Source organism: Hydra vulgaris, chromosome 01 (genome assembly GCF_038396675.1).
Source record: "Hydra vulgaris chromosome 01, alternate assembly HydraT2T_AEP".
Taxonomy (NCBI): Eukaryota; Metazoa; Cnidaria; class Hydrozoa; order Anthoathecata; family Hydridae; genus Hydra; species Hydra vulgaris.
Genome location: NC_088920.1, coordinates 15,518,287 through 15,590,375, shown reverse-complemented (window position 1 = coordinate 15,590,375; position 72,089 = coordinate 15,518,287). Strand labels below are relative to the sequence as shown.

At 29.1% G+C, this 72,089-nt stretch overlaps 1 long non-coding RNA gene across 1 annotated transcript; it reads left to right on the top strand.

The window, feature by feature from the left end:
* The first annotated feature begins 13,463 nt into the window (after positions 1–13,463).
* Positions 13,464–47,708, top strand: LOC136074796 (uncharacterized). Its single transcript, XR_010635445.1, has 2 exons — positions 13,464–13,624; positions 47,314–47,708. It is a non-coding gene; the product is annotated as an uncharacterized LOC136074796 (long non-coding RNA).
* The last annotated feature ends 24,381 nt before the right edge of the window (positions 47,709–72,089 follow it).

Genomic DNA, 72,089 nt, shown 5'->3' with positions numbered 1-72,089 from the left:
GAGATTATCTGCTCTTTTCATTGAATGTTTACGTAGATTAACAATTCCCAAGTATTAAGTACGTTAAACATTCCCACGGAGAAAACGATTACTCACGATTATCCCACTTTTATTTACCTTTCTCTAATTATATTGAATAATATAAAATATATAATACTGTGATATTTGTTAATGAGATTTTTATTGTAATATTTGTGTAAAAAACTTAAATATATTATTGGTGGATGAAATTTAAATAGGTAACTTTAAAAACTCTTTTTTACCCACTTTTCGCACTGTATCCCATTTCTTACTGTTTCTTACTGTTAACCCTAGAAAATTTTTTTTTTTTATCGTAATAGCGAATTTTTTTAATATTAATTTCTCAATACTAGAAAAAAGTAAAAATTTAAAAATAATATTTTTATGGCAAAATGGGCATTTTTTAAAGCTGAGCCAGCATTATTTTACTGTTCTATGAAATTTTGGTGAAACTTGGGTCATTTTAAAACAACTAATGTATAAAATATGAAATTTAGTTCAACGATATATTACATATATACATAGGGAACGAGCAAGAATATCAATAATGTAGAGTAATTCTTGATTGCGCGGAAGTGTTTAAAGAACGCTAAAATTCTCTTGATAAACAACCAACCACCTGGGAAAACAGGCTTAAAAACACAATATGGCGGTCAGAGTAAAAAAACACACTTATTAAACACTCAATCCATATATAAAAGTAAAATTTATGAAATCAAATTAAGAATCATTAATTTCTATCCGCTCAGTTTCTAGGTATATAATTGAAGAATGTTTCTGAAAAATTTTAATTAATAAAGTTAAATATTTATAAAAATATGAGCTTTGAAATTCGCACGAAATCATATTTTGCAAAAAAAGCAATTTTAAAACAAAACAAAAAAAACCAATACAAAGTTTTATTATAAAACCTTAACTTTCCATATTTATACTTCAAAAGGCCCCTCACATAATACACCATTAGACGAAAGTATAGTATGGCATTTAAAAAGTTGGACATTTAACACATTTCAGCCAGAGTATTTACATAACTTTTCAAGGATTCTACCCCTTCCCTCCTTCCTCATTCTTTTCCTAAAATCAGCCCTGCTCTTATGGGGTTTCAATATTCTTATACTTTCATAGTTTCATAAGGATAAGCAATATGCAAGTCTAAATTAATTATTTTAAATTATTTATATGTATTAACTTAAAATAATTAAAAAATATATCATATGAAGTTATGATTGCAAAAAACATTAAAATACCGAATTAAGATATTGGTTTTATTTTGATGCATAAAATAATACTGTGGTTGTTTTTGACAATCCGGGGATGAAAACTTTTATTGGTTTTGGCAAACCCTACTTTATACCCTATGTTGTTATAATTTGACCCCTATGTTGTTATATTTACATATAAATACTCTATTTTGTAAAAACGTTTTTGAAAGTTAATAAGTACTTAATAAAAGTTAACAAAATAAAAAATAACGCTTTAACGGGTTTTATTTTTACAAACTATTTTAAAAATTAAAGATGCCATTTTGTTATTAGAGCAATTACACAAATGACGATTTTGACTTCTTGTCACAAAAAGTAATTCGCATGTAAAATAAGACGGTCTCACCCAAATAGTAGTCACAGTTAAAAATGTCGTTTGTGTCAAAGTCATATTCTTTAGTGACTCAGCTAGCATTTATGCCCCCCTCACTCGTGTCATCGATCCTGGCTAGTAATTATGCTGCGTGTAGCTGGTTTTAAACTTGCAGATCCTCCAACTTAAAAAATTAAAAAAAAGTGACTAGATTTGTTTTTACATTTTTTTGTGCGCCTGGACCTAATTGTAGTTACTTTACGTGTGCCATAGACGAAAAACAAGAAACTCTTTTGTTTTGTTCAACTTCATTTTATCAATACACCGATTGAGATTTGTAAGTAAATTATTCGACCTCTGACTAACCAATTAACCTCTATTAAATTTATTGAGTTCCTTTGTTGACGTTTAAACTTTTTCATAAAATCATTAAAACTTTTTGCATTACATGAAAATAAAGCTTTAACCAAATATCTTACAAATATCTAACAACAAGATAAAAATGAGCTATTAATAAGAAAGCTTTTATAAAAAGTTTTACAAAAAGTTTTCGTATTTATTTCGTATTTTAAATCAACAAAAAGCTTCCTGCAAAGTTAAGAACAGCTAGCTATACATCATCGAGGGAGTAAGACAATGACCATAACCCAAAAGCACATTGAATAAATACTATACATGTATAAGTACTATGTCTAACTATACATAGTTTAACTATACATGTATAACTATTCATGTATAAGTACTATTTATGTATACATATAATAACAAAACGAAAAAATTTCTGCAAAGTTAAGAACAGCTAGCTATACATTAACGAGGAAGTAAGACAACGACCGTAACCCAAAAGCACATTGAATAAATAATATACATACGTAAGTAATAACAAAACAAAAAAATTTTGTAAAGGTTTTTACAAAAAAAACAACAAAGTGAAACAAAAAACTTATTTAATAAGTATTAATTTTTGGTCTGCTATAAATATTTGTTTTAAAATGTCATTTGTATGTTTTCGCATGCTGACTGATAGACATTTAGAATTCTGTACGTTTTAATACCAATAATAGCTCGCTCTATATTTATCCGTAAAATTGCTACATGTTTAATTTTTTAAACCTTTGTGGTTAACTGGGTTAACCGCGGGCACCAGTTGGCACAACTAGAGTACAAATAATTAAAATAAGTTTATCGTGTATTTGAAAACCGCGGTCAATAATAACTTCGTCATCTCGCTCTGATAGATCATATAAACAACTGACCTTGTTATAAACATGTCAGTTGCTCAGCTAAATTTGATTGTTTTTAAACCAGTGCATAAAGTCATTTTCGCATCAGCTTTGAATTCCTACACGTAAAAATACTGAATTTTTAACACTATCAAATAACTTTTGACGTTTTAATTTTTGACAAGTTAATGTTAACTTGTTTACTTTACTGACTTTACTTGGTCAAGTTTCTGCTTTTTTATTGGGATAGGGTGTTTGATTAAGTTTCTTCTAGACTTTTTAACTTCTATTTTATATCAAGACATAAAGAAGTTAACTTAGAACCCTATGTTCGCAGTTGAAGGAGTTTGAACATTTATTTCTGCTTATATTTTGTTCGTGTTTATTGCACACTTTTTTCCATTTATTCAATCTATATGTATTATTTACAACCAAATGGCACAATTAACTTTCGGCCTCTCTCTATATATATTTTGTTTTTTAGCGTTTACTTTTTAATTGATTAAATTTTATTTGAAAGCTTTTGAAAGTTGTTTATATTTTCTCAAGTTAAGTTGGCAGATATGAATTGTTATCTATATTCTTACCCCTCTATCAGGGTCTTAGATTTCGAAACCATAGTCATAAAAAGAATTCAAATGGCTATGCCCAAACCTTAGAGTTCCATAGTTCCATTGAATATGAATGCTTACCAATATTTTTAAATCTATTCTTTTCACAAATCAAAAGTAATATAGTAGCTTATAACATTTTTTTAATATCCGAATATTGAATTAACCAATACCTTAATTTAAAAATAAACAATAAAAAGTTATTATAACCATCGGTATAATGTACAAGTTCGTCTTAATGTTAATATGCTATCTCTTAGATTAAAATATCTCTCTTTATTTCATTGTTTTTTTAATTATCCCAATATTATATTGGGATAATTAAAAAAACAATGAAAACATTCATAGCATTGGGGCCTTTGTAAAGGCCCCAATGCTATGAATGCAATTTTAGTTAAATTTTTCCAAATAACACTCAGTTTAATTTTTTAGTTGGAGATATTTCCAGCTAGCAAATTATCTGCATACAATAATCTTTTATTTTCAGTCCATAAATCCTCTATCAGGCGCAATATTTCGACACATTAGCAGGGATTTTGAATTTTGACACGTATTCGATATTTTCGAGTTTTAGGTAACTTTGGAATTTTTTGGATAGTATGCAAAAGCTAAATCAGACCAGTTTATTTTTATTCGTATATTTTTATATAAAATTACAACTTTGTTTAGAAATTAGATTCAACTAAAAATTATGCCCTTAAAAGGGAAAAAAAAAACATATACTGAAATTTTTTAGTAAAATAATTGTTTTATAAACAGCAGGTAATGTAATGATAATTGTGGTGGCAGCCCTTCTAACGAAAAACGTTTCATTTGTTTGGAAATGAAAGTAGGGTCAGTAGTTGTTTTATTAATGTTGTTTTAAACAACTTTTACTCTATACAAAAACTCTACAGACACTCGTAGTCTTCTCTATTTTTTTTCTCATTATTTCACTATTTTAACTTCCACCACATATCAAAACCAATATTTACGTTATCACACCACCCACCACACATAAAAACCAACATTATTTGTTCTTAAGTTCTTTGTTACATCTGTTAAAATTCTTTGGAGATCATCAATGAGATTGTTTCTAGAGTACTTAACAAAACACATTTTTAACTTGTCCATGTCATTGATGTTTCCTCCTCACCCTGCTCCTCCAAACTTTCTTTTATTCGTAAAATAAGGGAAGAAATAAAAGAGAAATTAAATAGACATTTAAACCAGTAAAACTAAAAGAATGTACTGGCATTATATCAAAGATAAACTTGAATAATTTTTAGTTCGTATTTAAAGCTCTATTGAATAATTTATAGTTCGTATTTATAAAAATAATTATAGCTCTCTCAAAACTAACATTTAAAAAAACTCAAAATAATACATTTAAAAAAAAAATAGTAACAGAGATATTGTCACATTCGTGTCACACTAAGCATATATATTATTAACACGAGTGAAAACAAACTGGTAGACTTAATAATTATCTTTCCTAATTTATTAACTTCTCTACTTTATAAACCTCCTGACTTTATAAATCTCCCCACCTTATTAAATATTACAGTCGTTTTTACAAGTTTTATTTAACTATGACTTGTTATTATGATTGATATTTAAATTTATTTTCTAGTTAAGTTCAATAGTTTATTTGATTATCTTAACAAAATCTTCCCATTAAATTTCACTTAAATTATAAATCTAATCAAAATATGGGTTATAAAATCATATAAACAATAACAAGTATCTAAAACCTCTGCAAACGAGAATGAAAAAGTTAAAACAACCAGTCAATTTAGGCCGCTTAGCTTCAAGATTATTTTTTTTATTTTGCTTATAATTTTCTACTGTTGACAAAAATATGATTTTGGAGACAATCGATTGTGACATCATGTGTGAGAGTTATTAATGAGTATTTTAACAAATATACCAATGAGAATTTGAGAATTGAATTAGTTGATACTTTTTCAAAACTATTTTTTTAATATATGATGGCTAAAAATAAAATGTAAGTAAATCTAAATGTTAGTTTTTAAGAAAAAAATTTTAGTAAATATTAATTCTCAAATTAAATCTTAATGTCTTTTGTTAGATAATGATTGTACTTTTTATATTTTTTCTGTTTTACTGAATGTTAACTTATAAATAATATTAAAGACTTTTTTTGTGTGTGTGTAATAATTTCATTAATATATTATCACTTGTTGTACAATTATATAATAGATTATTGTATAGTATACAACTTTATGATAAATTATCATAAATTATACAGTTTTCATTGAAATTACCAATATGCTGTTTACCTTTACAAATATGATTTATTTGACTAGTGTTGTGCTTGTCGAAGGTGTTAGTATTATTATTCATAAAAACTATTCGACAATTGCCAAATGTAGGTATTTAATGCTATAAAAAGTCAACTCATAACAAATTTGAGCAATATACATTATTTTATTATGCTGTAAAGAATCATTAGTGATTATATTTCTATTAATTTTTGTCTGTTGTTTGGTGGCTATTTTGGACTCCCAGTTGGCGCCTAATAATCCCAGTGGGTGCAGTGGGTGCGTATTTTAAACGTTTTTATTAGATTTAGACCTTATTAAAATGTTCAAACAACGTTTTAAAACCGTACCATTCCCACTGGGTTTTTTTTTTTTTATTTACCTCAATTTATAATATAATTATAAACTAATTATAGAATAATTTGCCCAAACGCGATGATAACGTACATATTGATGATAATATCGTCAAAACGCGTTATCATTAATATGGTTACTGCTTTGTGCTTATATAAACGCGATACGGCTCACGATGTTTCATTTAAATCAAAATGCACGAAAACTGGAGAGATATGAAAAAATAACATGTTTTTATAGTTTTGTGAGGTCTGGAAAACGATGATAGAGGTTACAATTTAATTTGATCACTATGGGCTATTTAATGGATGTGACATATTTAAGTGGGAGGTGTAACTTTAAATAGGAGGTATAAATTTAAGACATAAATTAGATAAAGATTTTGAATCCGTAAAAAAAAAAAAAAAATTCAAAAAAAAAATATTTATTAAAAATTTTGACCAAAATAAAACTAATAAGCAGAAAGAATGTAAAATAATTAAAAACTACAATTTATAATTTAAAAATTATTCATTTTATGCCGAAAAAACAAAAAACTGAGTTGATTTAATTTAAACCAATACAAAATGTTCAAAAAAAGTAATTTTTAAGACACAAATTAAGTTGTCCGAAGAATCTTTGCTCTTATTTTTTCCCATTGCTTTCCTTAGTTCTATGACTTTCTTAGACTAGAAGTGAGCTACATGGTTTGTAATACATTTTATACAAAATTTCTAAAAATCCAGAAAATGCTGGTAAAACTGTTTGATTTAAATTTGTTTTTTCTCGTTTGATGTAGTTTCATTTAAAATATCATAATTAAGTTAAGTTTGGTGTTTCAGATACTCGTTTTGTATTTTCAATAGCTGGTGTATTTAAGTTTACAAGAAGTTTTACATTTGCGTTTGCGAAAAATACAGTATCTGTGTCTATAACATGTGTAGCATCTGTGCTTGCAAGAGATAATGCATCTGTGGTTTCAGAAGATAAAGCATCTGTGTTTGCAACAGATACTACATCTGCAGTTGCAAGAGATAACACATCTGTAGTTGCAAGAGATGATGCATCTACTGAATCAGTTTGATTAAAAAAAAGTGAATTTGTGTGTGTTAATTTTTGATTTGAAACATTAGAGCAAGCAGAGCCATTAGAATATGTGCTTGCAAAACTATTTTGATGAAATTCAATACGAGAATTTTTTTCTGGGTATATAATTACAATTACATACAATTTTCATTTTGTTGAAAAATAAAATAACCATTAGAAAAAAGTTTGAAATGTTCATTAGCAAGCAATAAGAAAATTTTTTGTTGTTTGAATCAAAATTACTTTTGATTAGACCCAGCATTACACACAAAGTAATACTGGGTCTATACCAAAAAACTGTCTGAGTCACAATATTGTTGCACTGTATGCAAAGACGTGTCTATATCATCAGATATATATAATTTTAAATTGCTCTTTTGAACAACAAATATTAATGCAATGAATACGCAAGGAAAAAATAGTAATATTAAACCAATTTGAGATCTAATAAAAAACATTTGTTTTTTAGAATGTATACAGTGTATATTGAGACTAAACACTACTACAAGACGTTTAACTTTCACTAAAACAACTGTAAGTATAGTGATGTGTAAAAAGGCACCAAAACATACTCTTGCCATACACTTTTCCTGTGTCTCTTCTCCAAATGCCAGAAGAGGTAATATAAACATAACAAGATGCATTGTCATTTGTATCAAAGTCATTTCATAGTTGGATGAACGAACAATTGGGGTTTGTTTCTTTTGTATAAAAGTAAATATAAAAAATAATGATATTATTACACCAATAGCGGAAAAAAGTAAAGTAAACACTTGGTGTATCAGCATATCATTACTTCCTAAATTCCAATGCAAGAGTTCAAATTTGTAACAATTCTTGTTTGTAAAATTATCAAGACATGGAATGCACGTCCAACAACAAGAGTAGCCTGATTGTATTTTTCCTACTTCACAAGGTTTCGAACAAACGGAGAAAATTTTTAGTAAAAGGCTATCATTTTTTGTTTGTAAGCGATTTTCATAAGATGAATTTTGGTTCGACCACTTAGCAATCAATAGAAATAAAGTACTAGGCGAAGCGTAAAGTTCAAAATAAGACAATTTAAGCTTATGATTTGAATTAAAAGTAAAATTTAATTCGTTCAAAGTAGAAAAGTTAACTTGCTTTAAGAGCTCTAAAAACTTTGTCCTATTATCAATACTCTGATTTTCGTAATCCTCTTGGTTCAAAGAAAGCGAGTTTTGGTAACTAAAAAATGATTGAATTAATACTTTTACTGCATTTTGAACAAACAAAACTTTGCTGAGATCAAATACCTCTGAAATATTTTTCACATTATAATTTGAAGTGTTTTCATTGACTTTATATTTTTCAAAAACTACTTTTAATCATTCACTTGTGATATAAAATAATTGTTTGTGAGTATTATTGCATTCGTATTGTTCTGATTTTATAATAAGAGCAGGTTCAAGGTAGCAATACTCTATTAAAAAAAATGAAAAAGCGTTTAAATTTTAGTTCCTGCACTTTTGATTGATAAAAGTTTTTTTTATATGAAAATTAAAAACATAAAAAACCAGCAGAAGTTGCTTATTAGATTTCTACATTTTTCATATCCCGATAATTTTTTATTACAATTTTTTTCGGTCAGAGTACAACAAGGGGGGGCTCTTTTAATAACCGCTTTTCAAATAAAACTGCTTTTTTAATTTTTTAGTTTTGGTTTCTAGTTTAGTTTTTAGTTTCTTTTAGTTCTAGTTTCATTTATTTTACCGTTAGGAATATATACAACGTACAAATATAATAAAAAGAAATGGCTAGAGCAAAAGGAAGGCATCAATTAGCCTTATTACCGAGCCCCATTACAAACGTATTTTACAAGTCCGTAAAATATCAAAAAATCTTAACAAAACGTCAAGTATAAGAAGTTAAGAAACAAAATAGTGCTAAAAAATTAAAAGTAAACTTAGTTAAGAAAGATATAAAATGTATAAATATATATGTGTATATACATACACACATACGCACATGACACATACACACATACATATATATACACGTTGCCTCGTATTGTCGTTTTTATAACAAAAAAGTGCTAAAAAAATAAAAGTAAACTTAGTTAAGAAAGATATAAAGTGTATAAATATATATGTGTGTATATATATATATATACACATAAATGTATATGTGTATATACACACATATGCACATGACACTTACACACATACATATATATACGTATTGCCTTGTATTGTCGCTTTTATCATAAAATGAATAAAATTCCATCCACAACAACATAAAATGTATAACAGTGTCAAAAATAAAATAAATATAAAATAATTTATAAAAAGACACTGCGTGTTTAGACTAAATGAAATAAATAAATAAAACTTTTTAAACTTCAAGGCTAAATATCCAAATGTAAACATTTTTAAAGAAGTGTGATTAAGACATTGACATTCTTAATAATATTAGTTGATTTTCTTCTTATTTTTAGTTTTTTGGTAGTTAACATGTTAAAGTTGTTTAAGTTAACTTATCATTATAAATTTGTTTGATGGCTTTTAGAAAAGACTGGCAATATTTAGAATATTAAAATCCATATTTACTAAATGATGTTTTAAATTAGCTTTGAATTGCGGAAGTGTTTGTCTTTTATTATGAACAATCTATTTAAAACTAAATACGAAAGCTTTTAACAAAAACTTTTCGTATTTATTTCGTATTTTAAATCAACAAAAAGCTTTCTGCAAAGTTACGAACAGCTAACTATACATCGAGGAAGTAAGACAATGACCATAACCCAAATGCACATTGAATAAATACTATATATGTATAAGTACTATGTCTAACTATACATAGTTTAATCATACATGTATAACTATTCATGTATAAATACTATTTATGTCTACATATAATAACAAAACGAAAAAATTTTATAAAGGTTTTTACCAAAAAACAAACAATGTGAAACAAAAAACTTATTTAATAAGTATTAATTTTTGGTCTGCTATAAGTATTTGTTTAAAAATGGCATTTGTATGTTTTAGCATGCTGACTGACAGACATTTAGAATTCCTTACGTTTTTAATACCATTAATAGCTCGCTCTACATTTATCCGTAAAGTTGCTACATGTTTAATTTTTTAAACTTTTGTGGTTAACTGGGTTAACCGAGGGCACCAGGTGGCACAACTAAATTACAAAAATTTAAAATAAAAATTTTCCTGTATTTGAAAACCACCGTCAGTAAAAACTTCGTCATCTTGCTATAATAGATCATATAACAACTGACCTTGTTATAAACATGTCAGTTGCTCTTCTAAATTTGATTGTTTTTAAACCAGTGCATAAAGTAATTTTAGCATCAGTTTTAAATTCCCACACGTAAAAATAATGAACATTTAGCACTATCAAAAAACTTTTGACGCTTTAATTTTTGACAAGTTAATGTTAACTTGTTTACTTTACTGACTTTACTTGGTCAAGTTTCTGCTTTTTTATTGGGATAGGGTGTTTGATTAAGTTTCTTCTAGACTTTTTAACTTCTATTTTATATCAAGACATAAAGAAGTTAACTGTGAACCCTACGTTCACAGTTGAAGGAGTTTGAACATTTATTTCTGCTTATATTTTGTTCGTGTTTATTTTATACTTTTTTCCATTTATACAATTTATATGCATTATTTGTACAACCTATATGGCACAGTTAACTTTCGGCATCTATATATATAAATTTTGTTTTTAGCATTTCCTTTTTAATTGATTAAATTTTATTTGAAAGCTTTTGAAAGTTGTTTATATTTTCTCAAGTTAAGTTAGCAGATATGAATTGTTGTCTCGATTCTTACCCAACCAGCAGTGTCTCGGATTCCGAAACCATAGTCATAAAAAGAATTCTTTTGGCTATGCCTAAACCTTAGAGTTCCATATTGGTGCATTACAAATCTCAATCGGTGTACTCGGAAGTAAAACCACAATTACGCATGCTTTTAATTAATTTTTTTTTTCTTTTATGCAGTATTTATTTCGCTACAGTTCTACTGGCATGTTTTTGAACACTAAGTATTTTTTTAAGTTTTGTAGATTGCGTGCTACCCCATATAATATTGGGATAATTAAAAAAACAATGAAATAAAGAGAGATATTTTAATCTAAGAGATAGCATATTAACATTAAGACGAACTTGTACATTATACCGATGGTTATAATAACTTTTTATTGTTTATTTTTAAATTAAGGTATTGGTTAATTCAATATTCGGATATTAAAAAAATGTTATAAGCTACTATATTACTTTTGATTTGTGAAAAGAATAGATTTAAAAATATTGGTAAGCAATGAAGATTTTACTTATTTTAAAGTAGGTATGAAATAAGCACATTTTAAACTGAAATTCTGTAACAAATATTTATCACATAATCAACAAAAATTTTTGATTCTGAGCAAAAATTCTAATCAAACCACTACGCTAAAGAAACTCTAATTACAACGTCACGACTATTCTGAAATTTATAAAACAATTTAGTGGACCAGAACTTATTCTTGAATAAGAATCTTATTAAAAACAAGATATATTTTTATCTTGTTATAAAGATAACCTCTTGTTTAACGCCCTTATCATGTCCAATTTTTTTATTGTACTCTAATTTTAATGTTTTATTCCAAATAGCTATTTCATAAATATATATTTTAAAAAAGCTGATCGAAGTAAACGCAATTACTTCGATTTGTCACTGGATAATTTTTTGTAATAAATTGTGATAATAACATGTCACAACTAAAACTCCGAACAAACTTTTAAAATGACTTTAAAACTTTCTTTAACGGAGTTTAAAAAATTTTCATTTATTAAAAAAAATCTTTTATCAGCCGATATCGGCGAGAACGGTTAACCTTTGTAAAGGCCCCAAGCCTGTGAATGCAATTTTAGTCAATTTTTTACAAACAATACTCAGTTCAATTTTTTAGTTGGAGGATATTTCCAGCTAGCCAATTATCTGCATACATCAATCCTTTAACTTCAGTCCATAAATCCTCTATCAGGCGCAATATTTCGGCACATTAGCGGGAATTTAGTCCTTTGAAACTTATTCAAAATTTTCGCGTTTTAAGTAACCTTGAACTTTTTTGGATAGTATGCAAAAGCTAAATCAGACCAGTTTATTTTTATTCGTATATTTTATATAAAGTGACAACTCTGTTTAGAAATAATTCAACTAAAAATTATGCCCTTAAACGGGAAAAAAAAGCATATACTGAAATTTTTTAGTATAATAATTGTTTTACAAACAGCAGGTAATCTAATGATAATTTTGGTGGCAGCCCTTCGAGCGAAAACGTTTCATTTGTTCGGAAATGAAAGTAGGGTCAGTAGTTGTTTTAGTAAGGTTGTTTAAAGCAACTTTTACTCTATACAAAAAATCAACAGACACTCTTAGTCTATTTTTTTTCTCATTATTTCACTATTTTAACTTCCACCACATATCAAAACTAATATTTACGTTATCACACCACCCACCACACATCAAAACCAACATCATTTGCTCTCAAATTCTTTGTAACATCTGTTAATATTCTTTAGAGATCATCAATGAGATTGCTTCTAGAGTACTTAACAAAACACAATTTTAACTTGTCCATGTCATTGATGTTTCCTCCTCCTCCTGCTCCTCCAAACTTTCTTTTATTCGTAAAATAAGGTAAGAAACAAAAGATCAGGCATATAGATATTTAAACCAGTAAAACTATAAGGATGCACTGGCATTATATACAACATAAACTTGAAAAATTTATAGTATGCTCTCTCAGAACAAACATTTAAAAAAACTCAGAAAAACACATTTTAAAAAACATAGCAACAGAGATATTGTCACATTCATGTTACACTCAGCAAATATTTTACTAACAACAGTGAAAACAAACTGATAGACTTTGTAATTGTCTTTCCTAATTTATTAATTCTCTACTTTATAAACCTTCTGACTTTATAAATCTCCCTACTTTATGAACCTCCTGACTTTATGAAGCTACTGGCTATATAAACCTCCCTACTTTTTAATCTCGCCACCTTATTAAATATTACAGTTGTTTTTACAAGTTTTATTTAACTATGACTTGATATTATGGTTGATATATAAATTTATTTTCGAATTATTAAATGGACAGATATTGTTAAGGTTATCGAAGTTTATTCGATTACCTTAACAATATCTACTCATTTAATTTTACTTAAATTTAAATCTAATCAAAATATGGGTTAAAAAATCATATAATCCATAACAAGTATTTTAAACCTCTGCAAACGAGAGTGTAAAAGGTTAAAACAACCAGTCAATTTAGGCCGCTTAGCTTCAAGATTATTTTTTCTGTTTTGCTTATAATTTTTCAATGTTGACAAAAATATGATTTTGTAGAACATCGATTGTGACAACATGCGTGAGAGTTATTAATGAGCATTTTAACAAATATACTAATGAGAATTCGAGAATTGAATTAGTTGATACTTTTTCAAAACTATTTTTTGATGTATAATGACTAAGAATAAAATGTAAGTAAATCTAAATATAAGCTTTTAAGTAAAAAATTTTAGTAAAAAAAACTCTCAAATTAAATCTTAATGTCTTATTTTGTTAGATAATGATTGTACTTTTTAATTTTTTTTATTTTACTGAATGTTTACTTTTAAATAATTTTAAATACTTTATACTTTCTTGTGTGTGTAATAATTTCATTAATATATTATCATTTGTTGTGCAATTTTATGATAAATTATCATAAATTATGCAGTCTTCATTAAAATTACTAATATGATTTATTTGACTAGTATTCTGCTTGTCGAAGGTGTTAGTATTTTTATTCATAAAATTTATTCGACATTTGCCAAATGTGGGTATTTAATGATATAAAAAGTCAATTCAAAACAATTTTAAGCAATATATATTATTTTATTATGCTGTAAAGAATCATGCGTGATTTTATTTCAATTAATATTTTGTCTGTTGTTTGATGGCTATTCTTGATTCCCAGTGGGCGCCTAATAATCCCAGTGGGCGCAGTAATGCGTATTTTAAACGTTTTTTTTAGGTTTAAATCTTATTAAAATGTCCAAACAACGTTTTAAAACCGTATTGTTTCCACTGGGTTAGTTTTTTTTTAATTACCTCAATTTAAAATATAGTTAGAAACTAAATATAGATTAATTTGCCCAAACGCGATGATAACATACATATAGATGATAATATCGTCAAAACGCGTTAACATTAATATGGGTAATTGTGTTTATATAAACGTGATTAGAGGCGTAGAAAGAATTTTTTGGTGTTCGAAATAGGTAACTTCAAGACATGGAGCAAACTCCAAACATTTGTATGTTTATACTTATGTCAAATAATGAGTGTTTGCAAAAAATTGCAATGATTGGAGGCTGGGAACAAAAAAGCCCCAAAATTATTGCCCCCCTGCCCCAAACGTGAGAACAACAAGTTGATGAAGTATCTTTTGTACTATTCTTAACTAGAACTATATTCATCGATAAATTTTAGATTTCATTTTAAAATATTTTAGCGTTCAAAAATTATGACGATATAAAGTTTAAACCCCCCTCAATTTGAGGGGTTGCAAATTTTATATGGTAATAATTTTTAAACGCTAATAGATAATACTATGAAACTTCAAATTTATCGATGAATATAAGTCTAGTTAAGAATAGTACAAAAAATACTTCATCAACTTGTTGCTCTCACGTTTGGGGCAGGAGGGGCAAAAATTTTAGGGATTTTTTGTTCCCAGCCTCCAATCATCGCAATTTTTTGCAAAACCTCATTATTTGACATAAGTATAAACATATAAATATTTGGAGTTTGCTCTATGTCTGGAAGTTACCTATCTCGAACACCAAAAAATTCTTTCTACGCCTCTGAACGTGATACGGCTTACAATGATTCATTTAGATCAAAATGTATGAAAACTTGTTAGCTACAAAAAAATAACATGTTTTTATAGTTTTGTGAGGAAAGGAAAACCATGATTGAGGTTAGAATTTAATTTGATCACTATGGACGTCATACTATTTACTTGATGTGACATATTTAAGTGAGAAGTGTAACTTTAAAACCGGGGTACAAATTTTAGAGATAAAGTTTATAATGATTTTGAATCATTGAAAAAAAAAAAATTTAATAAGTTTTTTCATCAAAATACAACTAATTAGCAAGAAGAATGAAAAATAATTAAAAATATGAATTTATAATTTAAAAAAATTATTCATTTTATGCCTAAAAAACAAAACTGAGTTGATTTAATTTAAACCAATATAAAATGTTCAAAAAAAGTGGTTTTCAAGACACAAAATAAGTTGTCCGAAGAATCTTTGCTCTTATTTTCTCCCATTGCTTTCCTTAGTTCTATGACTTTCTTAGACTAGAAGTGAGCTACATGGTTTGTAATACATTTAATACAAAATTACAAAAAACCCGGTAAATACTGGTAAAACTGTTGGATTTAAATTTATTTTTTCTTATTGGAAGTAGTTTCATTTAAAAAATCATATATAAGTTATGTTTGGTGTTTCAGGTACTCGTTTTGTATTTTCAATAGCTGGTGCAGTTGAGTTTGCTAGAGATTTTGCATTATTGTTTGCGCAAGATACAGTATCTGTGTCTGTAACATGTTTATCATCTGTGCTTGCGAGAGATAATGCATCTGTTTTTTCAGAAGATAAAGTATCTGTGGTTGCAATAGGTACTACATCTGCGGTTGCAAGAGATAACGCATCTGTGGTTGCAAGAGATGATGCATCTACTGCATCAGTCTGATTAAAAGAATGTGAATCTGTGTGTGTTAAATTTTGATTCGAAACATTAGAGCAAGCAGAGCCATTTGAATATTTGCTTACAAAACTATTTTGATAAAATTCAATACGAGAATTTTTTTCTGGGTATATCCATACAATTTTTATTTTGTTGAAAAATAAAATAACCATTAGAAAAAAGTTTGAAATGTTCATTAGCAAGCAATAAGAAAATTTTTTGTTGTTTGAATCAAAATTACTTTTGATTAGACCCAGCATTACACACAAAGTAATACATGATAAAAACAAAGCATATGCAATATAAACATTTTCATTGTATTTCCATGGAAGATTTCTTGCTTTAAATGATTGAATGCCACACAGGAGTGATAAAGAAACCACGCAGCATACGTAAACTACCAAAAAACTGTCTGAATCGCAATATTTTGGCGTGTTTCCCTCATCATATATGTATAATTTTAAGTTGCTCTTTTCAACAACAAATATTAATGCAATGAATACGCAAGGAAAAAATAGTAATATTAAACCAATTTGAGATCTAATAAAAAACATTTGTTTTTTAGAATGTATACAGTGTATATTGAGACTAAACACTTCTACAAGACGTTTAACTTTCACTAAAACAACTGTAAGTATAGTGATGTGTAAAACGGCACCAAAATATACTCTTGCCATACACTTTTCCTGTGTCTCTTCCCCAAATGCCAGAAGAGGTAAAATAAACATAACGAGATGCATTGTCATTTGTATCAAAGTCATTTCATAGTTGGATGAACGAACAATTGGGGTTTGTTTCTTTTTTATAAAAGTAAATATAAAAAAAAATGATATTATTACACCAGTAGCGGAGAAAAGTAAAGTAAACACTTGGTGTATCAGCATATCATTACTTTCTAAATTCCAATACAAGGGTTTACTTTTCTTACAATTCTTGTCTATAGAATTATCAGGACATGGAATGCACGTCCAGCAACAAGAATCGCCTGATTTTATTTTTCCGACTTTACAAGGTATCGAACAAACGGAGAAAATTTTTAGTAAAAGGCTTTCATTTTTTGTTTGTGAGCGATTTTCATAAGATGAATTTTGGTTGGACCACTTAGTAATCAATAGAAAAGAAGTATTAGGCGATGCATAAAGTTCAAAATAAGACGATTGAGGGGTATGATTTGAATTAAAAGTAAAATTTATTTCGTTTAAAGTAGAAAAGTTAACTTGTTTTAAAAGCTCTAAAAACATTGTCCTATTATCAATACTCTGATTTTCGTAATCCTCTTGGTTCAAAGAAAGCGAGTTTTGATAACTAAAAAATGATTGAATTAATACTTTTACTGCATTTTGAACAAACAAAACTTTGCTGAGATCAAATACCTCTGAAATATTTTTCACATTAAAATTTGAAGTGTTTTCATTAACTTTATATTTTTCAAAAACTACTCTTAACCATTCGCTTGAATTTTCATAATTTAGATTGTAAAAGTAATTTTTAAACGCAGGATCTTCTCCCTCAGTCTGAACCACCAAAAAAATATTCGGATAGTTAAAAAAAAAAGAGTTTTTACCAACGGCCTCACTTACTATCCATACTTTATTAGTTAAATTTTTATCTGCTGTTTCTTGCAACAATTTTTGAAGTGGTTTAAATGTTCCCCAATACACTACAACATCTGATGCACTATTGTTTAGTTTCATTGCACTTTTAGTATAATTATGTCCTTCATCAATATTTGGAACCATGTCCATGTAGTCTATGCAAATGCCATTTTTTTCAAAACTTTTCTTCTGCTGATCTCTTCCGCCTCTTCCATATTCCGTATCTATCCATAATAAGGAGATATAATTTGAGTTTGTTTTTTTAATTAAATCGCTTATAAAATCTGCTTGATAAGAGTCAGAGGATACTGTCCGGAAAAAATTAGGATATAAATCTCTTTTGTCTAACTCTAGGGTTGTTGCTGCGTAACTGATAATTGGAAAGTCTTTGTAGGGCAACATCATTTGATTAACGTAAATAGAGTTAGTTGATTCTGCTGGTCCAACAAAGCCTAATATTTTATTTTGATAAACTTTTTCATTTAAATCAGCACAAGTTTTGCAGCTGGTTACGTTTTTGTTGCAGCTTTTGTTGTTGCTTTCACAGATGTTGTTGTAATCTTTGCTGTTGCTCAAAGAAGAGTATGGCAAGCTGTCTAGGACAGCAAACGTTGTCTTGTCCATATTCAACGCATCATACGTATCGTAGATCACGTAACCAAATATGCTTTTGTTGTGTAATTTATTCACTTCATTTATGGTGTACTTTACAGCCTCCATCCATGCAATGGTTCTATTGTCTATATTAGATGGTGTGGAACATCCCATGGGAAACAAGCCGATTATTTTAAAATCTCCTTCAACAACACTTTTGATTTTACTCTTCATACATTGCTGACATAGAGCGACACTAACGGTAATAATAATAATTAAAGATTTTATTTCAATGCTCAACGTACGTTTTTGGAACAACCTATGCTCGATCATTTTGAGTGTTCGCATGTTTCATGAGAATTACTTCAAAAGAAATAGTTTTCATGTATTTTGACGTTTTAAAGTATGTGTTTTTTCAATCTTAAGTAAAGAACTTTATATTAGTACACGCTACATGCTGTTATAAATTTCTATTATTCATATAGAAACGTACAATTTTATACCATTATATCCTATATATAATACTATGTGATAATTCTATCAAACAAAACTCTTTTTTGTTAAAAGACGTTATCGTTTATTATGGAATATGACTGTGCTTTAATAAAGGTCTTAATGTTGTGATATAAAATAATTGTTTGTGAGTATTATTGCATTCGTATTGTTCTCATTTTATAATAAGAGCATATTAGGGTAGCGATACTCTATTTAAAAAAATGAAAAATCGTTTAAATTTTAGTTCCTGCACTTTTGATTGTTAGAAAGTTTTTTTTATTGATATGAAAATTAAAAAAATAAAAAGCCAGCAAATATGGGTTTTTAGATTTCTACTTTTTTCATATCCCTATTATTTTTTATTATAATTTTTTTTACAATAAAACAAGAGGGGGGGGGGGGTGGGGGGGTTGGAAGGCTTCTTTTAATAACCGCGTTTCAAATAAAACCGCTTTTTTAATTATTTAGTTTTAGTTTCTAGTTTAGTTATTTTTAGTTTTAGTTTCATTACTTTCACCGTTAAGAATATATACAACGTACAAATATCACAAAAAGAAATCGTTTAAGCAAGAAGAAGGCATCAATTAGCCTTATCACCGAGCCCCATTACAAACGTATTTTACAAACGTATTTTTTTAAAATGTTAAAAAATCTTTACGTTTTGTAAAGATTTTATAATATTTTAAGTCCGTAAAATATTAAAAAATCTTTACAAAACGTCAAGTATAAGATGTTAAGAAACAAAAAAGTACTAAAAAATAAAAAGTAAACTTAGTTAAGAAAGATATAAAATGTATAAGTATATATGTGTAGATACACACATTTTCACATGACACTGACACACACACACACACACACACACACACACACACTTACACACACACACACACACACACACACACACACACACATACACACACACACACACACACATTATATATATATATATATATATATATATATATATATATATATATATATATATATATATATATATATATTGCCTCGTTTCATCGTTTTTATAATAAAAAGAATAAAATTCCATTTACAACAACATAAAATATATAAAAGTGTCAAAAAAATAAATAAATAAAAATAATTTATAAAAAGACACTGCATGTTAAGATTAAATGAAACAAATAAAAAAAACTCTTTAAACGTCAAGACTAAATATTCAAAAGTATACATTTAGTGTGATAAAGACATCAATATTCTTAATAATAATAGTTGATTTTCATCTTATTTTTTAGTTTTTTGGTAGTTAACATGTTAAAGTTGATTAAGTTAACTTATCATTATAAATTTGTTTTGATGGCTTTTAGAAAAGACTACCAATATTTAGAATATTAAAATCCATATTTACTAAATGATATTTTAAATTAGCTTTGAATTGCGGAAGTGTTTGTCTTTTATTATGAACAATCTGTTTAATATTTTTCCATAAAAAGGTCCCCCATACTGAGTAGAATAAAAACATAACTTTAGATTAAATTTTGCAGTAACAAAATTGTTTTCGGAAAATCTGGTGGGGTATTTATGGCTTATTTTACTAAAATATTGATTAAATATTTTTAGAGATAGTTCGTGTTTTATTTTATACATGAACTGAAAAACTAAGTATCAGTGCCGTCTTAACGCATAGGCTAGGTTGGCTGCAGCCTAGGGCCCCCGATTTTTAGGGGCCCCCAAAATGTGTCTGGATTTTTTTTCAAATTTATATAAATAAAAAATTATATTTCTAAATTTTCTGAAGAAATCATAGTTTGGGGGCCCCTCGGGAATAATTTTTTTCTTGATAAGATTTTTTTTAATTATTTTTAGAAAAGTATCAGTTTTTCAGTTTGGGGGCCCCCTAGGGAATTTTTTTTTTCTTGATAAGCAAAAATGCATGCATGCGTCCGAAAATAAACATAAATTTTCCGATAAGAAGTGTTAAATACAAGCACTTAAAATATCCCATTAGATTGAATTTGAAATTGCTGTGATCAACTTAAAACATCTGTTTTGAAAAAAAGTCATTTAATATGTCTAATCGAATTTATCAAAGTGGTGCTGCAAAGGGGAAAAAAGCCGCTAAAGCAAAAGAAGACATTTCAAAATATCTTTCTTTGACATCATTTCTTTTGGTACAAAAGTCAAAGCCTGTTGTGTCCGAAGATGTATTTCTTTGTCCAACTTCAAATTTCGTAAGCATTGATAGTGCTTTGTTGCCAAATGAAACTCTAGAAATTCAACAGGAACTGGAACCAGAACAGGAGCCAGAACCAGAGCAAGAGTCAGAACCAGCACAGGTGCCAGAACCAGTACAGGAGCCAGAACCAGCACAGGAGCCAGAATCAAATCAAATTAAAACTTATCCAAACGCAACAACAAAAACTACTCAAGAAACTGACCCAGCATTGTGGCATCAGTTATCCCAAGAAGCTCAATCATTTTGGATTTCTAATGGCCCGTCCATGTGCCAGAACAATGATGGGAGCTTCAAAAATTCGGAAAGGTTGAGTTGCGGACAAAAAAGGTACTTATCAAAATCTTGCTTTAGACGTGAACTACACAATGGCGAATTTGTCAATCGTGAATGGCTATTATACTCACCTTCAACAGGTTCTGTTTTTTGCTTTGCTTGTACCTTATTCTCCAGCAAACACTCTAATTTTTCCACAACTGGATTTGATGACTGGAAAAATGCCTTAAAATGTATATCTGGACACGAGAATGGTTCTGAACATCACAAAAATATGCTTACTTACTCCAGGCGGCAGAGAGAAAGTGGCCAGCTTGACTCTGTATTATTAAAACAGTTACATAACGAACAATTGTACTGGCAAAATGTGCTGAAAAGAATTGTTGCAGTTGTAAAGTTCTTGTCATCAAGAGGATTGCCATTTCGTGGAAACAATGAAACCATTGGTTCAGAGCAAAATGGTAATTATTTAGGAACTCTTGAGTTACTTAGCCAGTTTGACCCATTCCTACATGAACACATGAAAAACATGGAAATTCTGGAAAAGGTAATACTTCATACCTCTCCGCCAATATCTGTGAGGAGTTTATATGTCTAATGGGAAATAAAGTTTTGAGCGAAATAATTTCTGAATTAAAAAAAAGCAAAATACTACTCAATCAGCGTTGACTCAACTCCAGACTTGTCACATGTAGATCAATTAACTTTTTCAGTTCGATATGTTAAAGACTTGGCACCAGTTGAGCGTTTTTTGCAATTTGTTCCCATTCACCGGCATGGAGCTGAACATTTAGAAACAGTGGTTTTGAATTTTTTACAAGAAAATGAAATTTCAATATCTGACTGTCGTGGGCAGTCATACGATAATGCATCAAATATGGCAGGACAGTACTCAGGCCTACAAAAGAGGATTAAAGACAAAAGTGAATCAGCATTGTTTATTCCTTGTGATGGACATTCTTTAATCTGGATGTTGTTTAGAAGCAATTATTTTTTTTGACTTTGTTCAATGCCTCTACAACTTTTTTTCTGCATCAACTCATCGTTGGCAAGTGCTTCTGTCTTTTGTTGGCAAAGGCAAAAAAATTGTCAAACAGCTTTCTGGAACTCGATGGTCAGCACGTTCAGATGCTGTGACTTGTCTGCATGACAGTTATGATGAGATTAAAAAAGCACTTGAATTTTTTGATCAAGGACATAAGTCAGTCAAAAGAAACTCAAAATGATGCTCAAAATCTCATCACGAAAATGAACACTTTTGAGATTATTTTTCTGACAATTTTCTGGAATGATATTCTTTGTCATTTTAATGAAACATCGAAGATTTTACAGAAAGAAAATTTAAACCTGGATGTTGCAGTTCGGATTCTAAAGTCATTGTTGCATTTCATTAAAGATTTGAGGAGTCAATTTGAGAATTACCAGGAAAAAGCCAAAATCTTGCTTCCAAACACTGACTACAGAGATTCTTCAAAAAGAACAAAAAAAAGAAGCCGACGTATGGCCTTCTTTGATCGTGAGGCTGAAGAATTGGAATTTCAGGGAAGTTATAAATTCAAAATTGAAACATACCTTCCTGTTATTGATTCACTAACATCAAATTTAGAAAAAAGAACATCAGCATATGAGAAGATCAATGACAATTTCGGATTTCTAGTAAACATTCAAACAATTGCCAATGTTGAACTAAAAGACCATTGTTCAAACCTAGCACAAATTTATAAGAAGGACATAAATGAAAATGAACTTTTTTTTGAGTGCCAGCAATTTAAATATTACATTTCAAAAGATGAACATTCATTTACAGAATTTTACTCAACATTAAAAAGAGACCACTTGGAATCAACTTTTCCAAATATTGAAATTTCCCTTAGAATTTTTCTGTCAATGATGGTCACAAATTGCACTGGCGAGCGACCATTTTCAAAACTAAAACTTATAAAAAATGAACTCCGCTCAACCATGCTGCAAGAAAGATTGAACTGTTTGTCGTTAATGTCAATTGAATCAGATGTTCTTTTAACCATTGATTTTGATGATATTATTAAAGAATTTTCAAGAAAAAACGTCACATGTAAATTTTATCATTGCTTTAATAAATGTTTCCTATTTTAGTATTTGATTTAATTTTTTTACTAAGGAAAAAGGGGGCCCCCAAATTAAGTCTAGCCTAGGGCCCCCGATGGCCTTAAGACGGCCCTGCTAAGTATATATTAATTTCGTACATGTTTAATGACCCAAGCTTACTTAGAAGTTGCTCGCAAGAGACATTTCTTGTTGCTCCAAATGCAATTCAGCTAACACGTTTTTGTTTTGAATAAATTTTTTTCAACTTTGTGTAATTTGTGCTTGCCATACAATATTTCCATAAGTTAAATAACTATGTATAAAAGAAAATATAATTTTTTTAAAGACCTAATCTTTAAGAATGGTTTTACTTTATACATTATTGCAATATTTCTTGAAAGTTTTCTTTCCAGAGAGCTTATATGAGTCTTCCAAGATAAATTTTCATTTAAAATAACACCAATAAAAGTTTACAGATTTTTATCTAGTTATATTTATTTTTTTTGTTTTTAGATCAGGTAAATTTAGGGGAAGATTATCTGTTTTATTTTGTTTATGAAATAGTATATACTTTTTGTTACATTAAGCAATAATTTATTACATGTAAACCATTTGTTTACATTTTTTAACTCTTCATTAACCATTGTAAAAAGCGTTTTAATATCCCTATCTGAATAAAACAGGTTGTTGTCATCCGCAAATAAAATAAAATTTAATAAGTTTCATGTATTGATTCATGTATAAGACAAACCATTTATATAAAGTGAAAATAATTGCGGTTCTAAAATCGAGCCTTGAGAAACTCCGCATGTCAATATATTTTTGGACGTTTTACCTGTTTCATATTGTATAAACTATTTACTACTTGAAAAATATTCGTTAAACCAGAGTAAATTATTGTTTTTTATTCCATGATGTTCAAGTTTTTTAAGATGAATGACATGGTTGACGGTGTCATAGGTTTTATCAATAAAAACTCCAAATATCAATCAGTCATAAATGAAAATTTTTGTTACATGGGTTACTAGCTCGGTCAAAGCGTAATCGGTTAAGCGATTTCTTTTAAACCCAAATAGCTTGTTGAACAACATGTTGTTTACCTTTAAGTAGCTGTTGAGCCTAAAATTCATTATTCGTTCGAGTAACTTGGAAAAGCATGGCAGAACCGATATTGGTCTGTAATTTAAAGTATTTGTATCATCATTAGATTTAAAAACAGGTGAGACTCGTGCAATTTTCAGTTTTTCCGGAAAAGTATATGATTTAATAGAAAGATCAAAAATATAATATAGAGAGGACTCTATAATATTAAAAACCGATTTTACAACATGCACGCAAACTTGATCAAAACCTACACTAGTATTGTTTTTTAGACTATCTAGAGCAAATCGTAACTCATAAATATCTAGTTTAGATTCATCCCTTACTTTAGCATAGGTTTTTAAATATAAATCATATGAAGAAGAACCAGACGGAATTTTCTTAGCTAAGTTAGGAACAATATTTAGAAAGAAGTTGTTCAAATTTTCGGCAATTATTGTTTTATTATATAAGTATTTACCATCTAATCAAATTTTTTTTGGCAGATTATTTTGCTCACAGTTTTTTGAATTTCCAATTATTTCTTTAATAACCTTCCTCGTCTTTTTAGTGTTTCCGTTAGTTTTTTCAAACAACATTGAGTAATAAAGTTTTTTTGACGTTTTTACAAATATATTTTTATAATATTTATAGTTTGTTTCATTTATATTAGTTTTATTTTTTAAGAACTTTTCATACAATTTTTTTTTTTTTTTGAGGATTATAGTAGGCCCATGAACATCCAAGGACATAGGAGTGACTTGGTATTTATAACAATTTTTTTCTCAGGAAACGCATTTTCATACTGATTACAAAAATGATGAAGAAATAGTTTATAGGCATTGTTGGCCTCACTTGATTTCTGTGCAAGGTCCCAATCAATCTTATATTTTAAAAGGTAATGGAATTTTTGTAAGGAGTTTTCATTGATCAGTTTGGCAGAGTAGTTTTGAATTATTTTATAATGAAGGATAAAGGTTCATGGATGTTCGGACCCATGAACCAAGGACCTTTGACCAAACGTTTTTGTATAATTTCTTAAAGTTTTAAACTAAATTTGTGTTTGAGCTATTGATAGTTTTAGTTAGTACATACTTTCTTCTTTTTTTTGTTGGCTGAAGTCTTTTACATGGTATTAGTTACAAAAAAGCATATATTAAAAAAAAAAAGAAACAATTTAAAGAAAAAAAAGGAAAATCAACTGTACTTTTGTTTTGGATTTTACAAAATCTGATAAGATCTTTATTTATCAATTTAGCATTAGCATTATTTTGTTAATAAGAATTTGTGTTAACTAATAATAATTTAATATTTGGCAATTCTTAAATTATTTACAACAGAGATTATGTGCTGATGTGGCAATTTGGTCAAAGCAAAGAAAGAAAGCTAATTGATTTAGCAGTTAATGAATTTAAAACAGAGCTAATCAGAAAAGTTAGGAAAAAAACCAAGATAGTAGGGAAAAAAACCAAGATAGTAGAGAAAAAAACTGAGATAGAAGAGAAAAAACCGAGATAGAAGAGAAAAAAACTGAGATAATAGAGCTAATGGAAAAGAGTGAGAGAAGATGAAGATTAAGATGAAGAGATAATTATTAAGATGGCTATGATATAATATCTGAACTTGGAGCGTATTGTCTTTAATAAACAAAAAATAATTAATGATATAAAATTGAAACTTGAAACACTCAAAAAACTATTTTATTTTAATGACTGTAGTAACAGTAAAATATTAAAATACAGCAATTTTGCACCAGTTTTTGCTAAGTCAAGATCAAAAGCTAATAAAGATCTCGTTAGTCCAATATCCACAATGCAAAAGCAACTAAAAAAAAAAGCCTAATAATCTCTCATTGTATATATATATATATATATATATATATATATATATATATATATATATATATATATATATATATATATATATATATATATATATATATATATATATAAATATAAATATAAATATAAATATATATATATATATATATATATATATATATATATATATATATATATATATATATATATATATATATATATATATATATATATAATCCTGAAAGTAAAATTAATGCAATGGTTATATCTTCCTGCAAAATAAAGCTCTGACCAACCGGCAATGCCACAAACAGTTTTAATATTAGAAACTCAGTTATTGTTGAACTTTAAATAGCAAAATCAACAAATATGGTTTTAGCAGCTGCATTTAACTTTTCCAAAACAAAAGTTTTAGCAGACCGGATTGATTATTTGCAGAATATGTTGATTTAAACCAAAATTAAATTTTTTTTTTTTTTTGTGGTTACTAAGATGCTCCAAGAAGTTAATATTTAAAAGGCCGTAATATAGTATTAAAGTTCTGGCGTCAGAATCAGAGGTCTGTGGTTCGAAGTTGGCTCTGACTATATATGCAACATTGCTAAAAACGGAGATATATTATTAAACCGATATATTAAAATAAATGGTAAATTTTGAGTGATCTTTTTACAAAATATTGCTTGTTTTTACTTTTCACTTGGATAACCGAGGCAAACAATTTCAAGTAAGAAAATATTAAAAAAAAAAATTAATGATGTATTATTATTATTTTAAAAATAAAGTTTTACTAAGCTCCAATTAAATTTTTCAACCTTTCTTGGGGTACCACCCCTATAATAAATTTTATATTTATAAGTTTTGAAAAACATGGGAATATTGAGATTGGTCTATAGTTTAATAATGTTAAAGTATCACGTGATCTTTAATTATCACTATTACCCTTATTTGTTTTAAAAAGTCAGGAAAAACTCCACTTTTAAAAGAAAGATTACAAATAAAAAATAATTATAAAACAATATCAAAAACTTCTTTAATAACTTTAGGTTATAAAAATTAAATGCATAACTAGTTTAACTTCGCCTTTCGAAGTTAAACGAAGTCGAATAGCAAATACTCGTTAAATTAAGGTTACAATGTTTAACAAATAGTTTGTTTGAAGTTTGAAGCTTAACGAGTAGTCTTTTTTTTTAAATCAAGTCGTTAAATTAAAACTAACTTAAATAGTTTTTTGTAAAATCATCAATAAATATACTATTTGCTATTTGTTCCACTATTCGTTAAAACAAGTTTAAAGTTCAAGAATCTGATTTTTAATTTCTTTTGTTTTTAACAAAAAAACGAACAAAAGAAACTCTTCGTAAATTATTTATGAGTTTCATAATTCTTTATGCTTGAACAAGAGACAATTTTACAGGGGTGTTTTACCCCCTCCCTCCCCCCCTACCTCCTTCCAAAGAAGGCGATTTTCAAGTTTTGGCCGTTTTTTTACAACTTCAGTCGGCTAGTCGGGTAATTGATACAATTCAACCGGGTAAATTTTACATTTAAGGTCCTTTTTTTATTATGATTTTTTTATTTTTAAAGAAAGAGTCGGTACTTTTTAAGAATTCCCCATACCCCCCTCATTTTATTCGTCGAATAGCCTCTGTATACATATATATATATATATATATATATATATATATATATATATATATATATATATATATATATATATATATATATATATATATATATATATATAAATTTTTTTTTTTTTTTTTGAATAGCTTACTTATAAAGACCATGGCAGTCTATATAAATAACCTATTAAAGCGTTTATATGTTTAAACTTTATTATTGGTTTAATAATTCGATTAATGATTCGTAATCCGCGTTTTAAATGCTAAGAATTTTTAATTTTTTGAATGTTGATTGAGTTATGAATAAAAAAGTATACATGACCACAATTTTTGGCAAATTGCTTTACATTTACGAATTGCTTTATATTATACGAGAGTCTATTCGCACGTTTTCTTCGTGCAAATAGATACTTCGTGCAATACACTTAACTGTGGTCTACTCGCTCGTTTAGAAAAGGAAAAATATTCCAACGTAATGAAAGTTGAAAAAACTAAGATTTTATGCTTGATTTTTAAAATAAAAGTAAAAAAAAAAAAATCTAGCGCAGTAGAATAAACATTCTTCGAATGGCTATTAAATGATAGACACAGTGGAATGTAAATACATTAACCCACAACTTTTACCTTTCTCAATCCCTAACTCAAGTAGTCAACTTTCCAACTCGCTTTCCAGACAACCCGAATCATTTACTTTCTCTACTCGACTTATCCTAGTCAGTGCTCAGTCAGTTTCTCTACATCTATCTTGAGCTGTTTTTGAATAAAGTTTGATCTCTCTAAAACTGCTATCTCATTCTTCTTCATCATCTGAATCCCCTTATCATTGTACCTCTTACAACTACCTTAAAGCTGACTGGGACTCTATCCGTGATTTTCTTTGTGATGGCCCTTTGGTAGAAATCTTTCGTCTTCCTGCTGACAAATATGCCTCTTACATAACTTTGTGGATTCAGGCTGGCATAGAATCTATTATTCCCTCTCAAAGATTCTAGGTTAAGCCTCACTCTCCTACATGGTTTTCCTCACATTGTGCTGCTACAATTTCCAATAAAAACCGTTACTTCCATATCTATCAGCAAAACAATTCTCCAGAAAACAAACGTCTGTTTATTACTGCTAGAAAACATTGTAAAAAGGTTTTGTCTAACGCCAAAACCCGCTATTCTCATGTCATGAAATCTCGTATTTCATCACAAAAATTAGGCTCTCGTGACTTCTAGAGTATCTTAAATAGTATTAATAATAAGGGCAAATCTTTAATCCCACCTCTCTAGTATGCTTCAGAATTAATAACCTCACCTAAAGACAAAACTGAATTGTTTGCTCAGAACTTTTCATCAATATTGTCTCTTAATTCCACTAGTTGCGTTCTACCTAACCTAGCCGTAAAACAGGTTAATCCATTGCTTGACATTCCTATCACTCCAGCTTCTGTATCTAAAGCGATTTCCTGCTTCTACTTTTCTACAGCTTGTAGCCCAGACCACGTACTTGTTAGAGCCTTGCAGAAGTATTCTCCAGAGCTTTCGTCCATACTTTCAAAACTATTTAACAAGTGCTTCACATAGTCTTGTTTTCCAGCCTGCTGAAAACCGGCATTTGTTATCCCTATTTTCAAACGTTCTTGAGAGCAATCTGATTCGCCTTATTAGTCTTCTTCCTATCATAAACAAGGTTTTTGAATCTTTTATAAACAAATACTTAATTTCTCATCTTGAATATAATAACTTACTTTCTGATCATCATTATGAATTTCGAATAATAACCGATGGTTTTTATCGCCCGTTAGATAAAGGGGAGAGGTTAAAGCTATCGCTTTTAACATTTCTAAAGCTTATGACAAAACTTGGCATGCTAGTCTTCTCATTAAGTTTTCTTTTTATGGTGTATCTGGTAACATCATTTAGATTATTGAATCCTTCCTTTCCAATTGTAGTATAAAAGTTGTCCTCAATGGACAGCACTCTTCTTCTTATTCTGTAACTTCAGGGGTTCCTCAAGGTTCTATCCTTGGCCCTGTACTCTTTTTAATTTACATTAACGATCTTCCAGATACTATCACATCTAAGGTGGCATTGTTTGCTGATGATACTACTATTTATTCTTGTCGTGATAAGAAACCAGCACTCTCTGATTGCTTGGTTGGGGCAATTGAGCTTTAAAAGGATCTCACTTCTGCTACAGCATGGGGTTCGCAGTGGCTGGTGAACTTTAATTGAGATAAAATTCAACTTTTTTTAGCCAATTGTTATCGCAATAATTTAGATCTCCCTATATTTATGAATGGTAATGTATTCGATGAGTCATCTATCATTCGTCTTCTAGGATTAACTATTACTTACGATCTTTCTTGAAAACCATATATCAAATACGTTGCAAAATTAGCATCTGCTAAGGTTGCGTCACTTTATCGAGTTTAACACTTTCTTACTCCAGATTCTATTGTCTACCTCTATAAATCTCAAATCCGACCTTGTATGGAATACTGTTGCCATATCTAGGGCCGATCTTCTAATGATGCCCTTTCTCTTTTAGACAAGGTGCAAAAACGCATTGTAAACATAGTTGGACCTGCTCTTGCAGCCAACCTCCAACCATTGTCACATCATCGTAATGTTGCTTCTCTTTCTCTTTTCTACAAATACTATAATGGGCACTGCTCTGAAGAGCTAGTGTCTCTTGTGCCATCTACTAAACTTCATTCTCGTGTTACTTGTCATTCAATTAAGTCTCACCTTTTTTCGTGACTGTTCCTAAGTGCTCCAAAAACGCTTATTCGTCTAGTTTTTTACCCCGAACATCAGCTCTTTGGAATTCGCTTCCTTCATCTTGCTTTCCTGATTCATATAATTTGCAACCCTTTAAGTCGTCCGTCAATCGTTATCTTGCTCTACAATCTTCATCTTTTCTCTTCCAATAACTTCCAACTTTAACTAGTGGTTGCTTGCAGCCTTGCTGGAAGCGAAAATTTAAAAAAATTAAATTAAATTTGTATTGTTGCTTTAGTTTGCAGGACCGACGACATCCGGGGGTTTTGAAACCCGTGTCGTCGGCCCAGGATTATATTGCTTTCAAAACAAATGAATTGAATTAAAAATTATTTCATTTTGTTAATTTTTCTTTATAAAAAAATTTAAATTTAGGTTTGTTTTTTAAAGTTCGAATAGATTAATAGACCGGGTTGTTTAAAAAAAGCAATTACTCAGTCATTGCTCAGCTTTACGTGAATAAAAACTTTTGCGATTTTAATCAAACTTTTATTCAGGTAAAGCTTAACACTTACTCAGCCTTTTTGGAGTAAATTGCTCAGCTTTACGTGAGTAAATATTTGAGGGGTTTGGCTTAAATTTTTATTCACGTAAAGCTGAGCAATTACTCTATAAACGCTGAGTAAAAGAATAACTTTTTTTTATTCACCCGGCCTATTAAAAAGAAAAACCTCTATCTAAAAAAAGTCAAAGTAATTAAAGCCTAAAACTCAAGCACCGACATTTGCACCGACATTTGCTATTTATGACTTGTATAGAAATGCATGAGTCTAAACAGTTTCTTTATTTAAAATTTAAATTAATTTTATTTTATGTCTTTATTATCTAAATTTATTTGTTTTATTAAAACGTTTTTGTTTTATAGACTAATTTATTTAAGGATTAGCGAAGCAAAGTGTACACACATCGACAGACTTAAAAACGTAGAACAAGAAGGGAGTGTACATCCATCGACTGAATAGATAACATGCAGGAAGTGTTCATATATTAATATAGGGCTCCATTTTCGTTTTAAATCCGGAATTGTGCATTTCAATCATTTTCTTTAACATGATTTCAATCTATGTAATAGTGCCGCAGTAAGATAAAGTCTATTTGAACGTGCGTCCAAATAAACTCACCCTATTTAATATTTTTTGAAATTGATTTAAAATTCTCGTTTTAAAACGTTCTTGAACTACTAATGTTTAAAACTGTGTGGCATTTGTGACGCATTCATGAGGTCAATATTCTTTTTTCAATTAAAAAAAGACGTAAAACTATTCACGCCTCGGCTTAGGATTTAGAAATCCAGGGGGTACAACCCTTCTTTTTAAACCTATCTTCTGTTTTATAAAATACTTCTACAATCTCGAAATATTTTAAAGATTATAGTTAAAACTGTTTGATAACTTTTCAAAGAAAAATGTTCCATATATTAATATTATTTAGTAATTTCAAATCTATGATTCAAGATTCAAGATTTCAATTCGAAATCGCTCTTTCATCTTTAATCCTATACAATGTTTTCAATTTTGAGTCCTGTAATTTCTAAATTATTGCAGAATAAGTTCTAAACATTTTTTTCAATTTTTCTCAAGTTTAATTTAGATTTTCTGCAATTCCGTCAATCATTAAATTTGAAAATTTACGCCAAGTAAGTTTTTGTGTTGTATAAAAATTCATTTTATTTCTAATAAACTAACAACCATTTTCTTTTTTATTAACTTTTGCTTTTATGGTTTGTGTACGGTTTGGTACAGACTAACTTTTTCACACCTGGTTTCGATGGAAACTTTACATAAAGTAATTTTTCCACTATGATAGTTTTAATTTTCTATTAAAAACGTATTTTGTTTTAACTCTGGGACAATTGACTGTTCTTTTGGGAGGGATTGATCTTTTTCGGGAAGTCGGAACAGCTTATTTGAAGTTGGGACAATTCCGGACAACCTATCCCGCCGGGTCACACTACCCAAGGTTCTATTTTAAAGCCATTATTGTTCCTTTGATACAAAAATGCTATGTATTATCATCAAATCTTACAAATTTCAAGATCTAGGTAAAGTAATTTCTTTAGAATACCTCGATAGTTCATACCTCGATAGTTCAAACCTCAATAGTTCATCCTTCATATTTCATACCTTTGTAGTTCATACCTCGATCATTGGTAAAAATGTCAAAGTTTTTGTTATCTCTCACATATGTCTTAATTATCTATTGCTTTCTAGTTCAGCTATATGTCTGTTATGTTCTTAAAGTACGTTTTCTGCAAGGAACATATTGAACTGTTCCAAAATTTATTTTTTGTTGTAGTATTTTTGCCGAATTTAAAAACAAATGGATTTATTTTAAATGTTGGAATAAAAAGTACCTTTTTAAAAACCCATTAAAAATACTAAGTTCCGGTTTAACCCACGAACATACTGGACACGTGACAAAAAGCTGCGCAGTTCAAGGGGCTTGAGCATCTAACTTAACTTTAAAAAAATATATGATTTTAAAGAAAAAATATTGTCGGCCTCTATCCTTGCAACAACAGCGCATACGACGTATTTCAAGTTGGACGTTTTTTTTTTAACAACTAGAAAAAACTTTCGAACATAATGGTAAATAAATAAATTTCATTAAAAATCAAAATACAAAAACAACAAATAGTTATAAAAAATAAATTATTAAAAGAGAGGATAAAAAAATTTGAACATAACGAGATTACTAAAGACAATGAAATAAAAATTAAAAATAATTTTAAAAAATGATGAAAAAGAATTAAAACAACGTTATAAAAATATTATTGCAAAAAATTTCCAAGAATGGAACGCGTTTTGATGATTCAGTATGAAATTTGTTTTAGAATTTTTGATAATTCAGAATGGAATTCGAATTTAAAATTGAATGCGTTTTGATGAATTTTGAATTAACTTTTTTTTAAAGTTTGTTTGTATATAATATTATATATAATTGCTTGTATTTGTAAGTCAATCATAAGATATTTGAGAAGAGTTAGTCGACGTTACTTTTATTTTCAGTAAAAAGTGTAAATACTATTCATTTATTGTGACAGATTTAGGAATTTTTGGTGATTGAGATCTGTTTTGGCAATTTACAACGTGTATTAACTGTATATAGTTGTCAGAATACATCATTTCTATCAATTTTCACAAAAAATACTAAAATTCCGACCAAGAAAGAGCTTATAATTAAAAAAATTTGCCAATAAACGATCAGAATAGACAAAATGAAACTATTACCAATTAAACTACTTAACCTACTAACCAATTAAACTATGATGTTTACTACACCTAAAAAACATATTTATTTAAAACCTTATTCAAATTAAAGAGAGTTTTTCTAAAAGGCGCAAAGTCACATTTTTCTTATTTTGAGATAAACACAAAAAATTAATTGTCCGGTGAAGATTTTCCTAACATCAATGATTTTGTAATCGTTAATAAAGATGATGAACAAATTTTTTATTGAAACTAGTATTGTTAGATTTGTAGGTTTATCAATAAAAAATTAAAATGTTGAAAAAACTTAATTTTTGAAAAAATGAATTTAGCGCCTTTTAGAAAAAAGCACTTCAATTTGGAATAGCAATTGTGATTTTATGAAGTTTTTTTTTTTTTTTTTAAAAAAAAAGAATTTTTGGTCTGGGTTTTTTCGCTGCAAACACTTATATCTGCAAATACTTATATCTCATGAGAGTGCAAAATTTACCACTTTAATTTTTTTCGCCTTTTCTTAATTCGCACACCTGATCATTTAACGGAAATATGTCGTAGTCAACAAAATATCATACAGACGCTATAATATTTTAAAATTGCTTTAACTACTTCAAGCATGAAGCAAACATCAAACATTTTTATGTTTATACTTATGTCAAATAATGAGACTTTGCAAAAAATTGCAATGATTAAGGCTGGGAACAAAAAAACCTTTTGACTTTATCCTCACCCCCTCCCCAGGAGCAACAAGTTGATAAATTTTTTTTAGTACTATTTTCAACTAAACTTCTATTCATCAATAAATTTTAAATTTTATTGTATTATCTCTCAGTGTTTAAAAATTATGACCATATAAAATATGTGTCCCCCTCAAATTGAGGGGGGTTTAAACTTTATATGGTCATAACTTTTGAACGCTAAGAAATAATACTATGAAACTTAAAATTTATAGATGAATATAAATTTAGTTGAGAATAGAACAAAAAACATTTTATTCACTTGTTGCATAAGTATATACAAAAACAGTACAAATATTTGGAGTTTGCTCCATGTCTTTAAGTTACCTTCTCAAACGCCAAAAAATCCTGGATCCGTCACTGTTCATTTACAATTTTTTTTTTCATTTAGTTGTTTAAACTGTTTACTTTTTAATATGGCTTTCTAATTTAATTGAAAACTTAAAAGTTTATTATTTTACTTTTTACTTTTTTTTATTATTAATAAAATTATTATTAATAAAAATTATTATTCATAAAAAATAACCGTTCCTATAAATGGTATTTATCTTAAATTTTAGGATTTAGTGTACAGATTAATTAGTTATTGATATATTTTAATATTATAATTTATAATTATATTGTTATAAATAACTAAGAATAAAAAAAATAAAATGAGCGAGAAAGTTTGAGTGAGCGAGAAAAAAAATGAGTGAGCGAGAAAGTTTGAGTGAACGAGAAAGTCTAGAGAAATGTTAAGGAAAGAGAAAATCTGGAGGAGCTCATCGCATAGAAGCAGGAGAAAGAAAGAAAAAGGGGATAAAACCATTTCCAAATTAACAAAAATGATAAGCTTTTTCGCTCCTTTTCAACCAAAAGGTATAAATAATTTTTATTATTTATATTTTTTATTTTAATTTTTTAATTAATAGAAGGCAAATAAATCTAAAAATTTTTTAAATTTTAATGTGAGGAAAAATCTCTTATTCCTGTAGAATTTAGCCTTAACCTAGCAAAAATTGTTATAAAGACATGTTATATATTGTTGGAAAACTTATTTTTTCCTCTTTAAAATGAGTAATTGGTACTTTTTTATTATGGGGAAAAAAAGTTGTTAAGTCACAAAGATTTGCAGAAAAGCACAAAAATTAACACTTTTGGCCAAAAAATATCATTCGATTAAGCAAGTAAATGATATTAGAAGTTGGTTTAATGAACTAAGAGCTAAATAATAACTAAAAGTATGATATAGGGGCGGAGGGGACTCTAATTTTGCAAATTTTTCGAAAATTTGACGTAAAGATGTGAATATAAAACAAATATTCCTCTTTTATATTTTAATACTGTTAAGCGTTATGATTTGGTAAGTTACCGAGATAATGTTAAAACATATTTACAAAGAAGTTTATTTTGGGAACGCTCAAAAATGAAGTGAACCAAAACAGTTGATCACGTGACAGGGTAAAACACTATAAAGTGCAGTGAAGTCCCATCTTTCTGCATGAACATTGACTTGAACACGAGTTTTTACACCCACATCAAACAACTTTAAGGATATCCTCTGGACCTGCGTTTTTGTCTGTTATTGGTGAGTACAAAAAGCCATTTAATTTCCATCCCCAATTAAATGGGTCAAGATAACTGTCACTTAAATATCTCCAAATACGTACTTGATGGTATTTTCTCAATCTATGGTAGTATGTAGCTCTAGGAGAAGGTGGAAGAACGGAAGGGTCTATGTGAGCCCGATCAGAGTTTACTATTTCCTCGTACTTTTGCTTTCGGATTTGTTGTAGATTTGATGTTGAGGAATGTAGCAGCTGAAAGAAACCAATTGATGCATTTTCAATCTCATCAGGCAATTTATCATCGTGGTAAATAATATTTGCTGCATTGCACAAATCTTTGGCTTCACGCTGGCAATCATGTCTTTTTGTCATACTTGTTAAATATTTTTTATGTATAGATTCAACTGATTTACAGAGGTGTAATAAGATATAAAGAATATCATTGGCATGTACAAAAATTGTGACGAGTTCTGTTTTAGAAACTCATGTGCGATTTTAATGATTGTAGTATCTGCGTCAGAATGACAAGCATACATAGTTAAACCTCTTTCTCTTAATTTAACTTCTAGAACTTGGATAAATGATTTTTTGTTGGCGTATTTGGAGAAAAATTAACTTCTATCAGACGGTCAATTATTGCTTTTATGTATTTCAGCTGCAAATTGTGCTAAAGATCCACGCTTTATACGCGTAGTGTCTTTTGTAGAATTTTCATATCCTTCAAATACTACTACACTAACTTGTACTTTTCAAAAATGTTATTAAATATTTCACCCTTGTTCCCATTGCAGCAGTATAAAAGAGCGCCACCATCATCAACTCTAAAAGAATTAGGAGCATAGGGCATAGATATAACTGGCTTTGTTAGGTAATTTTTCAGCTTGTGTTTTTGTGCACTTTGAATAAAACCATCTTTAAATAGTGACATAGGGAACGAAGTCAGTTTATGGTAAAAGTAGTCTTCAATTTCCTTTTCTCGTATTTCTCAACGATAACTGACAAATGCAAAAATAATGTCAAGGTATTAACTGATATATTTTCATTGTTGACTTTAATATTTGAGTAGAGTCCTTGAAGATTTTTGAGTTGATTACTTCTCTTAAAGGATACTTCTATGTATCTATATGTTTCTATATGTTTGTCATTCATTTGTGCCTGTATTGATACACCAATGCTTTCCGAACAATCACGAGCCGCCTGATTAAATTCATCTACAAGTCCTGACTCCAGAGCCTCAAGTTGAGTCCTCAAGTTGTTCTCTTACATCTAATCAGCTATAAGAATCACGATTTAATTTTCTAAAAATCTTCAGAGTCACGCTTGATCCTTCACGTCACAAAGTTCTTCGTGTTCCTTACTTGTGTTTCTTAACGAGGTTAACAAATTTACTGCTTCTGTCATTTCAGCACACATTAACAAAAATTATGACTTTAATGGAAGAAATATAATGTACATTTGCCGTATTTAGTTTTTGCTACAAATATCTATTTTATTAGTAGCATTTATTAACTTTTAACCTTTTATCCCTTTTTTACCATAACATCAGTTTTTCTATTGGCAAATTCCAAATCAATAAAACAGAAATATTAAATCTTATTTATACCTATTGTACTTGTCCAAAAATGTAACACATTTTCAGTAATTCCTTTGCCAACAACTTCTCCTTTGCCTTTTAACAATTTCATTAATATCTGTTTTATTGATAAATCCGTCCTTATTCCAGACCAACTCCTTGAAGTGCATCTTACAACACGTTCGCTATTTAGGAACTGTTTATGTACTTCTGGGTAAGTAAATGCTAATTCATCCACTGATTAAAAATATAGCGTAATGATTTGATGCGAAATATAATGCTTGTGAAATTGACGTTTGTTTTTAATGGTACAGGAATTAGTTCTTTGATAAAAACTTTCAGCAATAATGGTATGCAGGTGTTTTTCTTGTCAGTTATATCTTCTAATAAAGGATACGTTTTTACATTGTGATCAAAGTTTTTTATACAATCACTCAATAATTTTGCTGCTGCATTTATAACTCTGACTTTTTCGTCCTCAACATAGTTTTCTTTTTGGTGTACCTGTTTCCGCATAATATATGTCTAAATTTGTCAAGTATGATTACATTACTTTTACCTTGTCGCCAGACCAATTGCATAATCCAGTGGCGGATTTACCATATGCGAGGCCATAGGCAAGTTTTCTATTATATTAGTTGAGTTTTTAATTCTTGTGTTCTATTGTGTTTTGGATATTTATTAGAACGTAACGAAGCAAAAAACGCACATAGGTTTTAAATGTACATTAAGTATTTTTTTTATTTTGGATGAAGATGCACTAATAAGACTACTCAAAATGCGACACCATTTATTTTTTTCGCAGATTTTAGGAGGATCGATTACATTGACCTAAAACTTAACCTTTCTGACTTTTAAAGACGCAAACTCATCAATTAAATCAGAACAGTCCAAGGACCGACTTATTTTATTTTTAATGAAAATTAAAGCTAATGCAGATAAGCGGTCTTGACCCATAGTGAAACGTAAATATTTTTTTATGAGTTTTAATTTGGAAAATGACCTCTCTGCGCTTGCCACTGAAATAGGGGAAGTTAGTAAAATTCGTAGGGCAATAAATAAATTTGGAAAAATTTCGATTAAAGAATTTGCTGTAATATACTTCAAAATTTCCAGTGCATCTTTCGATTCCGCCGAAGCTTCCATTCTTAAAAATGTATTTATTTCCGAGTATAACTCTTCATGATTCACGTCCGATTCTTCTGTACTAGGATTTCTCAGTGATATTTCTAAATTTTTACAAACATTCAACAATTCATTTGCATCTAAACTTCGCATTTTTTCGGTACGGGTTAAAAAACCTTATATTTTGTTGTATGAATCAAGCATTTTGAATCTTTCATTTAAGCTTACTAATGCAACATCAATTATTGCATTAAAAAAATCTACTTTATATTTAGACTTTCCATTTAGAGGTGTATCAGTTCATTCATATTCAAAAAAACATCGTTTTCGGCTAAGCCGCACTTGAGGGAATACTGGCTCAGTACCTAATTTTATAGCTATTTCTTCAGATTTTTTAATAATCGCTTCAAATGATTCATCACTTCTGAATGATTCTAAAAAAATTTTCGTAGTTTCCACCAATTTTATCATAATAGAAATATTTGCCGAGGGATTCTGCATAACTTTACTTACTTTGTTAATTTCAAACAATAAATCATGCCAAATTGTAAGTGAAAGTATAAACTGATATGAGGATATCTCATTTGCAAGACCGTTAGCTTCAGAAACAGCAACTCCAATTGAACTTGAATCTGCAACTTTGTATAAAGCTTTGTAGTATAAAATAAATATAAAGCTTTGTAGTATAAAGCGTATAAAAATTTGAACATTCTCTGCAAATTTTGATCAATTGTTGCATTTGATTTTAAATTAACTGACATATTCATCCATTTTTGCATACAGCTAATGTGATCCTGAGATTTATCATGTTGTTTTAAGCTAGAACCTATATTTTTCCAATCTGAATAACCTTCAGTCGACGATAAACATATATTTCGGGTAGGAAAAATTTTGCAACAAAAGCAAAATACCGAATTATTTTGTATAGAATACACTAGCCAGCTTCTAGAAACATCTTCACTGTTAGCAAGAACTCTCGTGTAGAAACTAGTATTAAATCTGCGACTCGATTTATCGGCTTTAAAATTTATTTGTTTAACCTGAGTCGGTCCTTTTTTAACAATATCGACTCTTTCTCGTTCATTAAACGAAATAGGTCATAACGCCGGGTCGTCGGAAACAATAACCACATCAGTTATGTCTTGTTGTGCTTCATGCAATTGAGGATTCGAAGCTAAAACAAAATCATCAGAAGCTAACGAAGACTCTTGAGACAAATTCATTTCAAAATCTTTTATGGGTGTCCGGTAATAGGACAGCAGAAACTTCAGAATTTGAAACATCAAAAGATAAAGACGCTAAAGATGTTTCAGACTGGTCTGATAAATAATCTACCAATTTTTCTGAAACATCTTGCGAAGTACTAGCACCTGCATCAAAAGTTGTGTTAGTACCTGATGATATATTAAAAAAACTTGTCACTGGTTTAATTTTCTTTAACACATCTGTATGTTTTTTCTTATTTCTTTTTTTTTTGGCACCCGAAGCCCATTTTCTTCCAGTGTCTCGATCACGATGAGGATTCATAGTTAAATAACGATGAATATAAATTTAAACTTTTTCTAAAGTTTGATATTTATTTATAAATATAAAATTGTAACTCGCACACAATCATAACACAACATTTTTTATACCAACAACAATCATACTATAACTATAGCAATATAACAAACTATAACAAACGAGAAACTAAAAACAAAATTGTTGTCAGGAAAAATAAAAAGATCGTTAATGAAGACATTAAAGTGCTCACAAAAACAAAAATGGCATAGCGACGTCAAACAAATATAATACTACAGAAACCACAAATCTTTTCAATATAAAACCAAAAACGTACCAGGATTTTGTATATTAAAATGTACATAAAGAATTCAACTCATAAAATGCATAAAGACTCAAAGTCAGAAGGAAGGAACAAGCGTCCTCATGAAAACATTAATGTAAAATAATAAAAATAGTATGTAAATGTGATAAATTAGTAAAAGAAAAATCAGTCTTTGTTGTAAGTTCTGTAACGTCGAGTCTAATCAAAAGCCAGCGTAAGGAGTGAATATAAAAGCCACAACAATTATAAGGGAAGGGCCAGTCGTAAATCAAAGAACCCAAGATGGCTTTAACAGCAATGCAAGGAGAGTCTCCAACTTTAGACTTCACCAACTCACCAAGGATATTCCCAGGGAGGGGGCAGCCGCGCTTATGGGACTATTGTCAATAACTGTTAGCAAATGTAGCCATACTTCATCGAATCCACAATGGATAAAACACCTATACATGGAATAAACACTGATCTATGGCTCAAAGACAAACCGCTACAACAAATACCCGGAACCAGCATAACATCCTATCACTGCTCAGATTATGTCTTGTGCAACAGTAAAAATGTAAAGACAATATTATTTAAAATAAATAAACAAACAAACAAAAAGTCATTCAGTTAGGAGGATGGAAAAACAGAAAAAGCCTTTGAGACGTGTAGGTGTATATGGGCAAAGATATATTTGTCACTGTCATTGTCAATGTATATGAGACTAGAAACCGCATTCTCTTTCATATGGTTGCCAGGCATTATGTATAACGCAAAAAAAAATTGCTACATACATAATAATAGATGTATATGTAAAGTTGAATATTTTATAAAAATACTGTTTATAAAAATACTGTACGCATACATTATATTAAATTTTAATAAATGAGTTTCGTTGTTTATATTTATTGTACTAAGAAAATTTTTTTATATTACTTGTACTAAGAAAAAAAAATGCGAGGCCACATGAGCGCGAGGCCACCGGCAAATGCCTGCTTTGCCTGTGGTTAAAACCGCCGCTGGCATAATCTCCATAATTTTCTTTCAATTTATTTTAAGTCATTTTAAATGAATATATATATTTTCCTAATATTTGCATCATTTTGTAACACTCAGACACTGTGTAACGATGAATATCTTCCTTGAGTTTTATTCATGCTGCATTAAAGACAGTAAGCTTTTTTGTTGAAGTAAGTCTTCTAGAGCTTGATGTAGTAATAGGTCTTTCACATTTTGCACGGTAATAAATGTAATTTTGTGCTTCAACGGATACAAGATTATTTATATTCAAAACTCTAGTTTCAATTGATTTTGATAAAAGTTATTTGCATAATTCTAGAGTTGCATAATAAACTGTTGTTGGTTTTGTTCTTACTTCTATGAAATTATTTCTCTCAGGATGGCGACTGTTAAATGTGGATATATTTCCACAATAAAAACATTGTGCTTTAAATTAAAAAAAAACTTGTTCTGATTGAGTTAAAAAAACTTGTTGTGATCGAGTTTTTGTAGATGCTTGTGATCTTTTAATTGATTTTGATTGGTTTTTTGATTTAGTTCGACACGTTGAGTGAATATAAACCTTTTCTCCTGCTTCTTGTTTTTTATACAGTTCATAAACCAATACATTCAAATCCAATTTTGAAGCACATTTAATTAATTTTTCAAGAGCTTCTTAGTTGACAACATCTCTTTCAAATCTTGTCCCTTTGCTAGAAATTAATTTTAAAAGCAAATTAAACTTTTTGCAACTAAAACATTTATTTTGAATTATTTGTACAATCATTTGTAAGATTAGATTATCTATTAAAATATAAAAATATCTAATCATTGCATAATTATAATAATTATATAAACATAAATAAAATAATTAATATAATTTTTAATATAAACAACAAGATAAGTAATTTACTAAAAAGTTTTTGATTAAAGTTCTACAGTTCGAGTTCTAAAGTTATCATTCTAATAACTTTAAAATTCGAAATGCAGAACTGCATCTTTTTATTTCCTCTGCCCATTTTTATTTACAAAAACATAGCTTAACAAAAATATTTGACAAAAACAAACAAAAAAAAAATGACCCTCTTGCAAAAACAAAAAAAAAAGTTCCTCTGGGGGGCCGTGGTCCTCGCGGCTCCGGGAGCTGTGATTCTAGTAACAAAAAAGATAATATACTCAACACTTTTATATCATTTAAATATAAGTATTATTACAGTTACAGTGCAACTTATTGTATAGCATGTTTAAAAATCATTAGCAAAATTTAATATTTCGTATTTTACCCCCTTATCTTTGTGATGTCAACACTTTTTTACCCCAAAATAAAAAAATATCAATTACTCAATTCAAAGAGGAAAAAAAAAGCTTTACAACGATATATGACTTTAAAATAATTTTTTTGTAGTATAAATGTCTTTATAATAATTTTTTCTAGGTTGACCCTTTTTATGTGAAATTTTACAGGACTATCTCCCTTTATGCAACTCAGTCCCTTTTCCAGTTCTAAATTAAACTCAAGATAAAAATGTCAACGCTTTGGTTCATGAATCATAGGAAGTGCAGATACAAGAGCGCGTTGGTTCTCTACATAGTTCAAACAACCCTAGTGATGACTACGCTGAGCCTAAATCAAATAGTAATCAAAACTACAAAGATTTCAACAATCATGCTGATTGGAAGCGTAACAACTTGAAGTTAATCAACCATATCTTGTCAAATTCACCCAAAATAAATATAGAAAAAATTGACTTCTCATCCTCAGAATACCATGCTTCTGGAGGCAAACTTCGCCGAGCTCATTCAGACCTGTTTGTTAGAGCAGAAAATTAAAAAAAATATAAAAAAGTATTGCGCGGTTGGCTTTACTTTTCAAAACAAAACGGTGGCATGTGCAGTGTACCATGCTATTTTTTTACAAAATTGAAGAGCAGCTCATGTTAAAAAATAGGCTGCATTATTACGTGATATCCCTCATCACGTAATAATGCAGCTGAATTTTTTTTCAAAATGGAAAATGATTATATATTTTATTCATTCTCAGAGGATTATATTTCGCGGATCTGACAAAAATCTAGCATTGATACGCAAAGGAACTTTATTGGAAGTATTTTCGATCCAAAAATTTGATCCTTTCCTCGCTCTACACTTGATAACTCGTAGAAACAAAGAAAAGGAGAGTACCTTGTACTTAACTGAAGAACTCATCAACTTAATAGCCACCAAGGTTTTAGAATTTATTGGTAGTATGATCATTTCATTTGTGGTTGTGCATACTTATTAACAAATATTTTCTGTATCGGTACCCTTCTCGATCTTAACAACTATCCTACTCAGAAAACAAAAACAAGATCAGAGGCTTTCGGAATTTTGACTAAAATGGAACAATTTTAGACAGCTATTTTAATAACTATTTGGAACAGAATCATAGTGAAGTTCAACAAAGTTTACAAGAAACTGCAATATAAAAATTTCCAATTTCCAGCAATATAAAAAAGAAAGCCGTGTCTTTGGTCAGCACAAATGAATAAACCTACGACGCCCTAAGGCGCCCAAGAACACGCAAGAGGCATTACAATGAAATTAGCAGTGTTGAAACTACAGTGTTTTTGCCGGCGTTAAAGAAATCACGGACAAACTAATGAGTGTTCTAGATAAAAGTAAGGAAGTCTATTTTGGTTTGAATTCCCTGTTTGGTTTTTTTGTGAATCTTCGCAGCATATGTACAAAAGTTTGTTGACCGATATCCTTCTGATCTCTATTCTCACTTATTAAATGAATGTCTTTATTTCGATTCAGATAAATGATGAAAACGGCAAACGAAAATCTTCAGCTCAGGATCTTTTAAAAATAATTAGATATAAGTATCTTGAATCCACCTCCTTCAACATTGACATAGCCCTTAAAATCTTCTTGACCACCACTGCAACAAATTGTTCTGGATAACTTTCATTTTTAACATTGAAAAGGAACATCGTTCAACTACAAGAATATATACTACATAAAAAATGCTTATAATATAAAGAACTCTTAATTAAATATTATTTGAACAATAGCAATCTTAAATAATAGCAGACTCGTTTATTTTCCAATTTTTAAAGTTACATATAATCTTATTTTAATTCATTCTTTAATAGATTAGGTACGTTTTTCAGATCTTTCTATTGTTCAAATAGAAAACTGGGTATTGGATTCCATTGACCTAGAAGATATCACCTATGAATCCTTCCTTGCTAAGTCAATATTATGCTGATTTGTTCATAACAAAAACTTTTAGTAGTGTTATACAAATTTACATTCATCTCAATACTGGTCTCTATACAATGGTATCAATGAATATGATTTGTTAAGTTTTTTTAAATTTTTATCTTTTATTTGCAATGCTTTGGTTACATATGAATTTGTTCAAATTAGTTTTCTCTCAACTAAAGCAAGGCCAAACTTGTTATATTCAAATCCAATAAATCAAAAATTAATAAAAAATTAAATTTTAAATTAAGTGGGCAGAATATCAATCTAGTCAACTTAATCAACTAAAATGGAATTAAAATTGATTCTCAAAGTCATAACCATAAAGTTTAGCAGATCAATGAAATGCTGGCTAAAGCTCGCCTTTAGATCAGTCTAGAAACACTTTTATATACATACCGTGCCATTTTTATGCACTATTATACAATATGCTTGTCAAATGAGGGGACAATCCCAACATCAAACGGTTACGAGGCTAACAGTTTGTTGTTGGGATTGTTATTTTTTGGAAGATGATCTCATCTTCGAAACAATGCATTGAAGACAATTTGTTTTTAGAACTACAAATTCAGTCCTAATGTGCTTTACTTCTAAGATTCTTAAACTTTGTGATCTTGTTCAACTTCTATATTTCCATATTGTCTGGAACCAGCACGCAAAAACCTAACTCATATCTTTAACCACATCTTTCTTAAAAAAGAAAATAACCGTTACCATCTTCAATCCATTAGTAGCCTGCCTCTACCATCTTATAAAACACCATCTACTCCATCATCTAAAATACCATTCTGCTACTTAGGGACATAGTAAAATCATAAAATATTCTTTTCTATAAACAAAATACTCTCCAGTCAAACTATGTTTTTAAAAGCATCTTATTCCACTCCTTCTTAAATAAATACAGTTAATATATCCAATGTATACAAGAATGTATATATATAATATGTATTTATATAATATATTAATGTATGTATGTATACAATTTATGTATGTATGTATACAATGTATATATATAATATATTATTTTATACAAGGGCGTATGAGTGTATAGGGCAGAGTCGAAAAGTAATGTTTTTGTCAAGGAAGGAAATGGATACACTAAATTGTAAATGAAAAAAAATAAATAAAAGCGCGTAGATGATTTTGATGATATTTTAGAAACTACCTATAAAACAATAGTAATTGGGATTAAATATATTATTTGAAGAGTTCTAAAGTTTCTGCTATAGGCCTTTAAAACTTGTGTCACGGGAGGAACAATAGAAAGGCTGTGAAAATTAACTTTTTACTTAGGGTTTAAATTCTATCAAACTTAATAGAAATACAGCAGAATAAAAAGATAAAAGATCTTTAAGTTAAATTTGCAAAAGTGTTCTTGGTAATTATAAAAAATTTTTTTTTTATTCCAAGTCAATTGAAGTGACGGAAAGAAAAAAAGTACACATTAATGAAGTTATCATATAGTTCTTTTTTAAGCAAACAAAAAAAAATTTTCATAGACTTCATAAATTTTTTCATCACTGTCAATAACTTTCTTTTTCTTCATAAACTTTTCCATTCTTTTTTTTAGAAACATCTGACGATTTTTTTAAGGTGTCGTTTAAGTATAAGTCAATTGAATTTAGATTTAATCTTCAAACATATGAACCTTTAAAGTTTCATGAGTGTAATTGCTATCATTTAAATTTGGTGACTCAATATCTTTTGTGTCTAAGTAGATTACTGTAATGTCACACAGCCGATCAGCTGCTTCAGAAAACTGTTTAGCATTTTCAATTACAACTTCAGCTGACAAAACTTCCCTGTAAACTTGGTTTTTAATAGTTCCACCAATTCCATCATGGGGTCCTTTAGAGTGATGTGCCTCACCATAACTCCAAGTTAATGTATTATTTTCAGGGTAATAAGAGAAAGACCGAAAGACAAATTGAGAAACTGACCTGCACATCCGTCACTCCAGAAATGGAAAGTGGAAACTGATGGAGCTATACTCTTGATCATGCTTATAAGCCGGTTGTTGTTTGTAAATGCAACATTGCGATCATGTTTCGTTTCATTCAATATAATTGCTACTGCAAATTTCACCAAAAATAGTTTTTATCAAGTTTACCATTCTGAACTGTAAAACTTTTATGAAAGTAACAAACTGCTGTAAATATGGTAAAATGTTCATGCTCAAAATAAGCACTCTGGATCTAGTGAAGTTGTTTATTTTTGTAGTTCTTGGAAAAATTGACACGGATTATTACTTCATCTTCTTTGAGACTTGCTTTCAGCCATTTCAACTCTGAAAACTGAGTAGCTTTTTCTCGAACTTTGCAAACAACCTTTTTTGTCAATATCCAACGGTAATATGAAAAAACATCAATTTTTTTGTATTTTTTAGCGTGACAATGAATAAGATTTTAGGTTGACATTAAAGGGCTACTAACAGTCCTATAACTTTAAGGGTAAAATTGTAAATTTAACTACTATGGTAATGAAAAATGTTGAAATAGTTTGAATATTTTTTATATTTTCGTGTTTTATGTCACTACTTTTCAACCCTGCCCTATATGCATATATATGTGCATCACTAGCAATAAAATATTATCATTATTTGTGCCATGGCTATTTTTATTAATTTTATTATTATTTGCGTTATTGTTGTTAAAAAATGACAAGTGTTTATTTTGTTCATTCTACAGCTATATTAATTTGTTTGGATATTGACGACATATGTTCTGTTGTGGCAACTCTGACGTTTGATTCGTGCTCATTTATTGTGTTCAGGTGGTAAAACATTGTTTTTTTTACGGTGCATAATCATGCATTTCTTGACATAATGCTCCACCAACCAGGTTTAAGTCGATGCGACGATGCTATTCAAACTAGATTGCAGACGAAAAGGAATTTTAAAGATTCTTTTGCTAACGATGTACTCCGATAAGTCGTTGATGAAGATTGTAAACAGCGTATAATCTAACACCTAACCTTGAGGAACATTAATGGTAACTTGTTAGAAGTTGGATCACGTAGTACCATAAAGAACCTTATCTAATTGATTAAAAATCATTAATTTAGTTTAAAATGCTACCTCAAATTCCGAAGTTTTCCTTAATTCCCTTAAAATATAAATTGCTTTGCAAATAGTTTAGTATTCTCGCATGCCGGACGAGCCTAAGGGCAGGGGTGGTAAATCAAAACACAAAGCACTTGCCAAAATATCAACACAATATTTTATTATATACAATATCTAATATAAATAAACCTTTTAATTAACCCTACCGTTTTTAAAAAAATACACACAAAAATGCCACTTTGTCTACAACTTTTTTAAAGTTTATAACATTCTATTAGTCTACTCAATAAATCAATACAGTCTACTCAATAACTCAACTATTTCTTAGCTACTTCCTAGATGTCAATAGTAAATATTATCCTATGCTATTCTTAGCTTCACTTAGATGCTAGAGCAATTTCAAGCGTATTTGTCAAAATAGTTTATTCTACTGCAATTCCTTTTAACGAACTGTTTGGCAATTTCTTTAATGTTAATTTTGTTGATTTGTTTTTTGTGTATCTGAGTAAACACGATGTTGTTCAGGTAATTGTCTCCAGTTTGTTACCCATGTTTTTTACTCTTCTCATTACACTAAAGCTTCTTTCACATGATGATGTCGATGGAGGCACGGTGTAAAAAAGCTTCATTAATTTGTGTGTTTATTTATTGGCGACTTTTGCAGCTGGCATGCCATTAAAAATATCTGCAGTTGTTGCCACTCTGGAAACATTCTGTTTTTTTATTGATGTTATAGCATTGTTAATAGTTGTTAGTAGCCCCTTTAACTCAACGTTTAGTTCCAAGATGTCAACACCATAAAAAATTGCATTCCAAATGAAAACGGTGCAAAATCTTGTTTATTCACCGATGAAATTAAAACTACTAAATTTTTTACAGCTGTTTATCCTTTTCTGTTCAAATCTTTCACTGTTCTGAATAGCATCAACTGTCAAATTTTAGTTTTATTCAAATTAAATTGGTAAATATTGGATTCTTTATCATTCTCACCTCTTATAGTAGACCAAGCGAAGCAATATTCACAATGTTCCGAAAAGAACTGGCAAGCCTTTTCTTCGAACTGCTTATTTCTCCATGTACATTTTGTCAATTTGAGCATTTATGGTTGCAAATTTTATATTTTCTTTCTCAATCTTTAGAGCAATTGCAGCCTTATGATCTTTTAGTGCTACTGCAGATTTGCTCCATGTTCTAAATCTTTTTCCAACTCCATGCTTGAAAACTCCACCAGAACATGAATCATATTTCATAAAGGTTTCACAAAAGACTGCTTTCAGTGATTGATCATAAAATAACCAACGAAACTCATTAAACCAAGCCTTATTACAAGTTCTTCCAATTTTGTCCCTGTTTTTTTTATCAATTTCACTGAAATCCTCCGCTTTTCTAACAAGATTTTGCGTTAGAATTTCACCATCCTTTGCATTGGACTCTTATTTTTCTGCATTGTCTATTTTTTGACTGTCTATGTCAAATTTATCTTGATTCTGTATTTTACCGTGAGGGTTCTCTGGCTCCACCGGTTCAGTTGTTGTTTTTTTCAACAAAGTAGTAATTTTGATCTGATAAGCCTTATCAGATCATCATCAAAGACAGCAGCATCATCACTATTCAAAAGCAGCAGCATCATCACCTTTCAAAAGCAGCAGCATCATCACTATTCAAAAGCAGCAGCATCATCACCTTTCAAAAGCAGCAGCATCATCACTATTCAAAAGCAGCAGCATCATCACCTTTCAAAAGCAGCAGCATCATCACCTTTCAAAAGCAGCAGCATCACCTTATCATTTGTTATGATGAGGTGATGCTACTGCTTTTGAAAATTCCTAAGTTTTTTTCTTTTGAAGTCTTCCGGCCTTCGGCATAACTGTTCAGTGGTTAAAACAATTACATTTAAAATGAGAGTACGATTAATAATAATGTACTAAGATATATAAATTTGTAAGTAAATAATTGTCAAAAATAATCGCCACTTGTAAATAATCATCGAAAATAAAAATATTCACTGAGAACCCTATTGCTATATTGGTTTTTATACTGTCTTTACACTGTGTTTCCTTTTTTTTTTCGTTTCTTGAAAATAAAAATACAAACTCAAAAAGCTATCGCTTTTTTGAAACACAACAACAATAACAAGATATTTATTTTCCTTTTTAAGTCATACAATAATATTATAATAATAATAAATATGATAATAATAATAATAATAATAATGATTAAAAAAAAAATTCATAACTCTATTGATTGTAGTAAGTAAAAACAATTGATTAATATATATATATATATATATATATATATATATATATATATATATATATATATATATATATATATATATATATATATATATATATAATATAAAATAATATAACAATGAGTAAATTAATTATAAGTATTTAATAATAGTGACTAAATGATTGTCAAGGATGGTGTCACTCAAAGAGAATTCTGATCAAAGGAGTGACACCAGTTTTTAAATATAATATGATTAATAATAAGCATACAAACATAGAACATACTTTGATGATGATAACAAAATTTAAACAAACAAGAAGTTAATGAAAATAGTTGTAAAAATCATAATCAAAAAAATAAGAGTATATCTTAAATATTAAATCAAAATCATGTCAATAGGTTATAATAAGATTGTTCTCAGAATTTTTTAAAGTTGATTTTGTTTGAAATTAGGAAAAGACGATAAAGGTGTTTAAAGTTATAGTTTTTTGAACTCATTCACTACGCATACAAGACTCTTGTTCCATTCACAAATGCACTGATAGACAACAGAATGTTTACCGTACTTCTGAGTTTTAAATGATGGTACACTAAGTTTTCCATTATGTATTTTTCAAGTAGAGTATGTATGTATTATTCTACTTTCTGTAAAAAAAGTCTGTTAAAGAAGAGGGTAAATTTTAATTAAGAGAGTCAAGAACACAAAGAAGATTAGCAAGTTTTACAAGCGCTGGAAACGAAGTTGGAATTTTTAGTTTTTTGAAAGATTCTGATGTTTTTGACTTAAAAGGTTGGAATTTTATAGTTCTTATGGATTGACGTTGAGAGGACATCACTTTTTTGATGTGATAGTTGCCATTTTAACCCCAAATTTGACAACAGTAACTAAGATGCGATAAAAATAATGCACAGTAAATATTCTTTAGTGTGAATTTATCAACATAATGACGAATAATTAAAAGTGCGCCGTTGGCTCGATTTAGTTTCTTGAGTAGCTCATCAATATAAAAATTCCACGAGAGATTGCATTCAATCAAAACACCGAGATATTTAATAAATTTTGTAGGATATAACCGTTTATAAATAATTTTAATTTGAATTTTAGAATTGTTGTTTAGATTGTGTTTTTTTCTAGAAGATGAAAAAATGATTATTCCAGTTTTTTTTACGTTTAGACATATTAGGTTAGCATTTCACCAGTGAGTAATACCTTTTAGATCCGAATTTATGTTTTTACATTGAGAATTATACGATTTGTTGATATGCAATAGGTTTGTATCATTAGCAAAAAATGAATTGACGAGGGTCGAATAGAGTTGTTTATGTCATTAACATAAGTTAAGAACAAAAGCGGACCAAGAACAGAACCTTGAGGAACACGCACTCAACAGATTTATTAACAGAATTATTACGATTAATACTTAGAAACTGTTTCCGATCTGTAAAATAGGAGTGAAACCAGTTACTTACAACACCACGAATATCATAGTATTCTTATTTAGAAATCAAAATGTTATGACCAACAGTATCAAAAGCTTTTTGCAGATCTATAAAAGTACGACAAACATAATAATGATCAGTGTCGAGAGCTTTCCTGATTTTTTCAGTTTTACTTTTCAATGCATGTCAGGTAGAATGTTTTGAACGAAAACCAAATTGAAATTCATTAAACAGTTAAAAGAGTTAAGAAAAGAGTACACTTAAGAATACGTAAGTGCGCAAAAAATAAAAATCTACCAAAAACAATTGGAATATATATATCAAGAGTTAAAGCATAATAAGAGAAAGATGCAACGTATGTCGATAGCAAGAAGAATAAATTTAACATATTTTATTTAATGTCGAATTGATTTTTGGAAACTTGTTCGTTCTAAACGTGATTGCGATTTACAAAAAATTTTTAAAGTCGGTTTATTTACGAGTTATTTTTGAGTTGCGCCACTGCTGCTTATTGATTCTATTTTTTCTCTTCAGTAAAAAATTTTTTAAAGTTTCGTTTAAATCAATTTTATACTGTTTTTTCTTTAAAAAAATTGAAAAAAAATTAATCTATTACCACCTATCCCACCTAGTTACCAGTTTCAGTCGGTAGATATTGATAAAAAAATATTGATAATGAAATGTTGGATAAGAAATGCTTTTAAAGCACAAAAATTTACCATACCTATTTCTTAGAAAGGGCACATTCATGCCACCCTAGCCACCCCAGCCAAAAGGGCAGGAGTAGCAGTTGCTACACTAGGCTATTCCTTTCCAGCGTCTCTGTAAGTATTGCAAATATTGAATAGGCTATCAACAAAAGCAAACTTAGGCCTCTTCATTGTCATTAGAGGCATATGTAATGTGTGCACACGTGTAATAAATGTTTTTGAACGTTTTACCCATGCAAAGCCTAAACAACAAACATATATCAACTTAATGATTATAATGTTCTTTTTTTTAATTATTTATGTAAAATCAATTCTTACCAAACTTTTTTTTTTGTAATTTGTATTTGTCAAAAGAAAAAAAAAACACTCCGTAATCATAATTTTCTTAGGCAGCTGTATTTTTAAACAAATTATAGTAAATTTTGTATTGCTTTCCGCGCATTTTTTTATGAAACAAACAAGTTTTGAAAAGTTTTTCTCAAATTTTTAATTCTCATTTAAGCAAAAGCTTATTCTAATTCTCATTTAAGCAAATTCTCATTTAAGCAAAAGCTTAAAAAATCAATTTTTACAATTGATGATTTAGAAATATATTTTTTATAACTTTTTTGTAAATCTTATATTTACCTTTTATTATTGAAAGAGTTTTTAAAAGTTTGTAAATATATCAAGAGATATAGACAATTTATTTGGATATAAAATATATATAACAGATCTATGTATTTATGACAAACTCTACGGTAAAAAAAAATATTTGTAATTATTTTGTTAATCTTTAACCACAATTTACCACGAGAAATTATCACGTTTATTTTAGCGGTTCTCGGTTTTTTTATTTTTTATTAACATTCTTTTCTTGATATTTTATTATTATTTACTTTCTAAGTCTTATCTTGTAAGTTTTATATTTTATAACGAAATGTAATTTAAAATGTAATAAAAAACACACATACAAAAAAATCTAGTCTTTTACCATTATTTTCATGGAACAGAGGTATTGAAGATCAACCTGTAGTTTTCTTAGTTGAGCCCGGAGCCTTTTTAAAACGATAGGATTACGTTTTCCGAAAGCCACGTCTTTGATGATTGACAACTTGAGCCGACAATTTCTGAATAATAGAGGCAAGTAGAGAAAATTGCCATAGTGGTATATGCTTTAATCATTTTTGGGCTGACACGGTCACCTTAAGATAATTTGTTTGCGTTAAGAGCAGATAAATGTTTATAAAGCGGTTGAACGTTTGATGAAAGGTAATAGAAACTCATTTAATGGTTTGATTAATGACTGAAACTAATTGTTTGTTAATTAGTAATGAATGTTCGTTTGCTACTCAATTTTCTAAAGGGTAAGCACATAAAAGATATATGGTTGCTGAATATGCGTTTGTTGATAACATAGGCGTAGAGATGTTTAGGGTTCCGTTTGTCATAGGCTACTTTGTGCTTAAATGCTCTAGTTGCAATGCAAGAAGCTTTTTTAATAAAGTTTGAGTGTGATTAGACTCTTTGGCAAGTGGAACAATTTTCCATTTTGCTGTTTCGGTTAGTTTACCAAAGTTTTTCTCATCCTCGGTTAAAGAGAAAGTTTAACAACAAACTTCAAGCTGGTAAAATGGGGAGAGTTGTAAGCGTTTTTGGCAAACTGATGTTGTCATGTCAGAGTGAAGTGGCCTTGCGGAGCACCAAAAATAGGAACTTACGTTAGGTCGTATTGCTTATTATGAGATCTGGCGGGTTTTTGAATAGACCATTGGTTTGGATGAGGTTACTATTAATGAATTTGCGATTGATAACATTTTGGTGCAGAAGTAACCCAGTAAACAAACGACGTTTTAAAGACGTCTAAAAAACGTCTTTTAGACGTCTAGACGTCTAAAAGACGTTTTTTAGACGTCTTTTAGACGTCGTGTGTTTACAGGGAAGTTAAGAATGATTCAGTCAAAAGTAGTAAAATGTTTTAAAAGTTTTTGTCAAAACTAGTTAAATTAGTTTCAGCGTCGTCCGTATTGATCCAATCTTTATGTCGTTTGACGTCTTTATGCCGTTTGACGTGTTTATGCCATTTGACGTCTTTATGCCATTTGACATCGAGGGAAGTTGAAGTCACTAATGATTATCAGGTTGCAACTTGCAACTTGCAAGCCGTGTGCAACTTTTTGTTGCACACGGCTGTTTTAGCATAGCAAGTAGCTTACATTACTTTGTCGATTGACGGAGCGTTGTTGGGATGGATGAATAGATACAGTCAATTATGAGAAATTTTTGTGGGAGTTTAAGTTGGAGCCAGAGCTGTTCTGAGTATTTGCATTAAATCATTGTATAAATGAGAATCATAAACTTTGCTGGAGTAAATCCTGCTTTTAATCCCTGTTGTTAATCCTGCTTTTAATATGTAAGAATTTAAATTTTGTTAAAAAAAAAATTTTCAAGTTTTTTGACAGTTCTATTCCTTTTATTATTAGTGACGATTATATTGTATTATAAAACTGTAAGCATATTTATCTATGTTTAAGAAAAATAATAGAGATTTTAAGAAAAAAAATACGATGTTAATATCAAAAGACATTAATCAATTATCTCAATAACTATATGCTTTTTGTTTTATCTCCACCTTTTGAAAAATTCAGATACGAAAAAGTGAAGATTAGTGTTATCTACCTCAGAATAAAATTTTTTTACTATTTTGAAACCAAAGTTATAAGTAAAAAAGTTGAGGAGAAAACATAAGTTAAAAAATGTTTTTATATGTCTTCTACAAAAGTTTTTTTTTTTAATCATTTTATCTCGAAATCTTAACTCAAAAATACGGAGATAAAACAAGACAATTCTAACGTCGCGAAATGACAAATTTACTAAACAATTTTTATAAATGCGTCGCAAATTGACGCATTTATAAAAGAAGCAAATAATTCAAAAGAAAAGTGCGAATTGATAGAAATAAAAAAAACAAACAGAAAATTAAAATTCGAGTTTAAAATAATATGTGAACATATGAGAATTTTAGAAAATGTTAAAATAGTTATTGAAGAAAGTCTAACCATCACGCAAGATATAATAAAAAGTGAACTTGCAAAAAATTTAAATCCTAAAGCATTATTAGTAACGCAGAAAGTTTAAAGTTAAGGCAGCTGGAGGGCAGTCTTAAAAGAAACAATATATGGACCAATAAAATGATCAAAAATGAACTCAAAAATTGTGATGACACAGAGAGAAAAAAGTAATATAAATACAGAAAGAGCTCTTTTGACCAATCACAGATAAGAAAAAATAAAGGAAATTAGACAAGAACCATAGTTGCTAAATAACTTAATTATAAAGACAAAAAGAAGCCTTGCAGGCTACAAATAAACTTAAAGGATCTGAAATTTACATTAATAAAGATTGCTTGTTTAAATAAATAAAAAAGAAAAAAATTGCATGATAAAATATTATTATTCAGAAAAAGTAAGAGCGATTAAGAGAATAATACAAGTATGTATTCCACTATTATTTACGACAAACTTATTGTGAACGAATTTAGAAATAAGCAAATCAGGCTTAAAAATTATTTTAAATACATTTTTAAAATTACTGTTATTTAAAATGACCAAAAAATTTATTTAAAAAAATTTTGAATTCAATTCATTACTAACTAAAAAATCAATACCTTTAAAAAAACATTCTTATTCTTATATTAATTTGTATAACAATTATGACTAAATAAAAACTATTTAATTTTTTATATTATTCCCTTTTATATTTATTTGTTATGTTAATCCCTAAACCCTTAAATTATACCGTTAGTTCAAAAATATAATTGAAGTAATGAAGAACGACTCGTTCTCAATTTTTCATGTAACATTATAAGTCTTCATAATTACCTGATTCATTAAAACGATTATAATATAAAATAAATATTTATTTTCGGATTATTTGTCTCAGCGAGACATGGTGTGATAACAAAAATATCAATAACATTTACATTTTCCAAACTTTTAAGTAATTCATCAAATTAGAAAATCGGTTAAGGTAGGCAGAAGTTTATGTATTTTTATTAAAAAGACAAACTCAAGTTTATCCACTCACGATTATGAGTGTTTGTGGATCGAACTCGATAAAACCGCAAAAAGTATTATTGCTCATGCTTTATACAGACTACCTTCCGGATCAGTAATTGTGTTTAAAGACCACATTAAAAGTGTTATTTAAAATAACTCGATTATTAAAAAAAGCTATTTACATGGTTGGTGATTTGAACCTCAATATTTTGGATTATTACACAAATAAAATAACAAACAAATTTTTTATGTCATCTTTTGAAAATAATCGCATTTCTGTTACAATAAACCTACACGCATAACTGGAAAAAGTGCAACATCAATAAATCAAATTATCATCAATGACGTCATAAATACAAATGAAAAGCAGGAATATTTCTGATCATTTTGCCATATTTATTATCGTTTTAAAAATTTAATTTCCAAAAAAAAAGATTTTTTTTACAGAACAAAATCATTGTTAAAAAGAATTTTTCATACTTTCATAACCTTTTATTAAGTGTTAATTGAAATTGTCTGTTACTGAATTTAAATGCTGATTAAGCCTAAGTTGCATTCATATCAGAATATTGTAAATATTATAAAAAGGCATTTCCAAAATAACAAAATATAACAAAAAGATAATTTTAAGTTTTTAATTAAACCCCCAAAAGTATGAGTTGACGTGTAAGAATAAAGATTGAGTCAATATAAGTGGTAACGTTATTAATATTTCAATAAAACTTTTAATTCGCTTTTATTTATCTTTCATTTATCTTTAAAATTTCATTCTTTAAAATTTAACTTATCTTTAAATTCATTCAATCATTCTTTAAAAGAATAAATTTTTACGGAAAAATTAGAAATTGCAAAAGTAGTCCTAATTTTACAATCAGGTTATCTTTATGACGTCACTAATTTTTGGCCAATTTCAGTTCTTTGAAATTTCTCGAACGAATTATAAATATTATTATAGATTTTATTTTTTTCTAAAGAAAATAATAATTTGTACAATATCGGCGCAATACTGTTTAGGCAATTTTCATACTGAAACAATATTGCGTTAACATTGTTTGCTATTCGGTCGGTCATTCTACTAACTGCGCAATCTTACATATTGTTCGTGTATATATAAATTGTTTAGTAAATAAAATATGCCCATATGTTTTTATTTGTACAAACTCGAATTCTATGGCATCAAAAGTTCAAACTCGGTTTGCTTTCTTGTTAGTTTTTTAACAGGATTCAAAATATTTTAATCAATCTTTAAAGATATATACTGCTTATTTATACATTATTACCAAAACTGTGCAAATATTTCTTGGTGCAAATATTTCTTGGTTCAGCACTATATGAACAAAAATGAGCAACCTTCTCTGCAATTAACATGCTATTAGGATTACTGCAAACAGTGGCGTCGGTGGGGTTGGTGTCACCCATTGCGGTAAACCTTTGGTGTCACCCCTCTAGGCTTTCAATAATAGGGCTGACGACACAGGTTTTTAATTTCTGAAGAAAAAATAAATAAATAATAATAAATAAGAAAAGCAATGTCCTTTAGAAAAAAAGTTAAGGGCATACAAAATACAATCTTTTGATGTTAAACAAAAGACGAAAGTTGCTTAAAATGGAGAAATAGCAAAGTTATTAATAAAGAATATTGACAAATCAAAACCTAAATTATCACGAGCATGATCAGTCCTGTCATATTTACATATTTTTTCATCTAAAATAAATTTTTTTTTGATGAAACTTCCTAATCTTTTTATTGATAATAATACAATAAAAAGTTTTTGGATTAATCAAAAGATAATAGATTGCTATCACCAAAGATAATATGTTGTTGTTGCATAGCTTCATAAACGTAAATAAAAAAGTTATTTAGGACAATGTATTTTATTAAATGAAAAATCTCACAACTTTTAAAAAAATGCTTTTATGTGTTGATTACTAAACCAATACATTTTTGTACTGGTTTAGTAATGAAATTAATTAATTGATAAGAAATGAAAAAATAATGTTTAGTAGAATTATTATAGCATAATACAGTTTTTTTTAATGTATACTAGATTTATAGTAGAAAAGAAGATAAATTTTTAGGCTTTCGTTTCTGTGTTGCACTTTATTTTCCTTTTAAATTTAAACTTGCAACTAAATCACGTGAGACAATATTTTATAGAAGCACGTTAGTTTCAAAATGGAATTCCAGAAAACATTGAATAATATATATATATATATATATATATATATATATATATATATATATATATATATATATATATATATATATATATATATATATATATATATATATATATATATATATTATATGACAATAGTAATTATAGGGCGAATTTTGAAGCAAATCATATAATTTTTAGGGATTGCGATGTTTTGTAACATTTATAGGAAAAAGTAAAAAAAAATTGAATTGATTATTTAATACTAATTTTTTATCTAGTTAATGTGGACTGTCGATGTTTATTATTTAAAAACAACACTGCTAAATGAATATTTAGCACAGTATTTTTTGTGTACTACATACTAGGACAATGCACTAGGCAATCAAAAATCAATTATCTATCATCCACAGTCAACTTCATCAGGGCAAACTTTGATGCAAATTGAAATTCCTTCGGGTGAAGACCAACCAATCAACAATCGAAGAAGAAACTGCTTTTTATTCATTTTTTGTACTGCTTGAGTTGGCATCATTGAATCATGGTCGTTTAGCAAACGGAGCTTTATTTCAAAACTGTCCATATATAAATGCCGCAAAAAGACTTATGTCTGTTATTACTTTTTTTTCCCTTGCAGTAATAACAAATTGATCCCGAAACAAATATATTTACAGACAATATATAGCTTTGATCAGCCAATGTGCATTGTGTTGCACCTGGAAACCGAAACTTTTCATTAAACTCCAATGTTGTAATTGATCCTCTAAGGAAAATATGGCACAAATTCAAAAGTTCTTAGTAATCATCCCTACGGTATACTATATATATATATATATATATATATATATATATATATATATATATATATATATATATATATATATATATATATATATATATATATATATATATATATATATAGATTATTATTATTATTATTGTTATTATTATTATCATTATTATTATTGTTCAGTGATCAAATACAAATACAACAATCTATTTATAATTTGATGAAGAGGTGCTACACCAGGCCCCTCTATGCTGACGAACACGGAGATACTGACGCTACAGGCAAAGCAGCAATTGTATCTATAAAGTTACTTTCTTATGTTGTTTTTGAAAGCGTTGATGGATTGAGCGTTCACTGCTTCTTGCGAAAACGCATTCCATGGGGCGGCAATTCTATTTGAAAAAAAGTTATATCATTCCTCACAGTTTTTTACCATTTGACGTTCTAGTTTATGTTTATGGTCTCTTAGAATATACTTATGTTTAGTTTTTGAAAATTTTTGCGGTACGACAAAACTGACAAGCTCGAGTTTACGAGTGATTTTGAATTGCTCGATAAGATCTGCTTTTTTGCGGCGTTCTTCAAGAGTTGTTAAACCGAGCCGTTGGAGTCAATCTTCATAGGACAGGTGTTTAATAGTCGACTTTTAATAGTGTTTTTGTTGCTCGGTGTTGGACTTGCTTGAGAATGGGAAAGTCTGATTTTAAATGCGGTGACCAGGCTTATACAGCAAACTTATGATCGGGGTGAATGTAAGTGAGATACAGAGTGCGCCATAAATAAAAACTGTGACTGCGAAATGTTTTTTTGAGTCGCCCTAGCATTCTATTTGCCAATGATGCGGCTGACTCTATTTGCGGTCTGACGTTATGGTCATTCGAGACCATCACACCAAGGTCTCTTTCGACTGAGGTTTTTTCGAGAGGACGACGGGTGCTGTCGATGTTAGACATTGAGTATTTGTACGTTGACTTGTTACATCCGCACCCATATGCACGTAAGCGTTTAGGGTTGCTTTCGGATACCCTGACGAGTAGCTCTTCGTACTTTTGCCTACCAGTTTTGACCATTTTTTTAAACTTTTTTGCAGGCAGTGCGATGCAATATTTTGAGAAATTTGTGCGCATCTCGACGTGCATTAATGTACTTGGCCCAAGAGGTGAGTTTAGCTTTGACCGCCTCAATAAGTTCTGGTGTTACCCATTGCTCTTGTTTTTCTGTAAAGGGAGTGGTAGTTGACGGAATGCGTAGGTTAGTGGCTTTATTGTACACGTTTGCCAGAAGCTGGTAATCATTGTTTGTTTTTAGTCCAGTGAATACTGTTTCCCATTCAACAGCTGTAATATGTGCTGATATTACTGTGGGGTTTGCTCGACTCCAAATGAGTCGAGTTTTTAGCGGCAAAGTAAGCGAGTTGTTGAGGCATGCAACAGAAAATTGACTCCAATGGGATAAGCAGTGTGCTTAGCCCATTGGAGTGTCACCAAGAGAATCGCCTTTTTTAATGAAGATTACACGGTCTGGCTCATTTGTTATAATAAGATCGAGTGTGCTAGTAGGCTCGACGTGTCGACTACTACGGTAGGCTGGGAATGTGATAAGCTGTGTTAAGTGACATTCATCAAGGCACTTCTGGAACCTGATGTCGCCTTGACGCTCACCTCTAACGTGACCAACAGTTGCAATGCCGTCGTTAACTTCGATAGACTCAGTAGCATTGCAGAGCAGTTTATATATATTTTTTTTTTTTTTTCAATTTTTATTTTAGGTGCCCCAAGAAGTCCTAACGGTCTTGTCACAGAGCACCGCGGAAGTGCATTTAACCAGGAAGTTCACGCCTCCTTCCTTACCGTGACGCGAAAATATGTCCAGAGCTCGTTTCGAACCTGGATCTCCTGCTTATAAAGCAAGCGTTCTAACCACTGCGCCACGGCCGCACAAATTAGGCAATATTTGTTGAGCAATAGTGATCGATGTAATACACTGAGTAAAAACTTGATCATTTTCGTCGTGTGGACGATATAAGCAGCCGAAGGGAAATGATTCTTGACCAAATTTTATTTTTAGCCAGATTTGCTCAATTGATGTTGAGTTGAACTGAGTAGAACTAACTTCGCTGACTATGATATCGTCTCTTGTGTAAGTTGCAACTCCACCGCCCCTACTATCTCTGTCTTTGCGATGTGGTTGCTAGCCGGGAACGGCAACGTCTGATAAATCTGTGAATCAAGTTTCCGCAAAAATTATGACGTGTGGCCGGCTGAATATATGTAGAGCTGATAGTCTAGCAAAGAGCTCTTGGCGTTATTCATTGTTGAGTGAACATGGGTTGTTTGCCCAGTAACATAGGTAAAACTGTAGAAGCGTTGGGTTGTATCGGTTTCATTTTTGCTTTAGTTATTAGTTTAGGATGTTTAGTTGGCAGTGGAGATTTCTGAGTTAGGAGCAGCTGTGCGGCTAGCGTAGTCTGACAGAGCTCTGGCTGGAGATGAAAATACGTAGCACTGATTGGACGTTGATTCGATGACATTGATGCAACAGATGCGGCCTGTTCTTCGATGTATAACATTCCGAAACGGATTATCAAGAATATTAGCAGCGGCGAGTTGGTCGTTAAGCTTTTTGAGTTGGGTGTGTGTGGTGTTATACTCGGTTTGTTGCTCTGTCGTTCTGTTTTCGCGTACGTAGACACCCTTGTATATCTCTTGTTTGGGGTGTGCATATTTTTTGAGTATTTCCGCTCGAAATGAAAGATTTGATAACGAAATCTGGATAATGTTCGAGTTTGATAATTTTGTTTTGTTTTTGCTTAATATGAGACGATTAACAAGTGCGATACCAGTAGCATTCTCCAATCCTGTAGCCACAAAAAAATCCTCCGAAAAGCTTTTTATCGTCTACAGTACAAGACTTATTAAGACCAACTACAATAACATTTAACTCGTGACTTCGAATATTTTTATTTTGAGCAGCGATAAAAGTACTTAACTGCTGCCGTTGCTGCTTGCTATCATCCAATTTGTTCTTAAGCAAAGATGCATTTGATGGTGTGGCTGTTGATTTTATTTCTTTCAACTCATTAATTTGTTTTACCAGTAAATCAATTTTGTCTTTCAGGGCTTTTTCTCTTAATTCACTAGATCGTTTCTCTTCCGCCAGTGCAACAAGTAGAGCTGCCTTGATCATAAGAGCAATGTCGTTCTGGTAACTTTTCATGAAAGTAGCATTTAAATCCTTTAGATCTACTGCCGCCTTAAAAGCGTTGATAGCAATTACTTCGATTGCTGACATAACTAGCAATAAAATGCAATTAATAATTGCAAGTTTTTAGATTTTTAATATTTGTTGCAAATTATTACAAATTTTAAAAGTTTGATTTAAAATTTCAATATTTTGTATGATTATATGAATATACCTTAATATATACTTTAATATAATAAATTTATATGTATATAACTTACTAATATTAGTAATTTGATTACAAATATTAGTAAATATATAGTGATAAATTTTCCGTAAATATATTTATTAATTGATAATAAATTTTGGATTTTGTCAAGGCACAAAAAATGCATAAATAATTAAGAAAAAGGTTGAAAATTTATTCTCAAAACTTATTGAATAGAACAACTGATTAGAAAATATAATTTACACGCTTAAAAACGTTGGCGGTTAAACCACGAGAAAAATTTGAAAGGTTTACAAAACTCTTTAAAACAAGAAAAAAAGAAAAAAAAAAAATTTGTGAACCCTGTAAAAATAAAAGCGAACTTAAGCATAAATAAAATCTTAGTCACAACTATTTTTATAGTAATAGTATATAAAAAAATACGTATAATAAAATATAAGTATAGGTATATATAAATATAGGTGCGCGAAGTACGACAAAACTGTTATTTTAGACACGAATAAGGCAATATAATATACTATGATTTGAAAGTAGAAAATAATTAATGAGCTAATAAGATGAAGCAATAATAGAGAAAGAAATAATGTTAGAAAAAAGAGAATAAGAGGAAAAAGAAATAAAAGGAATACGAAAAAAAAACAAAAAATATATAAAATCCTGATTTTATCACTGATTAAAGATTTTATCACTTTTTTTACATGACCCATTGGAAGATGTCATTAATTGTGGTATTGTCATTAATGGTAATAATGTATGTCATTAATGGTAATAATTGTAATTGTAATTAATGGTAGTAATGGCAGAGAGTTTTCTGCAACATTATGAAGAAAAAGCGTTAATACAGGCACAATATCTTACACCACCAATATGTGTAAAATCATTTAAAAGGTATGTAGATGATATCCATTCCCGTTTTATTAATGAGGCAAAATCAGAACGTTTTCTCGACTTGTTAAATAATCAACACACAAATATCAAATATACAATTGAAAAAGAAAGTGATTCACACACAATAAATTTTCTTGATCTCTCAATAACAAATAACAAATCCGGAACATATCTTTTTGATATCTATCGCAAAGGTGCAATAACTAATGTGCAAATAAAGCCGCATTCTTGTCACGATCCAAAAATAATTTATGGTGTTTTTAAAAATTTTATCCAAAGAGCTTTTGCATTATGCAGTAAAGAACACATATATAATGAATTAAAGTTTCTAACAGAAATGTTTATAGAAAATGGTAATAATAAAAAAATACTTCAAAACATTGTCAAAAAAACAAAAAACAATAAGCAAAATAATCAACAAAACATCAATAAAATCAAAAAACTAGAACTTAATTATATTTCTCTACCATGGGTACTAAAATTAAGTCATCAATTAAAAAAGATATGTAAAAGTGCCGGCTATACTCCAGTTTTTAAATCACCAAAAAACCTTCAACAATTAATAACTCAAAAAAACAAGCCTCGACTTCCCAACAACTCTTACCCAGGAGTCTACAAACTGGAGTGTTCGTGTGGAAAGCTCTATGTAGGTGAAACAAAACTCAAGATTTCAACTCACATTTGCCGACATCAAAAACATACTTTTGAAGGAAAATAGAAAAATTCGGCCGTAGCGGGGCATTCCAGAAATTGCCATGGTTCCTTTGGCTGGAATAAAAACAACACGGTTAAAGTAGAGGTAGACTATTTTAAGAGAAAAGTGAGAGAGTCCTTGGAAATATAGTTTCACCAATGTTCTCCAAATGAAGGCGGTTTGAATGAAGACGACGATGATTACGTCACATCGTCGTTTTGCAAACCTGATTTTTCATATTTAAGACGCAAGAACACATTACATTGAAGTTTTATTAATTGTTTGTTTTTAAAAAGGTTTTTTATATGACTAGAATAATGAGGGTATATATAACCCTAGAAATATTGTAATTTAATAAGAAACCAACTTTGTAGAGGTAGACTATTGATATGTGCATGAGAAATTAAGTGTTTGTTAATTAAAGACTCAAAAACCATTCTTATGATATGAAGAAGACTAATGGGATGGTAGTTAGACGAATCAGATCGCTCTCCAGAATTTTTGAAGATAGGGATAACAGGTGCCGCTTTCCACCAGGCTGGAAAACAAGACTCTGATAAGCACTTGTTGAACAGTTTTGAGAGTATAGACGACAGCTCCGGAGAACACTTCTGCAAGACAATAACAGGTATGTTGTCCGGGCGACAAGCTGTAAAAGAGTCTAGGCAGGAAATCACTTTAGATACAGAAGCTGGAGTGATATGAATGTCAAGCAATGGATCAACCTGTTTGTTGGCAATATCAGGTAGAACGCAACCAGTGAAATCAAAAGATGATATTGATGAAAAGTTTTTAGCAAACAATTCAGCTTTGTCTTTAGGCGAGGTGACAAAGTCTGAATCATACAAGAGAGGTGGAATTAAATATATACATATATATGTATATATATATACATATATATGTATATATGTATAAATATATATGTATATATGTATAAATATATATATGTATATATGTATAAATATATACATATATATGTATATATATATATATATATACATATATATATGTACATGTATATGTATATATATGTATATATATACATATACATGTACATATATATGTACATGTATATGTATATATATGGCGGGATGCCATCAACAAGGATGGCAATTCTATCCACTTTTTGTTGACCACCAGTGATATTAGGTGAAAGCGTTCCATCCTAGTGCAAAAAAAGTGGATCATAAGGAGAGATATTGACCTTGTTAGCCGTCACAAACCAATTGCCAGTCACCACTTCACAAACCAATTGTCTTATTGTCTTATTGTCTTATTATATTCTGTTTGTTGTCTTATTGTCTTATTATACCCTGTCTGTTCTATTCAATTTTCTTATTGTCTTATTATATTCTTATTGTGATGTATGACAATGAAAAATCTTTTACTAATTGACATGAGCCACTGTTCCGACTACAAAGAGTGCACAGCCATCATAAATATCAACCCGATCAAAAGAAAATACAATATTCGAAGGAACAAGTTCAGTTTTTCCGTCAATTCAATTTTACTGATTTGATGCATCATTTTTGTTTTAGTTTCTTGAACTCAATTCCGTGCTTCCCTAGCTATTAAAGTCCAATCAACTCCTGCCATACGACAACTTAATGGATTTTCTCGCTGTTGGTATAAGAGTTCTATGTCTTCATCGTTTTTTTATAACTTCTGATGCATTCTGATTCGATATATCAAAAAGTTCTTTAAGACCTGCCTGCAAAACTCCTTCTTTCTTTTGACAGCTGTATAATTTTGATCTTCTGTATTTTTTCAGCTGCAAATATTCGTTATAAAGTTTTTTTAACTTTCTGTCCGCGTTATCAGTTCTTTGAGTTGGTATTCTTCCTCTCTCCCATATTACAAGAACTGCTTCAATTGATGCCCGAATACTTTCTTTCACTCCTTGCTTCTCTTCTTAATGGTGGAAAAGCAAACTTCGAAGAACATCCCCTTTTCAAGGAAGTCGAGCAGTTGACAGAATTTGTGTAGGATTACCAACAAACACACGTTAGCAGAGAGTCTATTGTTGCCATATTAATTTCTAAACTAAACAGAAAGAAAAATTTTAACAAGAAAACATTTTACAAAGTATAGTTTACCGAGGTTTAAATAGTATCAGACTGATTCAGTGAATAATATGTAAAACTGTATATGATTTGTATTGTTAATGTAGATTATGTCTACTAGTTTAGAAATATATAATTTATATTACTTGAAATTTCTATTATATTATTATTCTTGCAATATGGTTAATAATATTTTAATTTATCTTATAAAATATGGCAACCCTTAAAATTGCTTTTATCAATCTAAATTTTGGTGCAAATGATCCTAGGTGATAAAGGAACACATGCAACCTTGAAAATAATGTTTTTTGTGACATTTTTTTCTAATACAAGTTTCCACTTTTTTAAGCAGAATTTTATTTTATGTAGCACTTTTTCATCAATATTTAAAAATCATAAGTATCTACATATATTTCATTTACAATAGAATTGAGTAAAAACTCCCTGATTATTATGTTAGTTATAAGAAAACTAAAAAATTGAGACCAAGATAAGCAAAATTGAACAAGGATTACCCCCTGCCGTAATTTTTGAATAATATTACTTATAATTAATAGCGCAAATTTTGCATTTTTTATAATATATTTTTCAGTAAAAGTTTAAAAATGTGAGAGCAAATTAGGTATGATTGTATTATCCATTCGTAATACGACTAAAATTTTATTTATTTTTTATCAAAAAAGTTATTTTTTTAAAACGCAATCGAAAGATTATTTTTCAATGAAAAAATTTAACGTAAAATAAAATGCATTCTCAACTCGGAGTTTCATTGAAAACTATTTTTAATGCTTTTATTAATATTTTATTAATATTTTGTTGGTAAGTAATAATATTATTTACAATTTAATATCTTGTTAGCTATATTTATAAACAATAATAATAAAAATATAATAAAAAACTACATAATATCTTTTTAGGTTTTTGTTTAAATTAGCACATGGTTTATATGCTAAATATTCAATTTGTTCTACTTAAAAAGATTTTGTTTTGTTTTAAATTGTTACTTATTTTACTGCAGGTTATGTTATATATATATATATATATATATATATATATATATATATATATATATATATATATATATATATATATATATATATATATATATATATATATATATATATATATATATATATATATATATATTATGAACTGGTTTGTATTTTGCCTATAAGCTATATATATATATATATATATATATATATATATATATATATATATATATATATATATATATATATATATATATATATATATACATATATATATATATATATATATATATATATATATATATATATATATATATATATATATATAAAAGTTTTTTTTAAATGTTTTAAGTATCAAATCATTTTAATATATTTATCACAATATTTCTTATAACGTTTTCTATAGAATAAAATTGTTGTAACTATGAATGTTTTCGTGTACAGTTTAATACTTTGTTATGCTATACTTATACTATGATAATACTATACTGATATTTTTCTAAAGCGTGTACGCGAAATAAATGTGAAAGTAGAAAGACAACTAAAAAAAAGTACTCTTCAGTTTTTATTTCAAACCAAGTAATAATTTTAATACAATAATATAAGAAGATCAAACATTAAAAAAAAAAATTAATTATACCTGTGGGAATCTAATAAAATTTCGAGCTTTTACTTTACCCATAATGCTTGCGCACAGAATAAGAATCAAAACTATTTGATACTTTTTAATGATATTTTAATATCTTTAGTGTTTCTGCAAAGTTTTTTTGTTTTTTTCAATTTTCTTTTAATAATAGCCCAGTACTTTTCAACAACCTTCAATTCTGGGCAGTTTGGGGGATTTTCTGTTTTAGGCACAAATTTCACATTATGCTTTTTATATCATTCCATAGCTAGTTTACAATATTGAATTGAAGATAAATCAGACCAGAACACAGGTCTGTTATTGTGTGATTTAATGAGAGGTAAAAGGCGGTTTTGTAAACATTCATTAGCATATATTTGACCAGAAAGTGTGGACTGAGAAATATAAGGTGCTGATTTTTTGCCACAACTGCAAATAGCTTGCCAATTCAAAGCTTTTTTAGCGAACTTGTCATGTTTTGTGTATTTAAGTTTCTTATCTGCTTTTCCTCTATATTTGGCAATATAATAAACAGCATCAAGAATTTGTTGATGATCGTACTTGATATAAGTTTCATCGTCTTCAATAATACAGAAATTTTTAGAAATGAAATTGTCATACAACTTTCTGCCGCGGGTTCTTGCACTTTTTTGTTGAGTTTCAGAACGGTTGGGCACTTTTTGTGCTTTGAAAAAACGAAAACCATGTTTCTAACTTTTGCAACAAAACTTTGAGAAAATTCATATACTTTTGCGCGTTCCCTTAGTGAAAGGCTTGGATTATTCTTAAAACTGTTAACCAGTTTTCTAGCTAGTTTTATATCTTTAAAATTTTCCTTTCTTCCACCACCAGATTTGCGTTGGATCGATTTTGTTTGAGAAAAACGTTGAATAACACGACTAACGGTATATGGATGTATTTGCAACAATTTTGCTATTGAATTGAAGCTGCTATTAGGTTTTTGTAAATATTTGTACATAGTTTTTTCTCTTACGTCATTTATTTTTTCTTATTTTGTCATTTTTAAAACTAATTTTAAGTTAAATCCAAAAACTAACATATTTTTTTAAAACCACAACACGTTGTAAACAAAATACAAAACAATTAACAAGATTTTAATATGACCACTGAAAAAAAATAACGTGCTTATTCTTTCGCATTTATTTCGTGTACACGCTTTATTTATATTTCAGTAAATAGAATGATAATAGCTAAAACAGATTACCATACTTTTGAATACTCAAAGTCATTCACTGAGGTGCAACTGCCAACCCGAATAGATGTCCTGCGGATCTGCTGACTGTCCAAAGCAAACAAAACTCGAATCTTGCTGTTGCAGTGGCACTAGACTCTGTCATTTTTACGACATCTATTCAACATAAATTGCTTTTGGTGAAAACACCCTGGAGTTATCATCATCCCTTTCAATGCAGATGCAACTGTCTCTTTCGTCTTTTTCTTTGGTCTGTGACCGCTTTCGGTTCTCATACAGATCTGCTGCATTAGCTGTTTTAGAGGATGTTAACATTATTTATATGATAACAAAACACAGTTTATTAAATAGAACAAGTTAAGCCTTAAAAAGCTTGAAATGCTATATGAAAGCCATGAATGAAAGCCATGAGTAACCTATAAGTTTGTCCAAGTAAAGCTTTGTACTTTGATTGTCATAGAGACGGAAAATTTTTTTCAATAATTTAATTTTCATTTTTATTTTTTTATTTTCTTTACCGTTTAATAAAGTTTACAACAAGAAAGATCTTACATATATAATAATTAGCCGGAACACGAAAAAGACGTATATTGTCTGATCGCCTAGCCCCGTTCGCATTATCGCCTTCAGTTTATGTAAAAAGTTAAAAATTAAAAATTTTAAAGTTTGTAAGTTGAAAATTATAAAGTAAAGCACAATATATTACAAGTAGTAAATCGTATAATAAGATATATATTTTTTCGTTTAGTTATTTATTTTTCATTTTTATAAGAAGAAAATAAAAAACAAATCAAGACAAAAATAAGTGAGTAATGATGACTTTTTTCCGTATAATTATTTTAGGTACTAAATTTAAAATAAATTTTTAATATCGAAGTTCTTTTCTACAATAAATTGTTTAGATTTTCTTTTGAATTGTTCTAGGGAGAAGTTTAAAAGAGTTTTATTTTTTAAAATAATTTTCAAAAAACTTTTCCATATAAATGGTCTACGGTATTGAATAAAAAGAGAATCATAGTGGTGGAAGGGTATATTCAGGAACTTAGAGGAGGCCATTTAAGACTCTTCACTCCTCTTATAAGAACACCTGAAGAATTAAAGTTTTAAGTTTAACAGTAATCTAAAGAACACCCCCACTATTTGAAAGTTTTAAGAAAATTGTGAGATCTTAAAATTCTTGATTTTCAACCTTTAAATTATATTGTAGAAATATCAGAGGCAGGGACGTGGTGGCCCAGTACGAGGGTACGAGGACTTGTACTGGGCCCTGAATCTGGCTCAGGAAACTGGGCCCCCAAAAAGAAACTGGGCCCCAATCCTTAAACGGAAAAAATTTATTTTAGTTCTATAAGTTTTTATCAGATCATTTTTTACATTTTATTTAACTTGCTTTCACGTCGGTTTGTTTGTTTGTTTGGTGTCCGCGCAAAACGAATACTTGGTTCGCGGTAATAATAAAAGAAATACGCTAAACTTTAGTTTAGTGTAAATTTAAGAAATTGTTAAGAAAGGTATTTAAAACAAACAAAAAAGCAACAAACTTTGTTTAGCGTAAATAAATAAAATCGCTGTAGAACAATAATAACAAAAACGTTGTTGACCCGAAATTGATAGATTTTAAACTGAAACAAAGTAAGTAATGCTTTAAATACTTTACTTATAAATAGTAATTAAAAATAATAATTAAAGTTTTTAAAGTAAATAAGTAAAAAAATATATCTTATCAACGTAGAAATACGAAGAAGAAAGCTAAATATAAAAAAGAAAGCTGGAAACTGAAGTTGATCGATTAGCTTGTCTTGCTCGAGAATGAAAACGGAAATTTTGGGCATGAGCAAATGAATCAGCTAAACAACGAGCACCTAGGCTAAAAAAACGAAGTGAACGATATGTTAAAGCAAGGGCGGCTGAAGCAGAAGAAGGTAGAGGCAGACGTATTACTAATCGAAAAGAATACCGAAACAAGCAGTCTAGTGAGAGATGATTAAACAATATCTCCTCTTTATCTGAAATTAACAATCCCATCAACAGAAAGAGTTTTTTCTTGTTATTGAAAATTTCAAAACAATAAACATACAAAATACATGAATTCATATGGTTTGCATTGATAAATATGATTAATATATGTTTGATAAATAATATTGTGTGTTTAATGAACTTTTGTTGTTACTTTCATTCACTACTACTCAATATGCTCCAGTTCACTCCACCTCGGGCCATGGAATTTATAAATAGTACTACTATTTATGAATTCCATTGACCGATAGTAGTTATGACTCAAACGAAAGAAACCAATGCCCTGGTTTCTATCATAGGACATATTTTTAATTTTATATTTATTTATGTTTCAGATGAAATGAAGGAAAAAAATAAAGAAAAAGGCAACATGGGAATACAAATCTGGTCCTGAAAAAAAAGTTCAAAAACAACAACATGAATTGAAAGCAGCTGGTAATGATTCAAAACAATTAAAGTTAACTACAGTTCTTTCGTTAGTGCACAAATGCAGAGAAAAGCTGGGACATCCTTTATAGCAACAGAGAATGTAGTATTAACATCAACATCCATTGTCAATATCACAAGTAAGCCTTTTATTGAAATAGAGCCAATAACAAAGATTAGTGACCAATCATCTGTACAAGAAACAGACAATAATCAAGATGTCATAACTAGAGCAGATAAAGGAGCAGAACTACATTATTCAGAAACATTCAGAAATCGAAACATTACTGAAACTGAGAGAGTGACTGTAAAAATGGGTAATTATGAAGTGCCTGTAACTGCAGCGCAGACCTAACTCTAGCAGAAAAGATTATTCAGAAGCAACCAGACAACGTTGAAAATGTCAATGAAAATGATTCAGCTAAATTTCTAGGGCTGAAAAATGATTGATAAAAAGCAATTTATTGTATTAGGGCTAAATCCGCCAATATAACATTCGTGGTTATCTAGGTTTTACACTGAATCACAGTTAATGACATTGATGTTGTGCAGAAAAGGTCATGGTTAACTACTACCTAACCTACTCTCTATCCCTAGACAAAAAATTTTGCATTATTTGTTTATCCTTGGGATCAGAGAACACAAATTCTTTTCGTGATGGGTTTGATAATTGGTCAAATTTTAGTCACATCATAACAAAGCATT